This window comes from Mus caroli, unplaced genomic scaffold (genome assembly GCF_978045245.1).
Source record: "Mus caroli unplaced genomic scaffold, Mus_caroli_1 scaffold_7, whole genome shotgun sequence".
Lineage (NCBI taxonomy): Eukaryota > Metazoa > Chordata > Mammalia > Rodentia > Muridae > Mus > Mus caroli.
In genome coordinates this window covers 124,043,934-124,116,022 of record NW_028227262.1, presented here as the reverse complement: position 1 = coordinate 124,116,022, position 72,089 = coordinate 124,043,934, and the positions used below count along the sequence as shown (strand labels likewise).

At 37.6% G+C, this 72,089-nt stretch overlaps 1 protein-coding gene across 1 annotated transcript; it reads right to left on the bottom strand.

Moving 5' to 3' along the window:
• Window positions 1-50,216: 50,216 nt before the first annotated feature.
• On the bottom strand, window positions 50,217-71,867 carry Gpr37 (G protein-coupled receptor 37). Its single transcript, XM_021165302.2, has 2 exons — window positions 69,833-71,867; window positions 50,217-51,676 (listed from the first exon to the last, which is right to left on the bottom strand). The coding sequence occupies exons 1-2, from the start codon at window positions 70,817-70,819 to the stop codon at window positions 50,858-50,860; spliced, it is 1,806 nt and encodes a 601-aa protein (XP_021020961.1). The 5' UTR covers window positions 70,820-71,867; the 3' UTR covers window positions 50,217-50,857.
• Between the last annotated feature and the right edge of the window lie 222 nt (window positions 71,868-72,089).

Here is a 72,089-nt window from a genome sequence, read left to right as displayed (position 1 = left end):
TGTCAAGTTGACACAAAAATAGCCAGTACAATCCCCCATTATCCTACCCTGACCCAACACACTATTCTACCTCTACTTCTAAGCCCTCCTTTTCCTTTATTGTATTATCTCTATTGTTTTCTTTAATTATTGTTGTTATATGTATACATGTCATATATATGTGTGTGTGTGTGTATATATGTATGTATATGTGTGTGTGTGTATATATATATATATATATATATATATATATATACATATATACATATATCCAGCAGAGTCCATTTAGTGCTTCTTATGTGTATATGTTTTAGGGCTGACCACATTGTATTAGATAACCAATTAAGGAGCAATGGAGAAGACTGATCTTTCTCCCCTCTCAGCAGTTGTTGCTCTTCATTTAGGGTGGGAGGCCCTAGGACTATTTCACCCATCCATGGTAGTATGTTAGTTAACTAATTTATCATTCAGGTTTTATTTAGGTTACCATACTTTTGAGATTTTAGAGGGGTGGTTCCCTATTCTATATAGAATACACAGTCATTCAAAAACATTTGGATCCTTTGTCTTTTACAATCTTTGTGCTTCCTTTTCAGCCTTAGGTATAGGGGTTGTACTGCAGATGGATCAGTTGGAGCTTGGCACTTAATGGTCGGTTGATCTCGGCATTTTGAGGACCTGTGGCTTTCTAAAGAGGACTTCATTTGCTGCAACAGGAAGCTTCTTTGTGGAGGAATAAGAGCTACATATATCTGGCTCCATAACACAAAGTCCCATTTGTTATTTGGTGAATCAGTGTCCCAAAGGTTAAATAACTGACCCAGGAACTTGAAAGAAGAGTCAGTTCCAAAACCCAATTCTCTAGACTCTGAGTTAGTGCCTCTGTCATCAGTAGAAAACTCTTTGATGTAGGAAGCATAGGCATAAGGATTAAGATTAGAAAACAACACTTTCAGCACACTCAGCCCCTATGTCTTAAAAGTGAAAATTTTGATCTAAACTGAATGTCTCTGTATACAACAGTACTAATTAAAGAAATAGAAATGGCTATTAAGATAAACTGTCACCTATCTCCTGTTTCACCAGTGTCACAGTAAGTATTAGATGAACTTATACAAATTTTCAAAGAGTTGAGTAAAATTTTTATAGTAGACAAGATATTTTGAAACAACACAATATTTGGGTAGCAGAGACATGTTTTATTATATATGATATTCTTGTCTATTAGCACATTTTTGGGGTTTGTGCATGTATGTTTATTTAGGGGTCTTTTTGAGTTTTTTAAATGAGCCATTAATTTGTAGCTCACACAAGCCTGAAATGCATTCTATAGCCCAGAGTGGTCTCAAGTTCACTGTATCACCTGAATATGAGGACTGAAGGGCTGAGCCAGTATGTCTAGTTAAACACATTTTAATAAACATGTACAGCATTAACACTCCAGTTAACAACCCAAAACATAAAAATATTGCCCTGTAGTAATGTAAGAAGCAGACAAGTTCAAATGTTAAACTTTACACTGTAAGATTGATTTTCTAGTCACCTTATTGGACAATTGAATCTGTTCAAGCAATTGCTATTCTTTAGAAGGTCAAGGCTTCAGGGTTAAAACACAGTTAGGGTATTCCTCCATGTAGCACTTCTTTTGAGGAACAATTTTATGTATTTTCTTATTTTACTCTGTCTTTTTCTGCTAAGTAGACATTGTGTTAAGCTGCCTCTCAATGAGTTATCTTTAAAACCATCAGAGAAGCTCCTTGTTTTTAAGAGATAGCAATTAAGATGGAGATTCAGGACTGATCACAATGTTGAGAAAAAGTACTGTGAAATTTTTAGTCCTAAACGGACACCTATAGACCAACCTCTATTCCCAAGACTTTGGAAATTATTGTGGATGAGGGGACAGCTTTTCAAAGCCAGAAGTGGAAGATAAGTACAAAGAAATAGCATTTTCAGGATAGAACAAGGCAGGTGTACATGTGACTCACTATTGTTATGACAACAGGCACCAGACTGGTCCAAAGTCAGGCAACATGTCAACATGGAGATGGGCAGGAAGTCCTGGCCTAATTGAGGAGCTACTGGCATTTTATATGGCAAGGATGGGGTGGAGGAATCATTTCTCCTTTGTGCTATAACCTCTGATACGTCAACTACATTATAAGATCCCACATCCAAGAGTAAGTGAACAATACCAATTGGATTCCATTTGGGTGTGTTGTAGGTAGGAGGAATGAGAGATGCTTGTAGGAGGAGGTAAGGGAGCCAATATGACCAAAATGTATTGTATGAAATTCTCAATTAAACAATAAAAATATTTTTAATGGTCAATATATATGAAACAGAATATTTTAATCCACATTTATCATCAGTTTTCCAAGACTGGAGTATCATATGATCATGTGTCTTGCATCAATAAACTTGTTTGAAAAAATAATGTCGTTAAGACATTGAATTTATTCACTAAACATGTAATATACAAAAATGTCAAATTTTCTTGCCTTTGGCTATAGACAGCAATCTACCACTTACGTATCTCACCCGAAATAACTAACTTTTTGGAAAGAGAAAATGAAGAACCAGCCAAAAGAGTATTTTTAAAAACAGAAAAGAATAAACCAAAGACACATTAGAATAATTATTACCAAAATATAAGTGTTGTTGAATAAAGACATAAAATATGAATATTATTACTAAAGGTAGGATGAAAAACAGTATAGAGTCCTCAAATAATTAACAACACAATTATCATACGTCCTATAAAAACAGTGTCTTGGTGTATATGCATGAGAATGAAAATCAGAATATTTAGGGAATAGCTCTATTCCTATTGTGTATAAGAGACAAAAATTAAGCCACCAAAAATGGCTGCTCCATGATTGAAAGGAGGTTTTTATTGTAGTTCAGAGAGGAAAAAAAATATTTTTAGGAATCTTAAAGATTCCACAGAAAAGAGAAAAAAGAAGCAGACAACACATGGCCAAGTATATCTGTGTGAGAAATAAGAGAGGAAGGTGGTTACTGTGGGGATGGTGTGGAAAAATCATGGCAAATGATAAGGAAAAAGAGTAGCTGTGGAGAGAAAAATCTGTGAGCTGGGGCAGGCCTGGGAGATTAGGGTAGGGGAGGAGGAAGGTCCAGGATGCTGGTGTGGGGGCTTTGAAACATAAACCAGGTACTTACTTGTTAGAACATGTTCAAAAGAAAAATCTATGGTGAATAATGCCTTGGGAATCTGTGATAGAGACTCCAAGAAGAAAGAAACAAGACAGAGGGTCTTTTACCTCAATTGTATTTTATTCCCTGGTTTGTTTGGGGGCATAATTTCATCCCTTTTGTAACAATATTTACATTCAATTTATAGGCCATGTTCATTCTTGTCAGATATCAGATCATAGCTATAACACCCAATCTGCTCAGAGTACCCTGAATTTTTATATAGCTTTCTGCCTTGCTTTCAAGATTTCGAACATATCTTCTACGTGTCAGGCAATTGTGTTCTGGGAAGACGCTGCTCTATTAATATATAGTATGTGCTTACTGGTATTTATTTACATGTTTTTCTGATCATGTTTTTCAAGTCATGATTTTCTTCACTCAGTCTCTTTGGATCACACGTTTCTTTGCTACATTCAGGTATGAAAGAGCACTGAAACTGAAGAGTTTTATATGTGTGTTTTCATTGCTACTATGTATTTTCTTGATCAAATACTGGGTCATATGGTGAATCTTTAATATTTTGAAAATGATGGAGTCTTTTCCAAACTAGTTTCATTATTCTACAGTCCTCACATCAGCATATGAGACCTTTGATTTGTCTACCTATTTGCAAATACTTATCGCGTGGTGGTGTTTTATTTCTTCTTTTACTAGTGGTTGTATAGTGATAGTTTCTTAAGGTTTTGCCTTAATTTTGATGATGATTGATAAACATAGTAAGAAAGGGGATAGTATAATTACATTTATAGTATATCACAACAGTAGGAAATTTGAAAACAGTTCAATACAAATATAAGAAAAATATATAAAGTTTTCTACATCCACAAGAGAATGACAAGCTATTTTAATAAATATTACTCCGGGAAGAGTTTATCTGAGATAAATGTAGGGAAGAGAACTCAGTTCTGGGAGAATAGTTGTCACAAAGATTCCCAGGCTCTAAAGATCTCAGTTTCTTTGGGGTGGTGAGGGTGGGACTTACATATTCTCCTGTGTCTGGTCAGAAGTGAATGAGGTAAAGTGAAGGTTCCAAGTGCCATCAGGAGCCGAAGCACATGATTTTTTTGTAACATAATTCAGAAAATTAAGAGCATTCTCAGGGCAAGGGGAAGACAACATATTTTAAACATGAAATGATATCACACAGTGACAGCAGAGAGACTTAAACACAATTGTTTGATTCTTTAAATGAGTCTAGCCTGTTACAAGCTTCAGATTTTTATATGTAATTATTTCTTTTCTACTGATACTGCTTATTTTGAATCTTGCACCTGAATATCCTTAATTACTTGATAATGATCTTTTGTTATGCTTATGCATGAAATTCAGTACATTTAGTTCCCTCTTTTAAACTTATTTTATGTTGAAATTCACAGTTTTAGTGTTCATAATTAATTTGATCATATGCAAACAGCCTTAACACCATCATCAGAACAAGGTGCTAGACATATTCAACACTTCCTGATATTTCTTAGTGTCCCTTTTTGTTCACTTGAGATTTAATACCGTAATAAATCTAGAAATTGTGCAGCATCATACTGTTGTTATATTGTACAGTAAATCCCTATAACTTATGCATCTAACACTTAAAAAAAAAACCAAATAATCATTGGATATATTCTCATTCCTGGCTCCTACCTGGCCTCTGGAGGGCATCATTTTGTCGTGTTCACCTAAGAATTTATTATCACAGATGACATATTTAGTGGGAATCATACAATGTCTGTCCTTCTGTGTACAGATTCTTTCAGTGAGCAAACGCCTTACAGGTTAACACAGACTGTTGCATGTTACACTATTTTTTTTCCACTTAAAAGCCAAATAATGTTTCATATATATATTTTTTTTCCAATTCTTCACTTTGACCTTCGCTGTTCACTGTTCCCATTTATCCTTTCCTATCTGTTACTGTATTAATCAGTGCACAGAACACTCAAGGTATTTGCATATCTTAGCTTTTGTGTGCTGCATAAACACTAGTGTCACTTTCAAAGGAAAGTCCAATTCTCCAACTTCCAAAGGGCTGTGCATATGTTCAAAAATGGCAGTGTTGGCTTACCTCAAATTGGATGATAGAAGGATATCTGGAGATGAGATAAAAGCCAGCATTTCTCAGAAACTTGTAAAATGGGTTCCCAATTTCCAGAAGGCATCATTGTCTTGCTTCTGGCAGAGGGACATATAGCTCCTCATTGGCCTGTATATGTTGTCTATCAGCATATTAATGTCAGTGTTGACCTCCAGGCTTCTACAGTTGCTGGCAACTTTTCAACAGACCTATGTAGTTCTCTGTTTTTGAGACCTGGAATTTGAAAACCTGAAAGAGTGGAATGGACTACAGTCTAATGTTGCACACAACTTACTTTTTTTTTTAATATTTTTTATTACATATTTTCCTCAATTACATTTCCAATGCTATCCCAAAAGTCCCCCATAGGCCCCCCTCCTTCCCTACCCACCCATTCCCATTCTTTTGGCCCTGGCATTCCCCTGTATTGGGGCATATAAAGTTTGCGAGTCCAATGGGCCTCTCTTTCCAGTGATGGCCGACTAGGCCATCTTTCGATACATATGCAGCTAGAGACAAGAGCTCTGGGGTACTGGTTAGTTCATCATGTTGTTCCCCCTATAGGGTTGCATATCCCTTTAACTCCTTGGGTACTTTCTCTAGCTTCTCCATTGGGAGCCCTGTAATCCATCCAATAGCTGACTGTGAGCATCCACTTCTGTGTTTGCTAGGCCCCGGTATAGTCTCATAAGAGACAGCTATATCTGGGTCCTTTCAGCAAAATCTTGCTAGTGTATGCAATGGTATCAGCGTTTAGAAGCTGATTATGGGATGGATCCCTGGATATGGCAGTCTCTAGATGGTCCATCCTTTCATCACAGCTACGAACTTTGTCTGTGTAACTCCTTCCATGGGTGTTTTGTTCCCAATTCTAAGAAGGGGCATAGTGCCCACACGTTGGTCTGCATTCTTCTTGAGTTTCATGCTTTTAGCAAATTATATCTTGTATCTTGGGTATCCTAAGTTTTGGGCTAATATCCACTTATCAGTGAGTACATATTGTGTGAGTTCCTTTGTGATTGTGTTACCTCACTCAAGATGATGCCCTCCAGGTCCATCCATTTGGTTAGGAATTTCATAAATTCATTCTTTTTAATAGCTGAGTAGTACTCCATTGTGTAAATGTACCATAATTTCTGAATCCATTCCTCTGTTGAGGGGCATCTGGGTTCTTTCCAGCTTCTGGCTATTATAAATAAGGCTGCAATGAACATAGTGGAGCATGTGTCCTTCTTACCGGTTGGGACATCTTCTGGATATATGCCCAGGAGAGGTATTGCTGGATCCTCCGGTAGTACTATGTCCAATTTTCTGAAGAACCGCCAGACTGATTTCCAGAGTGGTTGTACAAGCTTGCAATCCCACCAACAATGGAGGAGTGTTCCTCTTTCTCCACATCCTCGCCAGCATCTGCTGTCACCTGAATTTTTGATCTTAGCCATTCTGACTGGTGTGAGGTGGAATCTCAGGGTTGTTTTGATTTGCATTTCCCTGATGATTGAGGATGTTGAACATTATTTCAGGTGCTTCTCAGCCATTCGGTATTCCTCAGGTGAGAATTCTTTGTTCAGTTCTGAGCCCCATTTTTTAATGGGGTTATTTGATTTTCTGGAGTCCACCTTCTTGAGTTCTTTATATATATTGGATATTAGTCCCTTGTCTGATTTAGGATAGGTAAAGATCCTTTCCCAATCTGTTGGTGGTTTTTTTGTCTTATTGATGGTGTCTTTTGCCTTGCAGAAGCTTTGCAGTTTCATGAGGTCCCACTTGTCAATTCTCGATCTTACAGCACAAGCCATTGCTGTTCTATTCAAGAATTTTTCCCCTGTGCCCATATCTTCAAGGCTTTTCCCAACTTTCTCCTCCATAAGTTTCAGTGTCTCTGGTTTTATGTGAAATTCCTTGATCCACTTAGACTTGACCTTAGTACAAGGAGATAGGAATGGATCAATTCGCATTCTTCTACATGATAACAACCAGTTGTGCCAGCACCATTTGTTGAAAATGCTGTCTTTTTTCCACTGGATGGTTTTAGCTCCCTTGTCAAAGATCAAGTGACCATAGGTGTGTGGGTTCATTTCTGGGTCTTCAATTCTATTCCATTGGTCTACTTGTCTGTCACTATACCAGTACCACGCAGTTTTTATCACAATTGCTCTGTAGTAAAGCTTTAGGTCCGGCATGGTGATTCCACCAGAGGTTCTTTTATCCTTGAGAAGAGTTTTTTCGATCCTAGGTTTTTTGTTATTCCAGATGAATTTGCAGATTGCACTTTCTAATTCGTTGAAGAATTGAGTTGGAATTTTGATGGGGGATTGCATTGAAACTGTAGATTGCTTTTGGCAAGATAGCCATTTTTACAATGTTTATCCTGCCAATCCATGAGCATGGGAGATCTTTCCATCTTTCCATCTTCTATAATTTCTTTCTTCAGAGACTTGAAGTTTTTATTATACAGATCTTTCACTTCCTTAGTTAGAGTCACACCAAGATATTTTATATTATTTGTGGCTATTGAGAAGGGTGTTGTTTCCCTGATTTCTTTCTCAGCCTGTTTATTCTTTGTGTAGAGAAAGGCCATTGATTTGTTTGAGTTAATTTTATATCCAGCTACTTCACCGAAGCTGTTTATCAGGTTTAGGAGTTCTCTGGTGGGATTTTTAGGGTCACTTATATATACTATCATATCATCTGCAAAAAGTGATATTTTGACTTCATCCTTTCCAATTTGTATCCCTTTGATCTCCTTTTGTTGTCGAATTGCCCTGGCTAGGACTTCAAGTACGATGTTGAATAGGTATGGAGAAAGTGGACAGCCTTGTCTAGTCCCTGATTTTAGAGGGATTGCTTCAAGCTTCTCACCATTTACTTTGATGTTGGCTACTGGTATGCTGTAGATTGCTTTTATCATGTTTAGGTATGGGCCTTGAATTCCTGACCTTTCCAAAACTTTTATCATGAATGGGTGTTGGATCTTGTCGAATGCTTTTTCCACATCTAACGAGATGATCATGTGGTCTTTTTCTTTGAGTTTGTTTATATACTGGACCTATCAAGGCTGCCCTCTGAAAGACTCAACAAGCAGCTGAAAGAATCAGATGCAGATATTTGCACCCAACCAAGGGACAGAAGCTGCTGACCCTGTAGCTGAATTATGGAAAAGCTGAAAGAAACTGTAGGAGGACCATCAGTCTCAATTAACCTGGAAACCTGAGATCTCTCAGACACTGGACCACCAACTAGGCAGCTTATACCAGCTGTTATGATGCCCCCAACACATATACAGTAGAGGATTGCTGGGTCTGGGTTCAGTCAGAGAAAATTCAATCTTATAAAGATGTTGATGGAGGCCTTTAAAAAGGAAATGAGTAAATCCCTGAAAGAAATACAGGAAAATACAATTAAACAGGTGAAATAAATCAATAAAACTATTCAAGACGCTTGGTTTTCCACACTGGACATATGGTGATGTATTAAAACTCTTTAAGCCTCAAAAAAAACTGTTCAAGATCTGAACATGTGAATAAATCATTAAAGAAAACATAAATAAAATGGGAGAATCCTGGAGATGGTAAACCTAGGAAAGAGAACAGGAATGACAGATGCAAGTATCACCAACAGAATACAGGAGATGGAAGAGAGAATTTTGGGCACAGAAGATACAATAGAATAAACTGCTATCAGTCAAATTAAATATTAAAGCTAAAAAATTCCTGACATAAAACATTGAGAAAAGCTGTAATATCATGAAAACACCTAATTTAAGAATAGAAGAAAGTGAAGAGTCCCAGGACTGAGGACCAGAAAATATTTTCAGCAAAATCGTAGAAGAAATCTTCCTGGACTTAAAGAAAGAGGTGCCTATAACCATGCAAGAAGCTAATAGAACACTGATTAAACTGGACCAGAAAAGAAAATCCTCCCATCACATAATAATCAAAACACAAAACCTACAGAAGAAAGGAAGACTATGAAAGACAGCAAGGGAAAAAGTCCAGGTAACACACAAAGGCAGACCTATTGGGATTATACCCAAGTTCTCAATAGAGAACAAATGCTTGAAGGGGCTGGACTTCTTGCAACCTCTAAAATACAAGAGATGCCAAGACAGACTACTATACCCACCAAAACTCAATCACAATAGATGAAGAAAACAAGATATTTCAAGATAAATTAAAATTTAAATGATATCTATCTACAAATCCAACCATATAGAGAATACTAGAAGGAAAATTCCAACCCAAGGAGAATAATTACATCTAAGAAAACACAGGAAATAAGTAATTCAATACCAAAAACCAAAAGAAACACACACACACACCCCAACATCAAAATAAAAGGAAGTAATAATCACTGGTTATTAATATCTCTCAATCTCAATGGACTCAATTCACCTAAAAACACATAGGCTAACAGAATGGGTACAAAAACACTGTTCATCATTCTGCTGCATACAAAAATTATACCTCAACTATCAAGATAGACATTGCCTCAAAATAAAGGGCTGGAAAAAGTTTTCCAAGCGAACAGACCCAAGAAGCAAGTTGGAGTAATCTTCCTACTGTCTAACAAAATAGACTTCCAAACAAAATTATTCAAAAGAGAGAGAGATGGACACTATATATTCATCAAAATATTTTACAAGGATGATAGCTGAATTCTGAACATCTGTGCCCCCCACACAAGGGCACCCACATTTGTAAAAGATACATTGCTAAAGCATCAAGCCACACACATTAATAATGGGGGACTTCAACAACTCACTCTCACCAATGGACAGGTCAACCTTATTAAAACCAAATAGAGAAATAATAATCCTAAGCAACATTATATACGAAGCAAATGGATTTAGCAGACATCTACAGAATATTTTACCCAAACAGAAAAGAATATATCTTCTCAGAACCTCATAAATCCTTCTCCAAAATTGACCATCCTGTCAATTAAAAGCAAGTCTCAACAAATATAAGAATATGAAATAATGCGTGTATTTTATCAGATCACCATAGATTAAAGCTGACTTCAACAATAACAAAAACACTGGAAATCCTCCACACTCATGGAAATTGCACAACTCTCTACTCAATGATCTCTAGATCAGGGAAGAAATATAGAAAGAAATTAAAGGCTTCCTGAAATTTAATGAACATGAAGGCACAACATACCCAAATTTATGGGACACAATGAAAGTAGTGCTAAGAGGAAAGGTCACCATACTAAATGCCTCCATAAAGAAATTAAAAAGTTCTCATACTAGAAATTTAAAAGTACATCTGAAAGGTCTAAGAAAAAAAAGAAGCAAGCACACCAAAGAGAAATAGAAGGCAGGAAATAATCAAAATCAAGGCTAAAATCAATCAGAAACAAAGAAAACAATACAAAGCATGAACGAAACCAAGAGCTTAGAGAAAATCAACAAGATAAACAAAGTCTTAGCTAAGATAACAAAAAGACAGAAAGACCGTATCCAAACAAACAAAGTCAGAAATGAAAAGGGAGACAAAACAACTGACACTATGGAAATTCAAAGAATCATTAGGTCTTAATTCAAATGCCTGTACTCCACAAAATTGGAAAACCATAACAAAATGGGTGATGTTCAAGATAGATACCAATAGCCAAAGTTAAATTAAGATCAGGTAAACAATTTAAACATCCCTATAAACCCTAAGGAAAAAGAAGTCATCTTTACAAATCTCACAATCAAAAAGTCCTAGGGTTAGAGGATTTTATTTTAGAATTCTGCCAGACCTTCAAGAAAGAGCCAGTATCAATACTCCTTAAACTATTCCACAAAATAGAAACAGAAAGAGCATGAGCAAAGTCATTCTATGAACTCACAATCATCCTGATAACTAAACCACACAAAGATTCAAAATAGAAAGAGAAATTCAGACCAATTTATTATATGAACATTAATGCAAAAATACTCAATAAAATACAAACAAAATTAAAGAACAGATCAAAAACATCAACACCATTATCAAGTAGGCTTCATCCCAGTGATGCAAGGATGATTCAATATATCAAAATCCATCACCATAATCCACTATGTAAACAAACTGAAAGGAAAAAATCATATAATCATTTCATTAGATACAGAAAAACCTTTTGACAAAACCCAACACCACTTTATGTTAAAAGTCTAAGAGATATCAGAGATACAAGGAACATACTAAATATAATAAAAGCAGTATACGGCAAGCCAATAGCCAACATCAAATTAAATGGATAGAAACATAAATCAATTCTATAAAACTCAGGGACAAGACAAGTCTGCCCACTCTCTCCCTATCTATTCTATATAGTACTTGGAGTTCTATCTATAACAAACAATTAGACAACAAAAGGTGGTCAAGGGAACACAAATTGGAGGAACAAGTCAAAGCATCAGTATTTGAGGATAATATGATAGTATACATAAGCCACCTCAAAAAAAAATCTACCAGAGAAATCTTACAGCTGGTAATCTCCTTTAGCAGAGTTGATGGATACGAAATTAACTGAAAAAATCAGTAGCCCTCCTTTACACAAATGATAAATTTCATCAAGCAAGAAATTGATGATGTTGGTATAGGAACAGACAGGTTGATCAATGCAATCTAATGAAAGACCATGAAATAAACTGACACAACTCCAGATGCTTGATTTTCTAGAAAAAAAAAATGTCAAAATCATTCAATGGAAAGAAAGAAAGTATTGTCAACATATGGTGCTGGTCTAATTGGATCTCTGCATGTAGAAGAGAGCAAATAAAATAGATCTATATTTACCATCCTACACAAAACTCAAATTCAAGTAGATCAGAGATTCAATGTAAAACCAGATACACTAAGTCTAATAGAACAGAAAGTAGGGAATAGCCTTGAACTCATTCATACAGGAGACAATTTCCTGAACAGAAAACCAGTAGCTCTGGATCTAAGACTAACAATTTATATACGGGATCTCATGAACCTGAATACTCAGCTTCTTTATGGCAAAGGACATTGTCATTAGGACAAAATGGCTGCTGAGAGATTGGGAAAGGAGAGGGCTAATATTCAAATTTTACAAAGAACATGAGAAGTTAGACACCAACAACCCAAAATAACCCAATTTAAAAATGGGGTACAGAGTTAATCAGAAAATTTGCAACAGAGGAATTTTGAATGACTGAGAAACATTTAAAGAGGTATTCAAAGTCTCTGGTCATCAGGGAAATGCTAATCAAAAGGACTCAGATTTCATCTTCCACTTGTCAGAATGAGTAAGATCAAAAACTCAAGTAATAGTACATCCTGCAAAGGATGTGGAACTCGGGGAACAATCTTCCATTGCTAGTGGGAGTGGAAACTTGTACAACCATTTTGGAAATCAATTTGGGGTTTCTCAGAAAACTGGGGATAGTTCTATCTCATGACCTAGGTATACCACTCCTGGGCATATACTCAAAAGATACCCCACTATAGCTCAACTATGTTCATAACAACTTTATTCCTAATAGCTGGAAGCAACCTAGATGTCTCTCAACTGAAAAATGGATAAGGAAAATGTGGTAATCTACATAATGGAATACTATCCATCTATTAAAAACGAGTTTTTCAGGAAAATGGACAGAACTTGAGCATATCATCCTGAGTGAGGTAATCCAGACCCAAAAGGACAAGCATGGTATGTACTCACTTATAAGTGAATATTAGCCATAAAATATAGGATACTCATGCTAAACTCCATAGACCCAAAGAAGCTAAACAACCAGGAAGGCCAAAGTAAAAATGCATGAATCTCACTTAAAAGGGGGAATAAAATAGTCATAAGAGGCAGATGTAGAGAGAGAACTGGGTGAGAGAGGGAATGGGGAGGGTGAATGGGGTGGAGTTTTAGGATCAGGTATGAGGAAAGACAAGGGAAATAGTTAGATGGCCATGAGAATGAATGGATAGCTTTAGGTGGTTGGGGAATGGGTATCATCTGGACGACATGCCAGTGGCCTAGGATACAGGAATCTCTCAAGAATCAAGGGGGTGACCTTAGATGAGATTCACAGCAGTGGGGATATGGAACCTGCGGGGGAAACCTTCTGTAGCTGTGCAGGAACCTCAGTGGATTGATAGGGACACCAACCTACCCTCAAAACTCTTGATCTCAAATTTATAGTGCCTGTAATAAATCCAGGGACCGGGAATATAGCAGAGGCTGGGGGAATTGCCAAATAGTAACCAGTCCAAATTGAGAGACATCCCATGTACAAGCATCAGTCACTGACACTATTAATCATACTCTGTTATGCTTGCAGACAGGAACCTAGCTTGGCTGTCCTACAAGAAGCTCCATCCAGCAGCTGTCTCATACAGATGCAGAGACCCACAGTCAAACATTGGATGGAGTCTTGGAGACCCTTATGAAAGAGTTGAGGGAACAGTTGAGGGCCTGAAGGGGATAGGAAGCCCACATGAAGACCAACATAGTCAACTAACCTTAATCCTTGGGGGCTCTTAGAGACTGAACCACTAACCAAAGAACATAGACAGGCTGCAACTATGCAACACATACATATTTAGCAGATGTGCAGCTAGGCCTTCATGGTGGGTCCTGAACAACTAGAGCAGGGGCTATCACTAAAGCTGTTGCCTGTCTGGAATCCATTCCCCTAACTGCCTTGTCTGGCCTGATTGGGAAAAGCACCTACCCCTGCAAAGATATGCCAGGGTGGGGTGATATCCCTTTTCTTAAAGGAAAAGGAGAAGAGAGGGGGATCTGGGAGAAGGGGCACTGACCTGGCAAGGGAACAGCAATTGGGTTGTAAAGTGAATTAAAAAAAAAATTAAAGTCTGTAGCTATAGGAAAACACTGAATTACATAGTTTTAAATTTTAATTTTCTATAATATTTAAGTTATATCACTGTAAAGTTATCTTTAAAGATTTCAAAAGTACCATAAAGTGAGGGCTATTATTCATAATCATTGCACAGACTAAAGAGCCAAGGTCATGTCTAATTATTTGATGTTATATTGTGTGGATATTTCTTGTACTATGTCAAGTATATGTAGATGCTCAATGATTCCTAAATACGTTTAAAGGATTATGATTTGTATGTATAATTTTTTAATCTGTAAATAGCAAGATCACTTGCTTTCTAATAAATTCAATTCTGTGCTACATACTGTTAAGATGACACTAATAAGTATTAAACTGTGAGACATATTGAGAGACCATTGTAATGATTCAGGTCTGTTATTATCCAGGTGACATTGACCAAAGTTACAACAGTAGATGTGATACAAAATGACAAGTTTTAAATATAATGCTAGGGCAGATGCTTGTTGATTTGACAAGGAGGTCATTAATGCCCTTCATAAGAGGACTGTTAGTGTATGAGAGGAACAAAAACCTATTCACATGGAGTTTAAGAGACTGGGGGGAAATGGAATTAGATGCAGACCACAGGCATCAAGGTCTCAAAAATTTTGTTTAAAGGGATAGTACGTAGTTGGATACAGGCAAAATGAAGTCATTGCACTGGAATAACAACCTTTTTTCTTACATTTATAAGAATGATAAAGCAGAGAATAGGCACAAAAGTGAGAGTAATCACTAACTTGATTACCGAGAAGAGAAGGGACTCCTTGCACTCTAGGACTAGTGAGTAGCATGGGCGACGTCTTAGGGTTTTACTGTTGCGAACAGACATGAGAACCAAGGCAACTTTCTTTTTCTTTTTCTTTTATTACATATTTTCCTCAATTACATTTCCAATGCTATCCCAAAAGTCCCCCATACCCTCCCCCCCACTCCCCTACCCACCCATTCCCACTTTTTGGCCCTGGCGTTCCCCTGTACTGGGGCATATAAAGTTTGCAAGTACAGTGGGCCTCTCTTTCCAGTGATGGCCAACTAGGCCATCTTTTGATACATATGCAGCTAGAGTCAAGAGCTCTGGGGTACTGGTTAGTTCATATTGTTGTTCCACCTATAGGGTTGCAGATCCCTTTAGCTCCTTGGGTATTTTCTCTAGCTCCTCCATTAGAGGCCCTGTGATCCATCCAATATGATCCACTTATGTGTTTGCTAGGCCCCGGCGTAGTCTCACTAGAGACTGCTATATCAGGATCCTATCAGCACAATCTTGCTAGTGTATGCAATGGTGTCAGCGTTTGGAGGCTGATTATGGGATGGATCCCTGGATATGGCAGTCTCTAGATGGTCCACCCAATCACAAAAGAACTCAAATGATATGTACTCACTGATAAGTGGATATTAGCCCAGAAACTTAGGATACCCAAGATATAAGTTACAATTTGCAAAACACATGAAACTCAAGAAGAACGAAGACCAAAGTGTGGACACTTTGCCCCTTCATAGAATTGGGAACAAAACACCCATGGAAGGAGTTACTGAGACCAAGGCAACTTTTATGAGAACAACATTTAATTGGAACTGACTTACAGGTTCATAGGTTCAGTTCATCATCATCAAGGCAGAGCATGGCAGCATCCAAGCAGGCATGGTGCAGGAGGAGCTGAGAGTTCAGCATCTTGTTTCAAAGGCAAATAGAAGACTGACTTCCAGGGAACCAGAACAAGACTCTTAAAGCCCAGGCCCATAATGATACACTTATTCCAACAAGGCCACACTTCCCAATAGTGCAATTCCCTGAGCCAAGCATATTCAAACCTCCACAAGCAATGTGTTCTTCTAGTAAAAGGAAGAAGGGACAGAAGGGAGAATCTATTGATAAGTAGCGTGTCCTCATTTTTGATCCATATTCCTGTTTTATTATGCTCAATCATGAAATAAGCAAGAATTTTGGTGGAGCATGAAAAAGGTAAAAAGAAGGGTCATCTTGTGAAGAAAAAGATGAATGTAGGACACAGATATTAAGCTATTAGGAGAAGAGTGAGGACAGAAGAGAGTAAAAGAGAAGGAAACAGTGAACAGGAGAGGGAAAAGAGAAATTAGTATTTAGGTATAAATTCAGAGCCAATAACTAGAGTGTATTAAGGGAATTGTTGATGAATAAGAAGTTAAGGAAAACACAAAATACTATATTCTTATAAGTTAAAATCAGTGATTAAAGTTATAATTAGAAAAATAATGTAGAGTCTGGAGAAAAGGCACAGCTATTGATGGAGATACTCTTCCAGAATTCAGAGGTTCGCTGTCAGCACATACATCAAGCAGCTCACAGCTACCTGTAAGTAAGCACCTGGGGGTCAAACACCATGTTCTGGACTTCATGAACACGGGATTAATATGCAAAATTCACATGAAGATATGTGCACATAATTAAAATAAATATTTTAAGATTAACATATACCTAAATACAAAAATGAAGCCATATTGAAGAATATTGTAATTATAGAATTGGTAGCTAACATTTCAAGTCTCATTCAACCATTTTGAGTTTGACATTTTGGGTTTTTTTTCTTAATTAAACATTTGATCAGATTTCAAAAATGTTTCATCTTCTTTCACCTTCCTTTAACCAATTAAGAATCAGGATATGATTATCCTTTGGCTAATGTGTTATATAATAATTTTTCAAGTTATGAAACATGTACTATCCTAAATTTAATCCTGAAATAGTTACTAAATGATTTATAACTACAAAAAAACAATTTAGCATGGTAGAAAGAAAAGTATTCATTTCATTTTATCATCAGCTCTAGAAAAAATGTTTTGAAAAATTATGCCTAGTAAATTCACATGAATTGAAAGGTAGCACGTATGGAATTCAATGACTTTAGCCAGTTATCATGACAGCAAAGGATGTTATACAGAATAGTAAAGAAATGGTCCTAAGTAAAAATCCATCACAGCCCATCACTTCATATATGCCATTTATCATCAGCAAGATGTCAACTGTGAGTCACATGAATATTTGGGTGTAAGAGGGCATCATCAATAATACCCAGTGTTAATAGAAACCGTCAAGCCCAGGCTCAGTTGACCACTACTGACAGGCATTGATCTGCTTGTATGGCAGGACCAAGACTTATGAGTTCTAGACATGATTTTACAGCAGGTCTACACATTGCCCTTTAAAACACCTGAAAGATATTAATCAAACTCCAGGCATGTTCAGTTTGAGGTGGTTCAATCTTTTCCACATAGTATTGTCAGAAAGATTAACACAAACCTAAGCTGATACTGAATTGCTGAAAACCCATCAATGCAATGAGAACCAAGTTCACGTGAACCTTTTCAAGGGTTGCAAATCCAAGTCCTAAAGTGAGAAGCAAGAAGTCTAAGATAGTAATCATTATGAACAACTAAGAACCCTAATAACAAATAGAGGTCAGACATTATTCTCTGTGATGGTTTCAGTTTGGGGCATAAGGTCCTGCAAATTCCATAAAATTTCCAGAGTTGATCTTTAGTTTACAAGTTGTTACCCTTGTAAGCATATTCATTTGGTACTCCATTTAAAAAGAGGAAAATCTAATTTGTGAAAATGTCTGAAAGGTGTTTTAGGATATATATACACTAAAACAACAGAATAATTTATTCAATTAGATAAAAACCTAAGGGATGTGGGGAGGAGAAAGACTGATGAAGTTATAAATGCATGACTGGATTGTAACAGGTGTTGCCTCACAACATCAAGAATACATAGACAGTCATCTCCATAAACAGCATAGGGAAAATACCAAAAATAAGAAATCTGGTTTTCTAATACTCTTAATAAGACTGATTTCCTAAAGGTACAAGGGCAATATGAACAACACATCTCTCCAGCTGAACATCAGGAGGCTGAATTTCTCAAAGTACATTAGGATATGTATTTGTGATGGTTTTGCCAGAGGAATAGGGACACGAAAACATCAGAATTAGAAAGAAAAATAGTTTAAAATGTGATTTAGAACAAAGCTTCTGAAGAAATAATGTTGGTATTTATGCTAACTAAAAGGAAGAAGGAGGAATTAAGTCATCTAAGAAGAACCTATCTAAAGGGATAGCTCTGCCATTAAGCACTTGGACTGAAGAGGAAGCAACAGCCTGATTCAGAATGCACATCAAGTACAGGTCACTGTGAGAAGCCTGTCAATCAGAGAAGACAGAGCTAATGTGGGCAAGTTGCCCAGTCACCAAAGGGCTCTTGTTTTCTACCAAAGGTAAATGGAAATAGGGTAATGAGAGAATAAAGAAAATATATGACTGCAAAATCAGCTAAATTGCTGATACTCATAACTATCTCTATTTTTGCCTGCCTGTGTGTAATTTGAATGTCAGTATTTTTCTACTTGATCTCTCTTCCTAGTGAATCTTAGTGTATAATCTTCTAAAGATGCAACTGAGGAAGTTGAGGAAAAAGAAAGGAGCAGGTTTTGGAAAACACTTACCAAGTTGTCCTTTTGTCCATGTGCTCTTTGCTGCTGATCAAAGTGCTTTTCACCCTTCATACTAGAATTTAGATATATACAGTGATTGGATTTCCTGTCCTCTTTGAGTTTAAGAATTGTCGTGTGACTTTCTTCAGAAAACAGAAGATAAGTAGAGGTGATTCTGTTACCTCTGAGTCTAAGCAGTGAACTCTAATCTTGAGATATTTCAGAACCTTCTTCCCTGACTGGTGTAATTAAGATGTGCTCATATGGATACATCAGGTTTCACTGGGAGGACCATGGAATCAATGCAGTTTGCCTGAAGAAGACCTAAATGGTTGTGTGTAGCCCTGTGGTATTTGGGATTATTACTATGCTACAATATGTGCCTCTCAAACTAATATGATGCCCAGTATATACACAGACTAAGCATAAACAAACATCTAACTCTTTCATAGTAAATCTGGTTGAAAATTTTTTATGTTAGAGCATTCATCTGCAATTGATCATGAAAATTTTTATAAGACCACATTTTATTACTTTAATCAACACATACCATCCAATATAGTTATTTTGGTAAAACTACACATCAAATAAAATAAGTTTAAATTAAAACAAAACAAACTACAGAAAAATCGATTGTGGTGACTTCATGACTTCATGTGCCCGTCAGCTCTACCTACCAGACTTTCTTTAAATCAAAAGTCCTGAAAGAAATATTAATTTAACTAAGGTTCCTAAAAATATTTATCCATTATTTGATCATGATATCAAATAAGATTATAAATGTCAATTTTCTCTCTGTGTTTTCTTCATAAGACCTCTTTCTCAATTGTCTTCTTGGTCACAGAAATCATGTCAGGAATGATGCTGACATGCCTGTAAGCATTTTCAGCTTTCTGGGCTATCTATAACTTGTAAGCTGAGACTGGAACGTGAAGGCTTTGTGGACACACATGCAAACAAAAGACCATGTTCACTTATAAGCAGAAGGTTAGCACGTGCCCACACCCCATATTTTACCAAATTTAACCTTAGATATTTGTTCCAATTTACTCCTCTTATCCACGATCTTATCTGTGGCAAAGTTTGGAAATACAATAATTAGATCATAGTTCCATCTACCTGTCAACATATGTTCTTCAAAAGAATAAAAAAATACATACTGTATTTGGGGAATTCAACCATATTCTTTTTTTAAAAAAGCAATTTCTTGCAATACTTGTTCCAAAGAGGAAGCTTTATGTTTTTGAATAAAAATACTAAATTTTATGCCATTGTAGAATATGTAAAGCTCATTTTCCTTGACATTATATTGTAAGTGGGCCATTTATGGTAGCATAGTTAGTTTCTGTTCTATACACAAAACAAGAGATAAAATCTTAGTGAGATAAAAGACGTAAAGAGAAGACAGTATCCAAAGTGAAGCAGAGGTGAATCTTTCAAATTATTTTCTGAGAATGAAATGATGATTGATGTGACCTTGAGTCTTTCAATCAGGAAAACAAAATCCCATCTCAAATTGGTTCTGTGTCTATTGGTTCACAGTAAAATAGCTTTGAAACAGCTATAGACACAGGATGCCATTAGTAATAACAGGAAAGCATAAGCAAGAAAAAAAAAAGTCAGATATACCTGAATTTCTAGGTGGGAAAGACAATGATTTTATTCTTTTTAACTTCAGTTTCAATTGAATTAATTTTAATGCACTGTATTTTAAATTAATGAGGTAAAACAACTAACAAGGAAGCTAGCTGTGACAAATGAGCTTAAGCATACAGCTATTTGAGGACTTCTGGCTATTTTTGTTTTTTGCTTCAAATAGCATGTTTGTGTATAAAAAAGACATGTGTATCAGACAATAGTTCAGTGTCCCAACAAGTACATCTAGGATACAAACTAATACCAGCATCCCTGACTTATAAAATATCCACATGAACTTTGTCTTTGAAGGTATCAGATTAGTTTCTATTCATTTGTTTTGTTTTTAATGATCAGTCTTTCTTATTTTATTTATTTAGACCAATTAATGGCTGATGAGTTAAAAACATATCACTAAATAAATATAAATGCCTTACAGAATTTGTACTTAGTGTATACTCAGCACCCTTGGTGTAGTGGTTTTGAATGAGAGTGGCTCCCCTAGTCTAATATAGTTTAAAACTTACTCTGCAGCTGATGGAGCTATTTAAGATGGCTTAGGAGGTGTGGCCTTGTTAGAGCATGTGTGTCACTATGGATGGGTTTTGAGGTTTTAAAAACCCACACCAGGCCGGGCGTGGTGGCACATGCCTTTAATCCCAGGACTCGGGAGGCACAGGCAGACTGATCTCTGAGTTCGAGGCCAGCCTGGTCTACAGAGTGAGTGAGTCCCAGGACAGCCAGGGCTACACAGAGAAACCCTGTCTTGTAAAACCAAAAAGTGAAAAATAAAAAATAAAAACTCACACCGTTCCCAGTGCTTGTAGATAAAAATGTAAGCTCTCAGTTACTGCTACAGTGTAAAGCCTCTCTTCCTGCTCTCATGTTCTCACCATGATGGTCATAGATTCACTCTCTGAACTGTAAGCCCCAAATAAACTTTTCTCCTATAAGTTACCTTGGGCCTTGTGCTTCAGCAGAGCAGTTGAAAAGTAACTAAGACAGTTGAGACCCTGAAACTTGCTTCATTAACAATGGAGTATTTGATAAGTATCCTAATACCATGTTGAAACTGTTCTACTAATATTGTCCTAGCACATATGTTCATCACCTGCCTTACTCCATGTCAGCTTTCATTGGAAGGTTTATTGGAAACTGGTCTGAATTTCCCAACAGAACACTCACTTAGGAGCTCCGTCTCCATAAATGTGCACCAAGGTATAGTCATGAACTCCATCATTAATCAACATGAGGATGTTACATATACGTGGCTCACGAGAGCTCCTGAATTCTATGAAGATGGATACTTCAAAAGAATTGTCAGCAGAGTACATGTTTTCATTTTGTGTTTTCAAAAAGTCTGTTGTGCTGGTACAAAAACTTGGGGATGGGGGTAAATTATCCTTTTGTTGTTTAAAAACTGAAGGTTGAGTGTTGCTATGGAGAGAGACTCAAAGCAAGAAAAGAGAACATCATCACTGTGTTTCTATGGCTATTAAGAACATACTCTGGGTAATATAAGAAAAAATAAAACAAAACCTAACTCAAAATTAATACTTGACAATTTGCTAATGTGGTCATTTGGTTCCCTGTGAAATTTGGGATATGCTATGTGACTCCGATGCAGATTTATACAAGTTTCTCATAATGCTTTTTTACATTAATAAAACTTAATATACTTCAGAGAAATGTTTAAAATTAGTCTTCCGCCCTTCTCCTTTTCCTAGAGAATGACTTCTGTGGGAGAGGCCAGCAACCTCAGCAGATTCAATCATATATGGCAAGCTAGAGGATATTAAATATGTACTGCTCTTGCATGCTCTTCCTCTCCAAAGGCTCAAGTGTTCTCTCTAGATGTAACCTGAGCTTTGATGAATGTCTAAAAATTCCAGTTCATTTGCAAACTACACTGAGCTTGACAATGTTTTTTTTCATTCTTCTCTCATATACTATACCCAGGCTAAAGTTTCCTCACCATTCCCTCTCCCCACTTTCTCCCCTCCCCCTCATATGTATCCCCCCTTTGCACCTACTAAGAAAAGAGCAAGCATCCCAGGGACATCAAGCAAACACTGAATAAGACCAGGCACATATCATCCCATCAAGGCTGGACAGTGCAACCATTCAGAAGGAAACAGGTTGTACCAAAAGCAGACAAAAGAGACAAAGAGAGCCCCCTGCTCCCACTGTTAGAAATCCTACAATACCACCAAGCTACTCAACCATAACATATATGCAGAGGACCTGGTTCAGAGCCTTATAGGCTCCTTGATTTTTTTTCAAGCACCCATGAATTCTGGTCAGTTGATTATGTGGGGAATATTCTAGAGGTATCCATGACTCCTCTAGTTCCTCCAACTCCTCCACAGGACTCTCTGAGCTATGCCCAATGTTTAGCTGTGGGACTCTGCCTCTGTTCCCAATAGTAGCTGGATGAAGTCTTTCTGGACTCACTGATGACAATTAAGTTAGGTTCCTATCCCAGAATATTCTGAAGGCAAGACAATCTGCAGATTGAAGATTTTGTGGCTAGGTTGGTGTCCCAGTTTCTCTACTTGAGGCCTTGCCTAGTTAAAGAAGATAGGGGGATTCAGGTGGTCTGTCCTCTGATTCTATGAATCCTTGCTAGGGTTACTCTTTCAAATTCCATGAAGTTTCCATTGCTCTAGGTGTCTACTTCACCCATGAAATGCTGCCCAATTCCAGTCATTTCTACCAGTATTTCCCGGCCCCCATCCCACCAGCAAACTCTACATTATTTCCATTTCCCAGGGAGATCCTTGTGTCCCCCATTAATTTTACCTTGTTACTTGGCCTATCTGGCAGTGTAGATTATAGTATGAGTATATTTTACTTTATAGCTAATATCCACTTGTAAGTATATATCATGTTTATCTTTTTGTGTATGGGTTACCTCAAGATGATTTATTTTTTGTAGTTCCATCCATCTGCCTACAAACTTCATGAAGCCATTCTCTTTAACATTTGAGTAACACTCTATTGTGTAAGGATGCCACATTTTCTTTATTTATTCTTCAATTGAGGGACATCTAGGGTGTTTCCATTTTCTGGCTATTGTAAAGCTGCTACAAACAGAGTTGATTAAGTAGCCTTGTAATAGGATGGAGCATCCTCTGGGTATATGTTCAGGAGTGGTATAGTGAGTTCTTGTCTAACTAGATGTTGGTATGGAGAAGAATACAAATAGATCCATATCTGTCACCCTGTACAAAGCTCATGTCTAAGTGGCTCAAAGGCATCAACATGAAGCTAGATATACTAGTAGAAGAGAAAGTAGAGAATAGCCTTCAATGCCTTGGCATAAGAGACAACTTCCTGAACAGAATACCAATAGTGCAGACACTAAGATCAGCAAGTAATAAATAGGACCTTATGAAACTGATAAACTTCTGTAAGGCAAAGGACATTGTCAATTGGACAAAATGAAAGCCCACCGAATGAGAAAATATTTTCAACAACTTCACATCTAACAGGACGATAATATCCAAAATATATAAAGAACTTAAGAAACTAGATGTCAACAAACCAAACAATCCAATTTCCATGACAAGATTTAGTTTGTTTCGTTTTCTTTAGGGGGAGGTTACAAGGGTAGATATAAAGAGAGAGGGAGATGAATGGTATTTTGGTGCATGATGTGAAATTCACAAAGTATCAATAAAATGTTTAAAAATAGAGTACATATTTAAACAGAATTCTCAACAGAGGAATTTCAAATTGCTGAGAAACACTTAACACAATGTTCAACCTCCTTAGTCATCAGGGAAATGCAAATCAAAACAACTGAGATTCTATCTTACACCTGTCAGGGTAGCTAAGATCATAAACACAAATGACAGCTCATACTGGCAAGAATGTGGAACAAGGGGAACATCTTTCACTGCTTTTAGAAGTACAAAATTGTATAGCCACTTTGGGAATCAATATGGCAATATCTCAGAAAATTGGGACTCCATTTAGCTTGACCAAATTTTAACAAAGGCAAACAGTAATTGAGATGATTTCTCTTCCCACAGTTGCTTCCTGTCTGCTAGTGATTGTCCCTTAGTTTCTAGAGACCAGGATCTGCTTTATGTTTTCAGTAATTAAACATATAATGAACTTCATCAGTGTCTATTTTTCATTTTATAAATCCTTTCATAATTAACTCTTATGGTAGCTAGTTATACAGTGTTTTCCTCGTGACTACTACTGTTATGTTCCATATAAAGTCCTAAATAGTGGCCAATAATACACGTTTTAAGTACCTTGAAAAGGAATTTAAATATTAAAATATGGGTAAGAATTTCAACAGCATTTTACTGACTTGGGATAGGAGTTTCTGTCATAAAGCATTGAAGACATTTCTTCTGTGCACAGCACTGAACTAGGTATGAGAGTATTATAAACTATGCTAAAGCTTTTAGACCCAGTGAGATGTGTTTAAATGACAACTAGCTATGGGAGACAAGTTGTTCAGGGTTCCAAACTGGCCCTGGAAAAAGCATAACACAAAACTTTGGCATCAACTTCTGTGTGTTAATATAGCAGAGCCTTACTCAGAAAGTGAAAAATTCCCAGAATTGTGTTCAATGGAGAAGGCCAAAAAGGGTAAGACAAGAAAAAAGGAAAGATAGATGAAAAAAATGAGATAACATCAGGAAAAATGAGATGAAGAAAGAGAAGGAAGGGAAGAAGAGAGGAAAGGAGAGAGGAAGGTTGGTTGGTTAACAGAAGACAAAATTTAGATATAACTATGTATTTCTTTCAAATCCACAAATTATTTTATTGGGTAGACATCTAAAAAAGGTTTTAAGTGACAGTCTTCTTGTTCTCTTTCCAAAACCCATGTGCAACCATCTTACACAATTTAAAATTTGCAGATAATAAAATCAGAGAAACTTGACAGTCAGACCGTGTAGTTGGCCAGGTTTAGAAAAAGACCCTTTGCTCAATCCAAAAACCAATTTTCCATTTCATGTAGTACTTAATTTTAGTATGTTAATACTTGGGTCTGAAGAATAAGTTTAATAATTTCATCATCATGTTTTTCCCAAGAGTTGGACTTTCTATCCTGTTGCAATAAATCTCCAACCCAAATAAGCCCTAGCAATGAAAACACAACTCTACCACTACCATCTTCCCCATATAAGAGAACCCTTTTTTTTAATGTTTTAAAATTAGATATTTTCTTCATTTACATTTCAAATGCTATCCCCAAAGTCTCCTATACCTTCCTCCCTGCCCTGATCCTCAACCCACCCACTCCAGCTTCCTGGCCCTGGCATTCCCCTGTACTGGTGCATATGATCTTTGCAAGAATAAGGCAAAGATCTCCTCACCTTGATGGCCAACTAGGCTATCCTCTGCTACAGAAGTGGATGCTCACAGTCAGCTATTGGATGGAACACAGGGCCCCTAATGATGGAGCTAGAGAAAGTACCCAAGGTGCTAAAGGGGTCTGCAACCCTATAGGTGGATAAACAATATGAACTAAACAGTACCTACCAGAACTGTTTCTCTAGTTGCATATGTAGAAAAGAACCCTTATATCTTGCGGTTTCTTCAGGCCATGTGTTTCTGCTCCACTTTCCTTCTTCTCCTCCTCCATTGACTGTTCTCTCTCTCTCTCTCTCTCTCTCTCTCTCTCTCTCTCTCTCTCTCTCTCTCTCTCTCTCTCTCTCTCTCTCTCTCTCTCTCTCTCTCTCTCTCTCTCTCTCCTTTTCTCCCCAAACCTTTAGCTCCATGTTTCCCTCTTTTTCTCTGCCCAATCACTGGCTCTAGCCTTTATTTATAAATTAAGGTGGGAAGAAGGTTTACAGGAAATCACCTGAGTGCTGACTCATTCCTTGTTCACAACCCCTCACAGAAGAACAGAATTAACATCAAATACAATTAGCCCCAGGGCTATCCAAAACAGTTCTCCACCCTCTTCCCTGTAACTGAGCCCATGCCAAAGTGAACAGCAATGAGTTGCAGCATGCACTGAAAATAATACAGGCAGTGACAACCCATAGAATATAGTGAGGATTCTGGAATTTTTGTTCCTTTAAAAAAACACATAAATATTTCAAGAATATGTCTTCATTTTAGTCCTAGGTATGGGATATAGGGCTGCTTCACATATCCCCATCAGGTGCCTGTGATTGGCCTCATGCTCTAGCAGGGACATGATTTTGCCACCTGCAGATAGTTTCTGTGATTGTGTGTTACATGTAGTTCTGGGGACTTTTGAGATAGTAAATACATTTTAGGGCCTTGAGAGGTAGGTTACTTTGTTGGTTGTTGGTGGTTGTCAGTGGTTACAATTTGTTAAGTAGTCATGAACAAAGAAGAAGCAATAACAAGAAATTTGATACCTTGATGTCAAAGATCAGACTTGCCCCAAGGAACTCAAAACCCTAATCAGCAGGAAGTAGTCTAACAATAATTAGTGGATGGATCACAGGGCCCCCAATGGAGGAGCTGGAGAAAGTACCCAAGGAGTTGAAGGGATCTGCAACCCTATGGGTGGAACAACATTATGAACTAACCAGTACCCCGGAGCTCTTGACTTTAGCTGCATATGTATCAAAAGATGGCCTAGTTGGCCATCACTGGAAAGAGAGGCCCATTGGACATGCAAACTTTATATGCCCCAGTACAGGGGAACGCTAGGGCCAAAAAACTGGGAATGGGTGGGTAGGGAAGTGGGGGGGAGGGTATGGGGGACTTTTGGGATAGCATTGGAAATGTAATTGAGGAAAAGATGTAATAAAAAATATTAAAAAAAAATGTCACAGCCTTCTCGACGCCTGACTTTATTCCAGAAGCTCTTTCCTTTTCTCTGTATCCTTTTGCTCTCTTAGGTTCTAGGGTGTTGAAAGGGTGGAAGAAAAAGTGTGGAGAAAAACAGAAGAAAGAGGAACCCACAAGGTAGCCAAAATCCAGCTACAGTGGAATGTGTTCATTTTTATTAATGAGGTAAGGAGATGCATGGGAAAAACTTGCAATATGCTAATCAGAACCCATGGCAGGAGAACAGGGACAGGGAACAGTCCAGGCATGAGATGGATTTTATTCAACAAATGAGATTTGTTTGGCCTGTTCAGTTTTTCTTCATGAGGCTTTTTTTTTAAACACTTTTAAATTTCTTTTCCAAGCAACTTCTCTTAAAACCTATTCTTTTAAAAATCCAAAGCTCTGGTACTGGGTTTTAATTTTTCTGCTTGATACACTGACTGGAAAAGGGTAGCAAGCACCTTCTTTAGATCACCCTTGCCTTCTTCATGTGGCTGTCAAACCATCACCATTTACTAATTTACTGGTACTCATTTGAAGAGAGGTTTTGAGGTAGACTCTTGTGTGCTTTTGAGCACTTTTCTGTGGATCAATCACTATTCTACTAGCTTGTCCAAATGTCTCCCAAGAACAACTCATTCTAAGCTATTAATCTCTGCCTACATTGGTCAGCTTCCTAAGTAGACATGGGTCCAAGAAGAAATAAGAGAGACAGTGATGATTCTATCTGTGATTCAAATGGGATGGGTTGCCTTTCTTCATGGCAACCCAATTTACAGAAGCATATTCATCCACCCTTCTTGGGATAAGACACAAAATAAAGTTATTGTTATTTTTCAAGTTCCACATTTGATGTATCTGGGTTGTCTCTTGTGTTTTTCTTAAGAGAAGGAAATACCAATAACAAAATCCCCCTTTTTTTTCAGCATAGTGTTCTAGCCATGCCATATCTACTATTCAGTTTCCCCAACAATCTTTACAAGTAGCAAGCAATGTATATATCTGCTGTGTTTAGCTTCTTACATCCTGGGTGCATTCTCCTGGCAATTGTATCTTTTTTTTTCTTCAAGAGAATTCCCTACCACCTCTCAGGTTCTATGATGAGACTCTTTGGAGAGCTATCAATCATAGTTTTCTTCTCATAAGGCAGAGGATGGTCATTGAATTCAACACAGCTAAGGAAATCCTCCAAACATTTGAATTTGGGGGCAGAATGGAGCTAGTGCAGAAGAGGAAATGGCTGGGTTCATCTCCACAGTGCTGCACTGGGACACTTATATTTGTTCCTCATCTGGATCTCATAACTACCATCATTCGTTTTTTCAAATGTAAGCTAAATCCCATCATGTCAATATACTTACTTTGCTTTACAAATTAGTTAGGAGGAGCATCTATTACTAGAATCTATTGTGCTGTTATAGGTTTTTCAACTGCAGAAATCAATTGTAATCTTTGGCAGGACAAATCCATGGGAAATACTTGCAATATGCTAATCAGAACCCATGTCAGGAAAATCAGCAGGGTACTTTCTTTGACCTTGAATCAGTAGCTTCATTTCCCTAAAGCTGTTTTGTTAGGTATAAAATGAGAATAATGGTACTATGAGGCAGATCCTTGAAGGTTATTGTGATAAATTATCTATAAAATTACAGAGCATAAAAAATGGCTAAAGTATCAATTATAGTTGCTTTTTCAGTTTTAATTATTTTATTATTCAAAACATTCATTCAAATAAGACAACCTCTATCAAGCAATTCAAAAGATCTTGAAAATCTTTATGCTTTTTGAAACAAGTTATCACATACATTTGGCTAATTTTGCCATATGTTCAAAAAATGCCTCCTGAATACTAATTACCACTCATTGTGTATCTTTCCACCTTGAATGATAGAAAACCATTTCTCTTAAGTGTTCTCATTTTTATATTCACTATCATGGTAAGAGGATGCTTAACACTTTGCTTTGATATGGGACTACACCTGCAAGAATATGAACTTAAAGAAAGGTAAAGTATTTTTCTTGCAAAATGTAAGTGTTCTAATTTTGTAAAGAAATCAACACATTGAATTAGTGCAAAAATTCCCCTAAGTTTGATATAAAGGACACTAGGAATAGGAAAATAATATTTATTCAAATACTTAGCAAAGTACGTATTGTGGACATTGATAGATTATAAAAAAGTAAATACCTAAAATATTGCACGTGATGCTTTCCTTTAAACTAAACTTTGTGTCTTCTTTACTTCTTGTCTCTATAGAGCAGACTTGCCAGAGGACAGAGATACCACACACATTTAGATATATAAATAAAAGGATGGATATATGAATATATGTTGGCTTCCGTGGTTAGTTCAGGAGATATATGCTATATCACTGTGTTCCTGGTTCTAAAGGCTAGAATAGTATTGTAAACAGTGTTCGGGAAATGCAAAGAAGTAGTTATAGGTCTGCTAATTAATGAATTAACAATAAAGCTCTCTCCGAAACTTTTACTAAATTGCTAGATGTTTCTGTTCTCTAGAAGTTGATCCATCAGCTTACTGCAAAGCTCAAGCTATTTTAATTAAGATCTTAAATTTGAACTACCTTGTTCTACCCAATTGGGATCCAAAGATATCTTACATATGCTAGGGGAAAATGACAAAAATCACAAAATTATATGAGTAACTATGAAGTACTTAGAACAAAGAAAGGAAAACAGAAAAAGCAAAGGAAATAAAAGGAAATAACGTGGAAGAGAAGGTACAAGATTGGGAGAAAATAATTTTTAAAAAATCATTTAAACTTGAACATGTGGAGGAAAACAAAGGAAATAGCACCTATGAAGCTAATTTAAGAGTATAGCATGGGTCCTTTTCTCAGTTCACTGTCCAATGTTTCTTATTTAAAAATGTTTTATTGACGTTTTTATTTGTTAGTTTGTTTCTTGATAAACTGATTTTATTCTTTTATCCAAAAGATAATAGTATGGCAATTGAAAATAAAGCTATAGCTACTTCAGACTACATCAGTTAAAGTAAAATACCTGTATCAAGGAGGCACACACTTTGATATTTTTACTTTGGTTCTAGTTGAATATATTTGAATACTGTTTTTACTTTCTAATCATTTTAAGGACTGTAGATGTCTTACACTAAAATTCTCATCTTAAAGATAATGAGAGATAGTTTATTCTAGAGCCATTTTGTTTGTGTTTGTTTGTTTGTTTGTTTTTATTAGGTATTTATTTCATTTACAATTCTAATGCTATCCCAAAAGTCCCCCACACGCTCCCCCACCCACCCACTCCCACTTCTTGGCCCTGGCGTTTCCCTGTACTGAGGCATATAAAGTTTGCACGACCAATGGGCCTCTCTTTCCACTGATAGCTGACTAGGCCATCTTCTGATACATATGCAGCTAGAGACACGAGCTCTGGTGCGTACTGGTTAGTTCATAATGTTGTTCCAACTATAGGGTTGCACATCCCTTTAGCTCCTTGGGTACTTTCTCTAGCTCCTCCATTGGGGGCCCTGTGATCCATCCAATAGCTGACTGTGAGCATCCACTTATGTGTTTGCTAGGCCCCAGCATAGTCTCACAAGAGACAGCTCTATCTGGGTCCTTTCAGCAAAATCTTGCTAGTGTCAGCGTGTAAGAGCTGATTATGGGATGGATCCCCAGATATGGCAGTTTCTAGATGCCATCCTTTCGTCTCAGCTCCAAACTTTGTCTCTGTAACTCCTTCCATGGGTGTTTTGTTCACAATTCTAAGAAGGGGCAAAGTGTCCACACTTTGGTCTTCGTTCTTCTTGAGTTTCCTGTGTTTTGCAAATTGTATCTTATGTCTTGGGTATTCTATGTTTCTAGAGCCATTTTGAATGACCATGGCCAAGAACCCAGATTTATGTTACCTCAAATTCCATGTTAAAACACGGAAGCAGTTTCATAGGGTATTTATAGTTTTACAGAACAGAGAAATTCACAAATCAAAACAAGTTTAAAATACATTGGTGGGTAAACTAGAGAGGCAGATACATCAAGATGGGGGAAGTTATTTTTTAATAGACCCAAAATGCTAGCAGATGGCAATGGTAGCTCTTTGGTTGGCAGAAGCTAGTGTCTTGCTAAGTTAATTGTTTCTAAGAGGTTTTAATTATCACAAGTTATTAGTTGAGATACACTGTGGGCAAGGAATGGATGTTCCAGGAGGCTAAAACTAGCCCAAGATAAAGTAATTAAACCTATATAATTCTGATCTCTCCACAGCACTGAAATTCCAGTAGGTTCCTCTGTTTGTGAAGACACAGAAACTCCGTTCAGGAATTATTTTGTTCACAGACAGAAGCATCTTCCTTTCAGGAATTTTTATTCATGGACACTTATGAATATGAAAAAATCCATAGGGAGTTTTAAGAGAAGTGAGGTACCTAAATGAGAACACATTTTTAGAGACAAGATCAAAAGCCTGCCACTTAATATACAGTTCATACTACTTTACTTTGCCTAGATAATACATCCTGAATAGTGATTTAGTGATTGGATGTACTCTACTCTAAGAAGCAAAAGGCACTATTCTCCAAAATAGCCAACAAAATATTTTTCATTCACTATGCTCTTCAAAGCCTTCCCTCTTACCATCAGGAGATAAAGTCTATTGCCCTGATTCTTAAAGTCAAGCAGGCTTAGGAGATGTTACAAAGTTTGAATGTAAAATGTCTCCCATAGGTTTCTGTAGTTGAACATTTCATGCCCAGGTAGTGCTAATTTGGAATCTTATAGAACCTTTAGAAACTGAGATTCATTAGAGGCAGTGAGTCACTGGAGGGTTGAATTTGAAGGTTTAAAGTCCGGCTCCACTTCTTGTTCTTTTTCTGTACCTGAGTGTAGATACAATGTGAGCAGCCAGCCTCCTGCTCATATCACCATGCCTCCTCTACCTGCTGACATGTCTTCCCCATCATACTGTATCTATGTGGAACTATAAGCCAAAATAAATCTTTTCTCCTTTGGGGAAGCTATTTTTATCATAGTCGCAGACTAGTAACTAAGGCAGGACTGCTTCAGCCACCACAGTGAAAGCTACACCATGTGATTTCTGAGAGGAGGTCATAAAGAAGATACAGCAGCAGGCTCTCTCATATTCTAAGATATAGACCCTCAGTCCCTATTTGTCATTACAATTCCCATTTTCATATATTAATCATAAATTATCATACCTTTATGCTGCTTAATTTTTTTAAAAGAAAATCTATAACAAGTTTCTGAAGAGCTTGTTGGAATGAAATGGTAAGATTTCTTTCAGCAGAACTTTTGAAAATAATTAGGTCACCCACAAAAACAATTATTTTATAAGTAATAACAATGTTTAACATGAAACAGAATTATGAATAATATAAATCCATTAAATATTTTCCATGAGAAAACATTAGGCATAATAACAGAAAACATTATAAAATCTAAACAGGCTGGAGGCAAATGTTTTACTAGTATGCTTATGAAGAAGTATGTTGGAGATAGTTTTATACTTTACTATTAAAGACATTAAAATCCTCACTTCTGTTCTTAAATATGTGAGTATAGTTCTGCTCTCATATGGAATGGCAAGAAGCAATTGTATGTCAATAACCCATGGAATCAATAATCACATTTCTTACTCCTAAGTGATACTTTGCTTTTATTATATCCTTATATAAACCTGTGAATTATCTGCCATTTACAGCATAAAAGATTTTGCCTTAGGAAAAATAGGATGAGAAAATTTTCAGCTTGAAAATGTAGTCTGTCATTTTTCTCTTTTCCATATAGCACTGACCTAGTTTTATAAAATTCACTCTGCAAAATGAAACAAAGCCAAATTTCTTAGTTGCCTAAAAGAACAGAGAGAAGTATGTTGACACTACTAGATCCCTAAAGTGATGATCACCTATTTTATCTGTATGTGAAATCTGTATGTTTTCCTTGAATTTACTAATGGTGTGAGAAAAGATCATTGTCATTCTTAGCAAAAGTTTCTGGCCTTTTAATATTTCGTTGCTGTTCACTTGTTTCTTCTCTGAACATGAAGATGCTCTCTCTGGAGCCTCTCTCATTTTCTGTTGTAAGGAATGAACAAAAGATTCCTTGGTCTTTTAGGAGAGCCCATTCAAACACTTCTGACATTGGTTTATCATCTCTCTATATATATTTGGGCATAAATATCTAATATGTATACAAATAAGAAGGATATCTACTAGAGATAAATAGTGATACAGGGGTGGAGATAGTGACAAGATAATATTAGGTAACACAAAAGATCTGTGAGAGTAAAGGGATACATCCTTTTATTGTTCTGTAGCAAAGTGGGCTAATTATAATTGACACTTTGGTATATATTTTATAGTAGCTATGAGGGAGGGCTTTGAGTTCTCTCAACTCAAAGAAATTATACATATTTGAATTGATGGATATCCAATTATTCTAATCTAAGTGCTTATCACATACATACACTACAACAGTACAATTTAAATATCTATAATTAGTATGTACTAATAAAGTAAAAGCACTGGTATAACATGCTAAATAAACCACTTAGTCAGTCAAGATGCATTAGTGGATAAAGGCTCCTGCCATGAAAACCTGAGTTTATTCTCCCAGAACTTATGAGGAAAGGAACTGATTTCCAAAGGTTTTTCTTTGACTATTAGACATACATACCTTCATACACACCACTCCATACCACACACACATAGAGGAGGGATGCTAGATAACAAGTATTAAATTAATAACTGTAAAATACTTTTTTAAAGGCCTCTAAGATAGTTCCAATTATATCCCAAAACAGATGGTTGTGAGACACCATGTGGTTGCTGGAAATTGAACTCAGAACCTCTGGAAGAACAGTCAGTGCTCTTAACCACTGAGCCATATCTCCAGCCCATGAATCATTTTTTTTAAATCAATGACCATACAGTAGAGTCAAACAAACAGATGTAAAACATCTGCCTCACAAGGCTGAAAAACTGATCTCAGTTCCCATAACTTAAATCTAAAAGAATGAATGTGGTGATAAATAGTGGTAATTATAGCACTTTTAAGATGAGATTGGAGTCAAAGGAAAGGGAATGATCCAGAAGCTTGTGTGCTAGCAAGCCTCAAATATTCCATATGGGAGAAACAAGAAATACTTCATTGTCAGAGAATGAGCAAGCTAACCACTCCTGAAAGTGATCCTCTAACTTAAACACACACACACAGTATCTAATATTCATGGATACATACATTCCCGTGCAAAAGAGAAAGGAAGCAAATACATACATACATATGTACATACATACATACATACATACATACATACATACATACATACATAAATACAAATACACACCAGAAAATAAGAAATATGGATACACTGGCAGACAGACAAGTAGACAGATAATTCTTCAGTGGAAAATAACAGACATAGCTAAATCTATCTAAAAGCTAAGAGAAATTCATTTGGTATCTTTAATCTTTGTCACATAATTTCATCCTTCTTCTTCTTCTTCTTCTTCTTCTTCTTCTTCTTCTTCTTCTTCTTCTTCTTCTTCTTCTTCTTCTTCTTCTCCTTCTCCTTCTCCTTCTCCTTCTCCTTCTCCTTCTCCTTCTCCTTCTCCTTCTCCTTCTCCTTCTCCTTCTCCTTCTCCTTCTCCTTCTCCTTCTCCTTCTCCTTCTTCTCCTCCTCCTCCTCCTCCTCCTCCTTCTTCCTCTTCCCCCTCTTCTTCTACCTCTTCTATACCTCCTTATTTTTCTCCTCCTCCTTCTCCCTCTTCTTCTCCTCCTCCCTCTCTTCCTCCTCTTCCTCCCCTTCCTTCTCCTTCTGCTATTTCTTCTTTGTTCAGTACTGATGCTGTTCTATAGAGCTTTACATTTGTGTAAAACAATATCAATTAAGCATACCTAGATCTTATATTCTACAGCAAAATTATATGGAACAGAGATTTCTCTGTCAGTGAACATGGCTCTTGGAGCAATAGGCAGAATGAGGATTCCCAAAGATGATCCTTTTTGTCTGAGATCCTTCAAACTGCCATAAAAATATCATAGTCAATGTGGGTGAAATAAATTTTCTAACCTTTATCAAAGGATGTAAGTCCAAGACCACATTGCTGGAAGATTTGATGTCTGGTGAGCAGCTATGTCGCTATATGTTCATTCATAGATAGCTACCTTCTCACTGTGTCTCTGTACACAGTTCCAAAAAAGGGGGGAGGGCAGTATTTTAACTTCTAAGCACAGTACTATTCACATTAAGGAGTGTTCTTGTCTTGCTATGAGTTGACCAAGTTCTAAACACCCTACTTCCTAATACTAACACCTTGTGGGTTAAATTTTCAGTAACATATTTTAGTCATTAGAAGCTATTTTTTCCTTTCTTATCAGAGAGGCTTGACATATGTAATTAAATTAAGAACACTGAAATGGAGTAGTTACCTTAGGTGGTTCAAAGGAGATTAATCTATTAATATTAGTTCTTAAAAAGCAAAACCTTATTCTCAGATGTGGACATAAGAAATATAACCCTAAGGAAAATGATAGGGGAGAACCAGTATTCTCAGCTTACAGTACTGACAATGGACTCATGGGTCAAGAAAGAAGTTTCTTCCACTCTGAACCCCAAGGCAAAGGGAGAGATGCATCCCAGAGCACCACCATCCCAGGTCTGATAACAGGATTCTCTGTCCATGGACTTCTGCATGTAAGACTTCTGACCTGCAAAGACTATAAGACTGTAAGTTCATAGGCCTTACCCCATAAGTTGTGGTAAGTTATGGCACCTACTATAGAAAGATAATGCATCAAGCTTCACATGGATTGGAAAATTTTCGACTTTCAAATGAGTACATCAGTGGCAAAGATGAGCATTTAAGTCTGAGTTAAGAAAACATGCTATGGTTTGGATATAATATGACCGCTTTCATCTGCAACAGATAATCATATATTGCAACTTGATTTCCAGCTGCTGACTTTAATCATTGAGAAGTGGTGATGGGTCATGAGAATGTAATCTGATTGATGAATTTGTGTACTAAGGAGTTTATGATTTTTACTAAAAGTTTAAAATACACTATAAAAATACACTATATTTTGATTATATTTCCCTCTCTGTCACCTCCCAGATCCTTTCCCAATTTTATGTTCTCTCTTTCAAAACAAAACAAGACAAGAAGAAGAAATAAAATTGAAAGCAAAAGAAGAAAACACACACACACACTCAAACATGAAAATTAAAACAAACAGGCAAAAGACCAATAAGACAAAACAAAGCAAAACAATCCAAAAACTGCATAAAATACCACTGAGTTTCTTTTTCATTTGAACTACTCGTCAGAATGAAGTCTTGCCATGAAACATTGTTGATAGACCCCTCCCAGTATGTGTGTGTGGGGGGGTGTCTATCTATTAGAGAGAGATTTTTTTTCTTTGCCAGTGGGTATCAGTTGCAGAGGCCTCTTGGTTAGGACACTATGTCCACTTCCTCCTATCAGTGCTGGGAAGTAAACTGGCTTGAATCTATGCAGATTTTGTTGGTGCTATCACAGTCTTCACATTTTCATATGAGCATAAGGCCTGTTGTTCCTGAAAGATACTGTGACCTTAGAGTCTTCTATCACCTCTAACTCTTACAGCTTCTTCCTCTTCTGCATGGACTATTGAGACTTAAAAAGACGGATTTGATGAAGACCACCATTTAGGCTCTAAAGACCACTTGAAAGGCCTACTGAAATCTACTACTGTCTAAGAGTCATAAATATATGCATATATAAAAGAATCTAAGAGGAGTTAGGAAATAGTAGGGTGGAGAAAATGTCTCAACTAGACATCTTTAGTCACCAAGTAAAGCCTTCGGTGCTAGGATGGGTTACAACTTGTTGAATCATTGGCTGAAAGGATCCCATGGAACCTTTATATAAGAGGCTATTGTTTGCTTTCTGATGGTAAGGTCTTATTGCTGAAGACAACAATTACTTATGTCATTGAACATTGAGAAGTTGAGCTGGTCCTTAATAGAAGTGTCACCCTTACTGACTAATGTTCATAGTACTAGAAGATAGATTGCTATGATCATGACATAAAGATCATAGGAGTGACCAACCTCTTTTTGATTGAATTTAAAGCCCACAATATGAAATGAAACCCATACCTGCATAAGACTACATAATTTGTAGGCTTAAGAGAAAACTTATTACTGTTATTCTGCTAAACAAACATAGCAATAAAATGATAATTAATGACATACTTTTATACCTATAGATCAGGATTTATAATGTGAAGGCATTAATTGAGAGGTAAAAGAAAAATAGGTTTTGAATGTGGTACCTTCTTGGAAGAAGAAAGCAAATAGGGACCTGTCTTGGGTTGTTTCATATGCTGGCATGTCACTTCCCTGCTTCCTTGTCAGCTGGTTGGCCATCACACAGTGAAAGGCCCTGCTCATCAGGATGCATTAGGAAACCAGTAACCGTGGACTGCAGTCTCAGAGACTGAGGAAAGAACCAATCTCTCCTCTTTAAACTGTATTTCCCAGCCCTTTATCATAGAAAAGATAAGCCTGTCTAATATAAAGCAAATTATTCTGGAAAGGAAGCTGGGATGAGAATAGATGAGGTTCATCTCTGAAATGGAAGAAGCCATCAATTTGACCTCCATGGCTGTCTCACTAGGGGAATATGATACAAGCTGGCACCCTGGAATATGTGATATAATACATTTACTCCAAAAGAGGCATCATGCAAGACTCTTGAGACCATTCAACTCAAAACTTCCCCAGAAAAGTTGTCTCCTCTTCCTTTTAGGAGACTATGGGTTAACTTTTTCTCTTATTTTACAGTTTCTCCTGAATCATGAATTTTTCAGTTTGTGGAGACTGTGCTTTGTTACAGGACCTGTCTAAAAACCTGTGAAGAATGTTTGATGTTTGAGGACTACTTGCATAACGCCTAGCATAGGAAAATGAGTCGCTAGAAGAAATATGAAATGAAGATACAGAAACATGATAAAATGTTTGCGGAAGTACAATTCTTTTTTACCTAGACAAAATAATTTAGAATTACAAACTCAGAGAAAATATTGCACAAACCTGCTTCAATGTGTTCCATTTTACCCTCAACACACTGAGCTCTTTCAAAATCCCTCCAAATATGTGGATATTTCAAAGACCTATTGTCATAACTTTTATATTTGCTCCCATTTTGATATGTAGTAAATGGCATGAATTAGTTGTTCCCTTAATGTACCCATAATGTACCCATAATGGGTACAGCAGAATATAAAGTGACTAAGTTTCATCAAGAGTAACTCTAAGAAAGGATGAGTATTTTTTCCTCTTAGCTTAAGTTAATATCTGTCCATTTCAAAGGCAGCAACTCACTCCTGGACACATGGAGGGAAACTAAAGTAGAAATAGCATTGAATTTCATCAGCAAACTTAACACAGATAGGTAAAAGTAAATTCTTTCACCTCATCAACTTGTGCTGATTTGTAAATGCTGGGCCCAGGGAGTGGCACTACTAGGAAGTTGTAGGTTGTGGCCTTGTTGGAGTAGGTGTGGATTTGTTGGAGGAAGTGTGTCACTATAGGGATGGGCTTTGAGGCCTTCCTCCTGGCTGCTTAGAAGGTAATATTCTGTTTGCCTTTGGAAGAAGATGTAGAACTCTCTATTCCTCTAGTTCCATGCATACCCGAATGCTGCCATGCTTCTCACCAATATGATAATGGACTGAACCTCAGAACCTGTAAGCCATCCCCAATTAAATGTTGTCTTTGTAAGAGTTGCCTTGGTCAGGGTATGTCTTCACAGCAATGAAAACTCTATGACACCTTTCTTATCCAAATGACAGACCTCAGAATGGAGGGACATGGTGTTTCAGTCATAAAGAAGGCATGAGCCAGGATATGGTCATAGCCCAGAGGATGTATATTCCACTAGCCACAGAGCCATGCAAATTCAGTGCTTTATGACATCAGGACCTAACATCTTAAAGAGGATAAGAGCCCAGGCTTATGCACACAAGATCTATGGATGATTGTAATACCTATCATGCCTGAGTGAGGTTACCCACTCAAGTAGCACGTTTCTTAACTATATGGAAAGAGTCCTAAGCTATAAAACAGAGTGGAGTTTTTGTAAAGCCAGCTGTCTAGAATTTCTTTTCCTGATGGCATTTCTACACATTATGGGTTTTCTCTTAAAAAAAAAAAAAGAAAGAGAGAGAAGAAGAGAGAAAACAAAAGAAGAAAAATAGGAAAAGAAAAGAAACAAACAACAAAAAAACCTCTTTAGTTGCTTAAATGAATCTCACAAACTTCACTTTCTGTGGAAGTTTTTGTGTGAATTTATAGTAAATAAAAGATTGAGGTTTGATAGTGTTGACAGGTTTCAAACAATTGAAGGCTGATTATTTATGTTGTATTGCAGTTTCTCAACAAATTATAGTGCTCAGACTGCCAGACTTGTCTACATATTTCACAAGCTACACTGCTCTGTATGTAATAGTTTTGAACCTGCTTTGGTCTGACACCACCTCATAGATGCCCAATTAAATCTGGAAACATGAGTTGTTGGGGTGAAAATGAGGTGCTGTGTGTTTCCACAAAACAGAAGTTTGTCACTAGTGTCTAACTTGTGTGCTACAGCAGTGAGAAAGTTGCACAAATAGCAACAATGGACTCTCTTGCCCAAAATGCCAATCATACTTCTGATAAACAATGTCCTTAGTCTCTTAAAAAATGAGGATCATTTGCAACTCTCTGGGTGGTTATTTATTTGTTTGTTTGTTTTTTACAGAAATGACTAAATACATTTATTTTAATTTTTAGTTTTCTTTTTAATTTAAAGTTTAAGTTTAAATATATTGTGAACATATTCTTCTCTTCCCGCAAGGTGTAGATCAGTCCTGTGCTGTTGGTTGAGTACACAGATCTTCTTTCCAGTACCCCTGTCATGTCTGGGTGACCATGTATAGGGAAGCTTCTAAATACCTGTTAGTTTGGTTTTGCTGCTATTGTTGTTGTTATGTTTGGTTTTGCTTTTTTTCCTGAACCAAATTACAAAGCCTAGCACCATATACACACTTCACTGTTAGAAACAGGTTGGGACACAAACAAGAGCTGATCAAATATCAGAGTAGGGTTGACCATTTACACAAAGGCTCTCCATTCTTGGTGCAGATGCAGCTGGGGCTCCCAGGCTTGCCTTAGACAAAGACTCTTCAGCTGAAATCCTGAGGGAGGCTTAAACAATCACACCATCAACTGGCATTACACCATCTACTCTTGGAAAATTCAGCAGCCAACTATCAGGCCCAGTGTAACTGTTGCAAATGCTTTGTAAATGTCTGGTTTGTCCTACCCAAAGCTTTTGGGGAGATAAAAGTTAATTCAGAAACAAAGTTTTTTAGGAGTCAATGAAACCTTTTGAAGAACTTTGCTGAGATGTTTTAATCTCTTGCCAATGTGAAAGCAGAAAAAGTAAAACTTCTGTCCAACAATCTCAAAATCAGTAAAACAAAGAAAAATAATCCAACCCCCAGAGCCAACAAAAGGGCCATTTTCTATGTGCCACCCCGGGTGGACTTGGAAGCCACGCTTCTCTAACAATCACCACATTATTCCCACAGAATAATGCCAACCTATCAATGTGAGGTTTGTTCAATCAATTTGGAATTCAAATATGAATATTTCAGGAAAGAATGATGCTTTAAGCCCAGATCACTAAGGTTAAGTCAAACATGGTAAGCAAAAACACAAACAAAAGCAAAATGACCTCTCTCCGAGACAGTGATTCAAGAGTAATTCATACTACATCAAATTTTCTTCCTATCATACTACATTTAGGAGACAAGGGCACCTTTTCCATTATGAAAGAATGTGTAAACAGTGTAACTGGGAACTTAAACATGGTTCACACTGTTGTTCCTATGCATGGGCTGGTATTTCACACACACACACACACACACACACACACACACACACACACACACCATTCTTCTTCACACACCGTTCTTAAGACTCCTTAGATTTTAAAACTGAAATGTCAGTGTGATCCAAACAAGCTATAAAAAGCCTTTAAACAAAAAACAGGGATGAGTTTGGAAAATGACTAAACCAAACAATTGTATATTCCATGGTAACTTCCCAGTACTAATGCATTTCAAGATTCCAATCACTATAAACCACCTTCAAAGCAATTGTGATCACAGCCCTTCACCTTGGTAAACAAGACTGAACAATAAATTACTCAGAACTAAAAGCCATTAGTGGAGGAAGGACTGAAAGTGTGGATGCATTATTTTATAAACACTCAAAACATCCCTTCATTGATACCTTTACTTGTTCTAGTAGCCATACCTATGCCTTTTTGGTGGTTTGTGGTTTGTGGTGTGTGTGGTGTGTATGTGTGTGTGTGTGTGTGCACGTGCGCACATGTGTGCAGGTGTGCACACATATATAAGTGTGTGGTGCATATGCATCCATATACATATATATATATATATATATATATATATATATATATATATATATCAGTGTGGTGTATATTCTCTCTCTCTCTCTCTGGAAAAAAAAAAACTTGTTTCCTTAAATTTCAAAATTCAGTCTGACTATAATTTTCAATTTTTTTAAGTTCAAAATATTCACCATTTAAAATATTTTATTAGGGAGAAAGGATAAGGTCAAACTAATACTCTAAATTCTTTTTGGTACTGGTATAGATGGTATGAACACAGAACTCATAACTACAGAACCAAAAGGCCATGTGACTGATAAAGGTATTATTAGGTCAGAGAATCATCACTGTGAGATTAATTAAGCTCCACTTTAAAAAGTCAATTTGAGCCACAAACACTTCTCATTCTCTCTCTACAAATCTATAGAAAGCAATGGAAACATAACTTTGACCTCATGGCTCAAAAGCAATGATCTCAGAACTCTGATAGTAAGTAATAATAATTATTTCTCCTTAAACCAATACAATCTCTTCCATTAATTTTCATTCTAAAGATTACAAAGTTTGGGTAAACCATAGAAAGCATAATTTATTGAAACCTGAAGACTGAGTATTGTGAGGCTGAGATTAAAGGTTTAAGAAGTCTGTTTTCTAACAGTGATGAACGGTCTCCGCTGAACTAGAGAGGCCAGTATAACACCAGCAAGTAAATGCTATTTTACCTGTGTATAACAGAAACCCATGAACAGAGCTCTTTTCTATGGAAACCCTATTCTCCTTCTACCTCCCTTAGCCTGTCTACAAAAGCAAGCTCCTTCAGAGACTTTCCCATTGCTTGACAGTGCTCTGTTGGGTTTCCCCCCAGAGCTTTAATGCAATTCTTTCTATTTGTGTGTGTGTGTGTGCTCTCTCCCTTTCCATCTCCCAGGGTTTCCTAGTACTTCCTCCAGGAAACATCTATGACACTTCAATTAAATCAGGGTCCTCAGTTATATACTCCTAGAACATGTTTCTCCTCACACTAACCATGTTTTCACTAAATAGTTGATTGAGTAAAGAGTATTAACTACCTGTAGGTTAGGCAGTAAACTTCAAAAGGGACATTTTATGACTAATGTGTGTGTGGTTTTCTCCCTAAGACTTAGAATAAGTTAGGTATTTGACTGAATAGACTGAATGGAAGAAAGATGGAAAAGACAAGATCTAAAATTACATTTAAAATCCTGGGACTTAATGACTCTGGATAGAGACTACAAAGATTCAAGAAGAGCTCCCAGATGTCAGGTCAGCTAGAAAATGTGTCATGTATAAGTCATTAATAGGTGCATCATTTGGTTAACACACAATAACTATATATATGGTCAAATAATTGTTACAAGAAAATCTCAACTCATAGTGATGATTTGCCAACTCTATTTAGACTAGGCTGTGTTTTCTGCCTGTCTTTCAGTTTACGGACTTATTTATTTTTGCCTTGAATAAATATTTATTGACTATGTACTATGTTATCAGAACCAAGATGTTTTACTGTTTAAGTGCAAAATAATCCACAAAATACAATCTATTTTTATCATCTTTATGTTAAATCATTATTTTCCTAAGGTTAAATTGTCTGGCTTTTAATAAATCAGTTAATGTCTCAGATAATCAATTATTTGTCTTAGTCTCTTAAAAAGTTTGCCAATATATTAAGCTTTTCAAATATGCAGCATTGATTTCATTGTTTTCTGTTACATTCATGTTTTAGAATTCATTGATGTTTTTACTCTATTCATTATATTTCTTAGCCTTGTTTTGGCTTTACTTTGCTTATAACTTTCAGTCTCTTAAAGAATAGGCTTATATTAATGATTTAACAATATTTTTAGATACTGCTGTTTAATAACAAATGCTGATTAATTGATAATATATTTTCAGGATGCAAACTCACAAACACGTCTATGATGTCTGGTAACTGTTTAACCAATCAAGTTAACACTCAAAGCCTATACCATATTAGGAAATATTATTGATAAATTTATTCCAACAAATTGGATAACATAGATAATAAGAAGAAATTCCTATAAGAAGATGGTTACTTAAACCAACTTCAGCAGATTTATAAAACCAGAATATAACTGTAAGAACTACTTAAATTGAATTGGTAACATGAAGCCCTCTCTCAAATAAATGTACCAATCAAAACATTCTACTCAGAGGAGAAGGGGGTGGGGTGGGGGAAAGATTGTGGGAGGAAGTGACCAAGAGGGACTCAGTGAATAGGATGTAAAGTGAATAATTAAAAATAAATTAAATTACATTTTAAAAATTAAGACAGAATGGTGAAATTGTGGGGGAGCTCTTCCATACCAGGAATGCACACAGAGGGCATTACTGGACATTTGTATAGTAGTATATAATGATAGTAGGTATTATACTAGTATATGACTATACTACTGTACTGTATATAGTACTGCTTTAATGTTAAATTTTCTCATTCTGATAAGGATATTAAACCAGGAAAAAAATTGTTCCTAAAAGACAACATGTTGACTTGTCTATACGTAAGGAATTAATAATGTCTGTTTTTTTTTTAAGATAAGAAAAAATTAAAACAAGTTTTGAAATTCTGTAAATGGAAGAGTGGTTTTACATAAACAGTAAACATACTTTTATTGTTCTAGTTCTTCAATGTTCATGTTTCTTGATTTTTTTTAAAAAAAGTACAATTGACTAGGGAGCTGCAACAGAAAAATTAGATACCACACATACAGTAGACTAGCAAAACTTAAAGAGTAGTCAATGCTGCATGTTACTAACAGTGTGAAGAAATCAGAGCTCTTACACAGTGCTCATAGGATAGCCAGATAACAGTGCCTTGGACAAACAGCTGGCAATGTTTTATAAAGATAAAATATATGCACATTATATCATTATACCATTCCGCATGCTTACTTCTTGTTATTTACCAGAGATGTGAAAACTTGTTTTTGCATAAAACTTTACACATGGATATGTGATTATTTCATAATTAATTTCTTGGTATAGCACAAAGACTTCTTGTTATGGTTCAGATGTGGAAAGACCCCTATGGGTGTGCATATCTGTGTTATGATATACTGCCTTGCCATTGACCAAGGAGTAACAGGGTCAACCATGAACTAGGATCTTCAAGTCAGGGAGGAGAAATAAGCATTTCCTCTTTCTAAGTTGGTTGTTTCCAGTGTTTTGCTTCAGTGGTAGAAAGCTGACTCATATATGACTCAAGTAGAAATAAAATATAGAAACACATTTTGGAATGTCTATAGCATGCAATAATTTCCAACAACTGAAAGATAATGGTATCAACAACATGGATATACAATATATTGTGCAAAGCAAAAAGCCAGGCTGAAGCAACGTCTTATCTATATGGCCCCTTTAAAAGGAGAAACATTTAAAACAGAAAATAGTTGACTGAGGTAGAATCAGGCTGACTATAAGAAACACAGGGACTTTCAGGGATGATAGCTGTTCTCTTCTGGGAATAGTAGTTATGGAACCATTCATGCTTAGGGACACATGTTACATGGCATGAACGCATTCTATACAAACTACAAAAAATGGGGCTCAGAACTGAACAAAGAATTCTCACCTGAGGAATACCAAATGGCAGAGAAGCACCTGAAAAAATGTTCAACATCCTTAATCATCAGGGAAATGCAAATCAAAACAACCCTGAGATTCCACCTCACACCAGTCAGAATGGCTAAGATAAAAAATTCAGGTGACAGCAGATGCTGGTGAGGATGTGGAGAAAGAGAAACACTCCTCCATTGTTGGTGGGATTGCAAGCTTGTACAACCACTCTGGAAATCAGTCTGGAGGTTCCTTAGAAAATTGGACATAGTACTACCAGAGGATCCAGCAATAGCGCTTCTGGGCATATATCCAGAAGATGTCCCAACCGATAAGAAGGACACATACTCCACTATGTTCATAGCAGCCTTATTTATAATAGCCAGAAGCTGGAAAGAACCCAGATGCCCCTCAACAAAGGAATGGATACAGAAAATGTGGTACATTTATACAATGGAGTACTACTCAGCTATTAAAAAGAATGAATTTATGAAATTCCTAGCCAAATGGATGGACCTGGAGGGCATCATCCTGAGTGAGGTAACATATTCACAAAGGAACTCACACAATATGTACTCACTGATAAGTGGATATTAGCCCAAAACTTAGGATACCCAAGATATAAGATACAATTTGCTAAATGCATGAAACTCATGAAGAATGAAGACCAAAGCGGGGACACTGTGTCTCTTCTTAGAATTGGGAACAAAACACCCATGGAAGGAGTTACAGAGACAAAGTTTCGAGCTGTGACGAAAGAATGGACCATCTAGAGACTGCCATATCCAGGGATCCACCCCATAATCAGCTTCCAAACGCTGACACCATTGCATACACTAGCAAGATTTTGCTGAAAGTTCCCAGATATAGCTGTCTCTTGTGAGACTATGCCGGGGCCTAGCAAACACAGAAGTGGATGCTCACAGTCAGCTATTGGATGGATCACAGGGCTCCCAATGGAGGAGCTAGAGAAAGTATCCAAGGAGCTAAAGGGAACTGCAACCCTATAGGTGGAACAACATTCTGAACTGACCAGTACCCTGGAGCTCTTGACTATAGCTGCATATGTATCAAAAGATGGCCTAGTCGGCCATCACTGGAAAGAGAGGCCCACTGGACTTGCAAACTTTATATGCCCCAGTACAGGGGAATGCTAGGGCCAAAAATGGGACTGAGTGGGTAGGGAAGTGGGGGGAGGGTATGGGGGACTTTTGGGAGAGCATTGGAAATGTAATTGAGGAAAATACGTAATAATAAAAAAAATTTAAGTATATACATAAAGGAAATAAATTCTTTACCATAGCGTTTTGAAAAAAAAAATTAAGTAAAAAGCATTCTATTTGGGTGGAAAATGCATCATTATATTTAAAGGTCATTCATTTTAAATAAAAAGAAATTTTCATTTAAATAGCTCAGAATGCCTCTTTGGCTCTCTAATTGTCCTCCCATGCCTTGATCTTCTCCAATAGCATTTTACATCCCTAAAACCGATTCAATATGTGTGGACTCCAGAGTCTTTGTACTGAAGTTTCTTCTGCTTCACCACCCCTACTTCTCATAGCTGTGTCTCTTGCTTGCTTCAGGACTTAATTGCACTGTCACCTTTGCAATAACATGCTATTTGTTATCAACTCTGGCCTATTCTTCCTTCTTCTGTTGTACTTCTCAATCAAACATTAACTTTTTAATTTACTACTTTGTGTTTAGTAAAATATCTTTTCCACGGAGAGTGGACAGAGAGTCTTACAGATTTGGTCTGAGCCCCATCTCCTGCTTCTAACACAGTGCATAAAGTATAACAATACTCAAAGGCTCTGCTTAATGAATGGCCTAGGTGTGACGAAATACCTGCTACTTAGTGATCTTTACTCCATACAACTCCTGTTCTTTTATGACGTGCTAAGGGTATTTTCACCATAACTTTTAGAAAACTGGACTTTCTATTTTAGTTCTACCTTTATAAAAAGTGAGTGAGTAATGACAAAAATTGATAATTGGGATATATTTTTAAAGAGGAACATGGTTTTACTAGATAACATAAATTCAATCATGACTCTTTGCCATCTGGTCTCTGACCCTCAGAGAGAGGGACATCACTTGCATCATTTTATGTTCACTCCATCATTTTCTATAAAATCTGCACTGCACAACCACATTCAATTTCATTTAGTGCAAAATATAAAGTCTACTTTTTTTCTTAATGAGCAAGGTATGCCACTGGATAGAATTTAGATTACAGAAAAATCTAATGAAAAGAGTTAAGAACAAAATGTATGTTCTAGAAATCTCTTTTTTGTTAAAAATGTGTTGATGAGAAATCAAACAAATCAGATTTTATTTGGGTCACCCAGGTCTTAACAATGAAGTGGCAAGGGTAGGATATAATAAAGGTCTATGTTTCAACTACTGAACATCAAAAGGCAAACATAAAAGAAAAGGTTAATTTTAGTTTCAATGCCTATACTTTCGTTCAATGACATGTTACAGCTCTCTGATTGATTTTTCCTGTTCAAACATTCCCACACCAATGTTTTCAAATGTCTTCCCATTGTAGAGTTCTGATATTTATCCATAACAACAATACTCTTACTAGATGGTTTCAGTGAATATTCACCATGACTTTACACAAGGCTTCTGTATAGCTTTGTTGTTGCTAGAATAGAGTGTTAGAGTTTGAGTACTTATAAAGTAAAGAGGTGTGTTAAGGTTAGAGATTTCGAGGTAAAAGTCTCACTCATCCATCTACCTGCTCTCTGGCCAGGCTTCCATGCTGCCACACCACATGGGAGAAGAGGGAAGAAGAAAAGGAGAGGAGAGGAGAGGAGAGGAGAGGAGAGGAGAGGAGAGGAGAGGAGAGGAGAGGAGAGGAGAGGGGAGGGGAGGGGAGGGGAGGGGAGGGGAGGGGAGGGGAGGGGAGGGGAGGGGAGGGGAGGGGAGGGGAGGGGAGGGGAGGGGAGGGGAGGGGGGGAGAGGAGAGGAGGGGAGAGGAGAGGAGAGGAGAGGAGAGGAGAGGAGAGGAGAGGAGAGGAGAGGAGAGGAGAGGAGAGGAGAGGAGAGGAGAGGAGAGGAGAGGAGAGGAGAGGAGAGGAGAGGAGAGGAGAGGGGAGGGGAGGGGAGGGGAGGGGAGGGGAGGAGAGGGGAGGAGAGAAGAGGGGAGGAGAGAAGAGGGGAGAGAGGAGAGGGGAGAAAAGAAAAGGAAAGGAAAGGAAAGGAAAGGAAAGGAAAGGAAAGGAAAGGAAAGGAAAGGAAAGGAAAGGAAAGGAAAGGAAAGGAAAGAAAAGAAAAGAAAAGAAAAGAAAAGAAAAGAAAAGAAAAGAAAAGAAAAGAAAAGAAAAGAAAAGAAAAGAAAAGAAAAGAAAAATCTGAGCAAAAAAACTCAAAGTAGAGGACATTGAATATATCATATGTTTTTTCTTTTTAAGAATACAGTCATCATTTTCATTACAACTTTGAGCTTGTGGAAAACAAGACATTCCATGAACATCATAAGCCATGACAGTATTTCCTTTGTGTGTGTGTGTGTTTTTTTTACTTCTCTGGGCATTAGCTACTGATTATTCTTCCAACTCCTACCACTACCACATTAGGACCGGCTTTTAATCCATGAAGGTTTGAGAGAGACCTTTAAGTCAAATCCAAATCAAAGCAGTTTGTATGTACACACATTGCAATAGTCAAGCTCGAACATTCACTCGTGACTCAATCTTATCCAGTGATTTCTTGTTCTAATTTTTATAAAATAATCTCTCTCTACTTGGACTGTATACTCACCCGATCCTCCACCAACTCCTTGTGCAAGCATACTCATCAATTATCACATAAACACTTTCTTGTTTTGTTCCAATCTGTCTTTCATGTGAATGGGTACAGTATTCTACCTGTTCTGTCTATCATCCTAAGTTCTTATCATAGGCATTCATGTTTTGTCTTGACTCTTTGTATACATCCACCTCTCCTTGATTTTTGATCAGTCTGAGAATGAGTTCTAGTTACAAGTCCTGCAAGCTGTAGCACAGAACCTTATATAGAATCCGTTATCTTAGTTTCTCAGTTATAAAGCCGCCTAAATGTTGAGGGAGGTGTTTTGGAATCAGAGTTGTCAACCTGTTCTTCAATCCAAACCCAGGTGTCCTTGGATGTCCTCTTGATGAATCTCCCAAAGGCCTTCTACAATTTTCAGAAGACAATGACCTCTTGTTTTAATCCTCCCTTAAATCCCTGCACAGTGGGAGGAATGTTCTTATCTCAAGAATTGGGCTACAGAAAGGAAAATGTAAGAGCTTTCTTCTATATTTTTGCTGATCTGGGTTTTTCAGGGATGTAAATTAGTTGAGTTGACTCTCTTAAGTTTTCAATCACTGCATTTGAGTGGTGTAAACAACATCAAGCTAGCATTTTGGAGATGGCACTTACTCAGAGATGCTAAAGAACACAGAAGCCAACAGGTAGGAAACACTGTGCAAACATAATTGGGCTTGTTTTGCTGAAGGCACAGGCACATTTTCTGGAAACTTAAAATAAATTGCTTTGTCTCCAGGCCAGATTCTGCCATCTCATCTAGACATGTAACCCACATGCCAAGCTCCGTGTGATTCAACTGAATGGGCAAGGTTAGATTTGGGGGTGGGGGAGTTTTGTTAAATATCCATTTAAACGTAGTATTTGAATACTCATGTACTCTAATCAAGATATATATGTATCTTATTATTATATAGCTATACTTTTGTTCCACATAAAAACCTCACTCTAAAGATTTAATTAGGTTCATTTTTTAAGTATGAATTTGAGGGAGTTGGAAGGCGAAAGGAGTGCTGGAAATCATTTGAATGGAGTACTTCTAAGAAATTCTCATAAAAAAATTAAATAAAAAAAATCAAGAAGGACTACTATAATTCAGAGCACTGCACATATGAGCCATACAACTTCAGAGGCTACTGTTCTGTGGACAGAATCAGATGACAAGTACACTGTTTCTCGGCTTTCAGTCAGCCTATAATTCCTCCTGGGAAAACCTGTGCCTCCATGTGCCAGATCAAAGGTAGATGTAGAATACAAAGAAAGAGAACTCTCCACCTACTCTTCTGTCTATTCATATTTTACAAATATGCAGTAGTGATTTTACAGCTATGTGTGAATATTAAAAATGCCTCATTTTAATGTACAATATAGTTTTATGAGTTATGCAGTTAAATAGTATTCTTTTTAAAATACTTCCTTATAACACAGCGATTCACTCCTTTAAAGTAAGATGTAATTATAAAACAGTAAGGCCAGTTTTAAACTGTGCATAGGACCAGCAATTGTGTATTTAAGGCAATTAAAAAATTTATTGAGTCTTGGTTAAAAGTAGATTGACAGTCATGTTAAAGAAGGATGAGAAGTTTATTTGGTGCTAAGTTGCATGGCTGGAAAAAAACAAACCATTTCAAATACAATGTACTTCCAATCACAACTCAAACACAAAATAACTAGCAAAATCCCGGGCCTGCCTTCAATATACAACGATTATGTTTTTAAAAGAAAGAAAGAAATCAAACAATTAATATTGTTAAGGTGCAATAACTTTTGAATAAAATATTAGCACCATAGCAGAAAAAAATGATCTGAGACTGTTGGCCTCCTTCTTCTTACATAACTAAATAGAAACATTTTTTCCCAGAGCACAAATATTAATTTGCAAAATCAGTTCTAGAGTAGTTAATATGTCTTCCTCTACTTGCTTTTCAAAATGTTTGCATTGTTCCCCTGTAAGGAAAAATATGGAGTAAAAATTTTCACAGAATATGAAAATCGAAGAAATCAGAGCTAACCAAGCCGTTCCTTCAGCAATGAGTCCCCACAGAAGCAAAAGTGGACATCTCCCTGCGGATAGTACTGAAGGGCGACAGCTCCAGTTCTGTGGTGTACTCGTTGTCGTTGTCGTCACTGGTCACAGTGGAAGACTTCTGGATACACTCCTCGCAGCAGCAGCAGCAGCACTCCATGAAGGCCCTGCTGAAGGGTCTGCAGAGGCAGAAGAGGAGCACGGGAGTGACACAGGACTTGAAAAACAAAAGGAACTGGCTGATGATGTTGAGCAGGTCCATGGTCTGCTGAGAGACGCCCGTGGCCATGTAGGCAGTGACAATGTTGCAGATATTCTCAGGGATTATGCAAAACCCATATAAAATGGTCAGAGCCACCACTGTGCAGTTCATCTGGCTCTCTAGATGGATCTGCCGCTTGTTACCACGGGTACTGGCCTTCTCCGCTTTGCGGATCTTCCGAGCAGTCACTAGAGAGCAGGTGATGGTGAAAAGTGTGGGCAGACAAAAGTAGCAGCCAAAATACCACCAAAGCCTTGCACCATCATAGGTGAGAGCCAAAACATAGATTGTGTCCGGTAAATCGGGAGAGATCTTTATGACACACCGTTCTGCAGGAGCCTGGCCACTAAAGCCCAAATCCTCCTTGCTCAGCTGGCGGAGGACAACTTCCGGAAGGGCCAAGAGCAGAGCACCAACCCAGATAACTGCAAGTTTGGCAGTGGTGGAAGAGCAATTTTCAATCATTTCATAGTACATCTGGACGTTGGTGGCAGCCCGGAAGCGATCTATGCACAGTGCACATAAGGTGAAGGTAGTAACACCCAGCGAAGCCACCTGTGAGGGGGACACATAATACAGAGCTTTTGAGAGATCATAGCATCGAAAATTAAAGCAGGAGGGAGGAGACAACAGGGGAGGTGAGAGAAGGGCAAAGTAGAAGAAGGCAGGGAAGAGTAGAAGAGGGAAGGAACGGGGCATGGGAAGACAGAGAACTCAAGGAGAGCAGAAAGCAGGGGAAATGAGTGCACGCACACACACACACACACACACTCTCTCTCTCTCTCTCTCTCTCTCTCTCTCTCTCTCTCTCTCTCTCTCAAAAGTAAGTCGAAGCAGGAAGGTAAACTTGACCAATCATTTTAATCATTTGAGCCTATTGGAGAGAAAAATTGTATTTTCTGGATGATACACACACAGAGACTGATACACACACACACACACACACACACACACACCAAGGAATGGTAGTAGGGAAAGTAACGTACTTCTATAAAGGTCAGCAAGTCCTGTGTGATTTTTCTGTCACAGATAAGAACCTCTAGAGGCTGTAAGAATGTCAGTCACTGTGAAAGTACCAGCCATCAGGACATCTAGATAAGCAGCAGAGACTGGCTTGTGTCTCGTTTTTATTACTTCAAATGGTCACGTTTTCCCTGGTGGGGCTCAGAACTGCCATACACAGCCAGTGCTTCTGAGCTGATTGTTTCTCACAAGCTCCTCAATTGGAGAAATGTCCCCAGTGTTTTCTAAACACAAAATAAAGGATCCCTTCTGCTCCTTTTTAAGGCATACACTTCTGAAAAACAAGAAAGGGAAGTTCTCTGGAGGCCAAAATCATTGAGAAAATAAATTTCAAGTTAGTTGCTTACACTCCCTTTCCTTCATAGGGTTTCAAGGCAGTTTGGTGCTACATGGTAGCTGTCCATGTGTAGAGATAGAAGATGAACCTAGGACCAATGTAAGTAATGGAGCTGAGAAGACAGTACAGTGGGTATCAAGCCTGATGACCTGAGATTGACTCCCAGAATCCACTTTTTGCAAAGAGAGACTTAATATTAGCAAATAGTACTCTGACATCTACTCAGATGTGCTCTGTTGTACACCTGTGGATGCGTGCATGTGTGTGTGTGTGTGTGTGTGTGCGCGCACACACACACAAATAAGTAAATGTAACTTACTTTGAAAAACAAACGTGGGTAAGGATTGAAGCAGACACCTTTATGAGTTCAGAATTCTCCCAAAAGTGACACATTTAAGTGTGTAAAGGGGACAAGGGAACAACAGACATTGGAGAAATTTAACTACATGATAACATGGGTGTATTGGGAATCAGTGTGAATTGGGGCAGGGGTTTCAAATCGAAACTAGGAGAGCAACTTAGATGAAATGAAGTCTAGAATTTGCACCAACTATGTAAGATGGAAAAATCGAAAATGGAATTTTAAATCATTAATGATGTCTGAGAGAGACAGACGTAAATCCTCTTTGGAAGGGCTCAGAGACATCTCATAAATAAGGGAAACATGAGTTAACAAGATCAAAATCACAATATACAAAACAGCCACCTCTATGAGTTCACGTGCTCAATGAAACAAGCTACGGGACAAAACATCAGATTATTATATTCATCATGAAAAAAGTATGTGGTAAGCACAAACATCCATTAAATGTAAAGGAAAAAGATGAGATGCTTAAATAAGGCAAAAATACACATAAAATAACCATGAAAAAATGCATAGAAGAGCCAAGATAGTGTCTAGTTCTAACTACAGGAAATACACTGGAAAACAGTTTGACAGATAGAATACCACATCTAAATATCACTGCTCTTGTGTGCTTGTGGTTAGATATCCTAGTTAGTCAGTAGTTCCAGCTCAAGCAGAAATATATTCCTGTCATTCACAACAATACTTTCCCAAGACTATATAGTACTTTTTTTTCACTTATGCAAAAATTTATCTTTTGTTTATTTTACACAAAATATATTACTTAACTTACAAAGCATTTCAAATACTTTCTAAAATACATTAAAGCAGATTGATTTTTAAAACTATACAGAACTTTTAAATGAATATCAAAGCTAAAATTAATCTAGTTTAATAACATCTAGATAAATAATTTTGCCTGCAAATTAATTTTTGCCTGTACCAATTCTTAAGCTTTAGGACCTTGTGCATATAGATCAAAGCTCTATTACTAAACTACATCCCTAGCTAAATGGATTATTTCTAAAACAGTAGAACAAAAAATAAACACAAAGCATATAAAGAATTAACTCAGCACTCAAATTTACTTTTACAGTAAGAAAGGGGTAGTTGGATAAGTAATTTTGTCTTTTACAGACAAATTATACTTTCTAATTATTCCGCCATCATCCAAACATAAAGCTGTAAAATGAAGGGGGGGGGTAATGTATGTGTATGTATGATTGTGGGGGCCAGAGGTGGACATAGCATCTTCCTCAATTGTATCCACTTAATTTCTTTTTTCTTTTCATTTTTTAAAGCATTTTTTACTGGATATTGTCCTTATTTACATTTCAAATGTTATCCACTTTCCCAGTTTCCCTCCCTCCCAGAAACACCCTATCACATCTTACCTCCCCCTGCTTCTATGAGGGTGTTCCTCCACCCACCCACCCACTCACACCTCCCTGCCTTCAATTCCCCTATACTGGGGCATTTATTCAGTCTTCATAGAACCAAGGACCTCTCCTTCTATTGATGCCTGACAAGGCCCTCCTCTGCTATATATGCAACTGGAGACATGTGTACTCCTTTGTTGATGGCTTAGTACCTGGGAGCTATGGGAGGGGGAGGGTCTGGTTGGTTGATATTGTTGTTCTTCCTATGGGGTTGCAAACCCCTTCAACTTCTTCAGTACCTTCTCTAACTCCTCTATTAGAGACCCTGCACTCAGTCCAATGGTTAGCTGCTAACATACGCCTCTGTATTTGTAAGGCTCTGACAGGGCCTCTCAGGAGACAGCCATATCAGCATGCACTTCTTGGCATTCACAATAGTGTCTGCATTTGGTAACTGCATATGGAATGACTCATCAGGTGGGACAGTCTCAGGGTGGCCTTTTCTTTCCCAAGACTATATATTCCTAATCTAAATGTACTATGATAGTTTAATGTGTCAACTCAGCTGCATAAAAAACACCTACAGAACGCAGGATAAACACATATAGTTGTGTCTGTGTTCAGAGGTTAGAACATGAGGATTCTAACCTACTAAATGGTTTGCATCCTAGATGGGCTCAGGATATGATAGCTTTGTATACAGAGGGTAAATGATGAGAGGAGGAGCCTTGTTAGGGAGGTAAATCATTGGGGTAAGCCCTTAGATGTTTATCTCATCTACCTTCTTTCCTGGGCCTTTCTCTCTTTGCTTCATTCTGTCAAGAGGTGAAATAAAGATGCTCTCCCAAAGCCTACACCATAGGCTCCACACCAGGATGCTCTGCTTAAGCCTCCACTCTGCTGCTTTGCCCCAGCACCTGAGGGCAAGCATGAGTTCTTCCCTAAGTTGTATACGTCAAATACTTTGGTTACAGTAATGCAAACAGTACCAACACACAAACAATCACCTGTCTACATAATAGTCCTTAAGCATCAGGCATATTCTAGCGAGGCACAGAGATATACACCCAGTGTATGTATGCATTTCTTTTTTGACACCAACACTAAGCCAAGCACTGTACTTGATACTGAGTATATAGATGGGAACAACAGCAATCCTTCTACATCACAGTCAACCAAGAGTGGAAGAGAAATCCTATAATCACAACTCAACACCTGAAACAAAATTCACCCTGACATTTGGTGCGATATATAAGAAAGTTAGAGTTTAATAAATATGGCCATTTTTTACAGATTTAAATAAGGGCAATTAAAGTGTTAATGGTTCTATATAAAGAAAGTCTGCAGGCAGATGACATGCTTTGGACTTTGCCCCAGAAACAAGGTTAAGTGTATTTATTCTTGTGACTGCTAATGGAGATGTTTTAAGACATAGTTAGATATTGTAGTTTGAAAAAAGAGCCAGAAAATTAAAAATATTTTAATATCAGTTATTTTAGAACCCAATGGGATCACAATAGCAAAAAGAAAATGATAATGCTCAGACATGTGTTGTTTATCTGCCATGATCAAGCTGCCACTGTCCCCAGAGCTATGCCAACGTGCTTTGTGGGTTCTGTCCAATATGCTTTCTCCTTCCCACACAGGACACATCACACAGTGTCCCTGCACTCTAATATGAAATGTAGTCATAGCCCGTGTCATGATTTTTATTATTATTGATGAGAATTATCTAAAACCAGGATATAATAACACTTCAACTGCATGAAAAGCAGAAGGCAAGAAAAATTTACAGCAAAGCTCTAAACCTGTTGGATAAAGAGCTTATGGTTGAGCTTATGGCAATAATACTTCAAGTTCTTTGCGAAAATCCCCCCAAAATACCCATATAAGAAGCATCAATAATTTATAGCTGGGAGAATGAGAAGCCATCTGTACATTCCCATTGAAAACATTAACTTTCAAAGATGAGGAAGAGTTGGAGGGAGACAGAGAGTCAGGAGCAATGTGATACAGATCCTCATTGAAAAAGTTCCTAGACAATTTAGAAAGAAATAAGATTAATATTAATGTTTACAAAGATCAGTCATTCCTCATGATGAATATTTGCTTCTCATTTCTTTTTGAGATGCTAAACAATGCTACAAGGGAGGTCTACCTGGCTCTCATTAGTTTCTAATGAGGGTTTTTAAAAATGTCTGCAACCATACTTGGAAGAAAATTTATAAAAGGACTGGCATTATTTAAAGGTCCTCATCAAACAATGCCATGTAAAAATTACAGATCATTATATACACTTTCCACAATTTGTGTCTTCATTTAAGGTTTTGAATTGTTTTACTTCTCTTATGAACGTAAAACAAAGAAATCCTCAGATGCTTACGTATCAACACATCCTCCCAAGAGACTCTGGGCAGCCTCACTAAGGAAATGTTTAGTGCATAGTTCCCTGTTGTCTCTGTCACTATCTATTCAGAGTCTGTGCACAAAGATCAAGCCCCTGAGGTTTGTGATTCACATCTTTTTAAAATAATGAATAGTGGTTATGCTAAAAGGATGTCTCTGTAAAGCAGAATCCAGACGCTCTGAGATGCAGTCTCTTAGAGGCTCAGCACACCTGTTTGTTGGTTGTTTTCTTTCTTTACTTACAAAGAATACCCAATGTATAGTAGGTATCCTTTTCTTCCTCTTATTCTTTCTGATTATTAATTTAGGAATTTCTAAACTCTAACCCACACATTACAAGCACTACTATATGCATCTCTTAAGTCTGAATCAGTTGCAGAGAATTTCATGAGAAGAATAAATATAAATGTGTGGGTAGTAAATGGGAATGATAGATTGCCAGCTACAGTGACTGTGGAAGCTGTCTCTTAATGAGAACATGTTTGGGGAGGGGAAAATAAAAGAACATGTTCCCAGTCTAGGACAAAATAACATTTCCCAGTTTCCATATACTTAATCTCATAACAAATATCAAGACAAATTTTAAGCAAGATTTACACATACTCCAACTCTGCTCATGAATACTGTTGCTGTATTTGACTGAAAGACAGACAACTCTCAAAGCTTCTGCATCAGGGTAGGATCTCAACTACATCTGTCTTGTGCTGTAGTTGTATTGAGCAATCATTCCAGTTTTGTGTGCAAAATTCACATTGTACCTGTATCTAGCTCCGTGTTTACAAATTGTGCTTCTCTCTAATAGCCTGAACTGCAGTTAAGACCTCACAGAAATAACTTGAACTTAGAAAGGTCATGCCAGCATCATAAAGTGTTATTGAAGGAGACAGTAAGAAAAGCTGGGCCATCCCAAATGCTGATAGCCCTTGAAATGCAGTTGCCAACAGCAACCACCATCCAAATGTCAGTCTTAGACCTTGATGCTCTCCCGCTGTCCCACCTGTAGCCCCATTGCCCCAGATATTCTAAAAAAAAAATTCACTCATGCACCAAATTTGATGATGTGAAAGAAATTGAAATGTGGAAAAGTCTCTGCTAAGTAATTCCCCAAATTATTTATATAAGATTTTAGCACATGTAAAGATTTAGCTGTTTATCTCAGAGACAAATTGATAAAAATCATCAGAATAAGGAGTGTTGGCCCAGATTCTGCATACTCAAATACGAAATCTACCATGTCATTAAAATGCCTAAATGTTAAGATAACATGAAAAGATTCCTATCACATTTTAAATATGCTTGTTTACTTGACGCTTATTAAAATTCTATGAAGATGAATAGTGTGATTATATGCAATTATAAAACTGTATCATGAACTCTCGATCTTCTTCATATAATGACCATATCTGATGGCTAAAATTCAGTACCACTGTGAAGCATTCTCTTAGGAGGAAGGCTTTTAGGCATAGGCTTAGGTAGATAGTTCTCTGGTGTAACACCTGAGCTGGGATGAGTGAGGTGCACTCTCTTACGAACTAAATGGCAATAGGGAAAATACTTAACAGCAGAAGCAGTAAACACTCTTGATAGTCAAGGCTATTCATTTTGAGAATTTTGAGACTAGAAGAACGCTAGAAGTAGAGAATTTTAGATACTGGAAAGGTAAGTTATTAAGGGATCCATATCAAAATGTAGAAAAGGCAACAGAATAAAAATAAAAATCTCAAAGATCTCTCTTTGAAACAATGTTCTGCTGTTCTTTGTATCTCAGAGGAGCAACAATAAAACTCCTCCATCTCTGGCCCAGTCATCATCTTGTGCATGGAGGCTTCATAGAGCTGTAGCCAGGGACAAGATGGAAACAGCAATAGTCCATGTCTGAGAAAGGACCCAGGGAAGCTGTAGAGAGTACAAACTTAAGTACAGTATGTGCTTAAGGGTCACTCTCCTCAATCAAACTTGAAGTGTGATTAAGACAATTTCAGCAGCATGGTGGACATATTGAATTCTATTTTTAGTAGCAAAGAGAGTGTTACATCAGCCCAATGCTATAAACATGAATGTTTATTCATACACACATAGACACACACACATGTACATGCATATATAAAAATGTATATATGCACACATACCTATAGCAATATACATATATTATATCATGCTTCATAACAAGAATGATAGTGAACAAGGCATATATATTGTCCACAATTGGCATCATATCAAAAGTAGAACTCCTTTGTCACCTCCTATCTGCTCCTGTATAGCTGACAAGGAGACATCCCTACAGGTGTCTAACTAGCTTCCTAAGCTGACCAAATGATAAAACTTTCCAGATTATACATTCCCAAAGGTTATGATCTGCATCTTGGAAAATAACACCAATTACTATATAAGCCATCACATTGGCATAAACTTGGGATTTGGCTTTTTAAATTACATACTAACAACTGATATGGTCATGAATTATACCATAAGGAATGCATTCAAAACTGTAGGCTGAAACAATGAAGTACACAGGCAAGAGACCCTGAAGACCACCCAGAATTTGGCTCTCAATATGCTTTCTGTTGGTCCTGACATGTACAGTGACCCTCATAAAGTTGAAAAGATTTTCTCTTCTTTAGGAAAATAATAGCCCAGAACAAAGGTCATTCATTTCATCTATCCCTTTCATCATTCAAACGATCATTTAGTGTCTGAATAGCAAAGCTTTCTTTTATCTTCTGATACATTTAAGAGATGGAGCTCGTACATTGGTAAATTTGAAGACTTATGAAGTGCTTCAGAATGTATATTTTAGATTGAGGTCACTTGTTACAAGTTACATGGAATTTTATGTTTTAAATGTTTTACTAACCCGAACTGCATGCCATTTTTAATTTCTATGTAAAAAGTTTTATTTCTAACTGTAGTTAGGATAGAATTCACATGATATTTCAGTTCACATCTAATCCCATTAGAGACAAGTTATCATCCTCCCCTTGACCAACTTTCCTTCATAAGGAAGAGGGTAGTGTAGACTCCTCCCTTTACCATGGACTCTGTAGGCTATACCACTGAATAATACAGAGAATTTTAAAACTAAAATGGAAGTTCAAGGAATAGCTTCCAGAGCTTAGATCTAAATTTTGTTATAGAAGATAATCAAATCAATAAATACTTTATAGTGAAACAACACAAATATAGTCCCCTGCCTAGAAACTGCAATGTTGTTTAAGAAACCCCTCATCACTGGCAAGGCTGAACTAAAGAAACTCAACTGAGACTCCGACTATCAAAGACCATGTTCTTCTTGGACATTTTTATGATGCCGTGTCCTGTATTTCTGCTCAGCCTTGTTGATGACAAATTTAAGACAGCTATGTTACAGCACTGAGGAGAAATAACATCAGCAAGGTATGGATGACAATGTCTTTAGGGAAAGAGTCAATGTGAAACTCTCTTCTTCCATGAGAACGAAACCAAATATCTCTTTCAAGCACAAGTGATTTTAAAGGTCAGTGGTTTCCTAGTTTCTTTTAAGAAATACTACAGAAAAAGTAACCACAGGGTCCTAATGGTAGGAGACATACTTTATAATTCAAAATAGAGTGGGATACATTGTTCTCATTGCTCAAGAATTTAATTCAATGAAATAGTAGGTCCTGAAAACATTTCACTAATACCATGTGGAAAGGACCTCAACACCACAGGAGACAATCTTCAGGATTTACATATGAAGATTCATAACATCAAAAAAAAACTTCTACAAAGGTTAAAATAAAATCAGCAGAATAGATACAGCCTACAAAATAAGGAAAGGTGTTTTGGAAAACACGAATCAGATGGGAATTTCTATTAAAAATACATAAAGACTCTAAAATGTTAAACATTGAAAAGGATATTTAAGCAATAAAGTAACTAATGATCTAAATAGACAGTTCTTGGAGAAATAACAATTGATCAATGGGTATTTGAAAAAGCAAAAACATGGGCAGCCACTGATCATATCTAAGTGATAACCTCCTCAAGACTCCTTGAACTCAAGTGAGAGTAGCTATCATGGCGGTGGGGCAACAAGTGTGGCGAGGATGGAAAAGGAAAGGAAACTTCATTCACTGCTGGTGAAATCTTAAAACTTGTGAATATTCCTCAAAAACTACAAACTGAAAAAGATCACTATAATACCCAGCTATAGCACTTTTGGACAGTTATAAGATCCAGGTTAACTTTTTCAAAGACACCTGTGTACTTATGTTTAGTGTTACAATAGCCAAGAATTAGAGAGTGAAAATTTTTAAAATATTGTACACAATGGACTTTGATGCAGCCACAAAGAGAAGTTCAAACAAACATAAAATGGAATTTGAAATTACAATGTTAGGCAAAATAAGTTATATTTAAAAAGACAAGTACCACATGTTTTCTCTCATATGCTGAACACGGATTTAAAATTCTCCGTGTGTGCCTCTGTGTACATGTGTATGTATTTGTTTGCTATGTATGTGTATAGGTTATGAAACTAGAAAATGATCATAGGATGGGAGGAAGTGATCTTAAGGGAACTGGGAAGTAGAGTAATGGATTAAATGTGTTAGGAAAGCAAAAGTTGGTTCCATTAGAGGAAGAAAGTGAGTCAGCTGGAGAAGAAGGTAATGAATGAGAACAAAGTATACAGACACATGTAAGAAAATGCCCTGTTGAGACTCACGTTATGTATAGTCACTTGCAAAATTAGTCTTTAGAAAACAGAACATAAGAAAGACATAGTGGGCTGGAAAATTGGGTCCGTAGTTAAGAGCACATGAAGTAAGTACTGAACTTTAGTTCCTAGCGTCCATATGGAAGTTCACAAACATCTATACTTCCTCTTCCAGGGGATCTCATACCCTCACTTGCTTTCTGCAGGTATTAGAGATGCACATAAATGTAGACAGGTACTCATATAGAATATAAATGAAAAGTAATAAGAGCCTGTCAGTCTTTTACAAAAACAGTAATCTGTGGAGATTCTGTCTAAGCTATTGGTCCATTTGCCAAAGGTTACTAGAAAAAAAAGTAGAGAAATGATTAAGATTGAGAGCAAGTTGTGAAACACCCAAGAGAACACATAAAGTAAGCAGAACTCTTAGCAAATGAAAAGCACCTTCTACTAAATCTTCCCTTGGAATCAGAAGACACTACAGAGAAAGATCTGGGGAGTTCTAAGCAGTTTTCTTCACATGAAATTGAATCTACTTGCTTAAATAACTTCTATAAAATAGGGAACTATCTAACCAAGGTCATGAAAACTGTACTCTAACTTTGCTTTTATATCTAAAATGTTTAATACATCTATTTATATAGCATCTTTTGTTTACAAGTAACCCTAGGGAACAAGGACATTATTGTTGAGAGAACCCATTCATTTGGGCCATGAATGGCAACTTATTATGCCAGTGGTTAAGGGACTAACACCCAGTCAGGAAGGGACAGGATGAGCACTGGGTACTTTCCTTTCAAACCCTAAATGGTTTGAACTTGTATGCCTTTGGACTTTTTTTTTCCCTTGCATTTTCCATAATCTTCATCCTTGCAAGACTTCAGGGCAACTTCACTAGCAGAACACTGCAGACCACGAGAGAACACACTCAAAAGAACTGTTGTTAATCAGATTGCTGTAAATAAGATGACCTTTTTCAAAAAGGTCTTCATTTTAGAGTATGGTTGATAACCATGGCAGGAACATGCTTTGATTAGTGTTTCCAAAACCAAAGACAGTACAAATAGAGAAGCAAACCCTGTTTCTTATGCGTGGATAAGCTGTAAATCAAAGGGGTTTTCACAACCATAAGTCCATAAGATAAGCTTTCTTGCCATTGGAACATAGATAATGTGTAATTTAACATGTCCACATCTCACACAAACCAATGCTAGTCTGTCATATCTAGCCTATGTTTATACGTGATTTTATAATGTCACTGAGAAAAACAACTTCTGACTGCCATTTTAGCCTCCTCTTGCATACTTTGGTGTTGTGTCAGCTTAATAACAGGTTGACTCTTATCTAAAAATCAAATGAGATTATTTTAAAGCCAACATATTGCTTCAAAACTTGTCTTGATCAGGTATTTTTTCTTTCAAGTCTAGCTTGAATTAAGGTTTCCTTTTAACTAAAACTTCTATAGCACAGTTTATTCCTTCCATATTTAAAAAAAAGTCATTTAAATTTACCTTATCTAACATTATATAGCTAAGCATCTGTCAAATGTTCATTAATTTTAATAGGAGAGAGTTAAGCAATATTTGTATCATTTGTCTTAAAATATGCTACCCTCTTGAATAAACCAATCTAAAGATATTTTCTACCCTACATTTATTCCCAGTAATTAGAAATTTGTTTCATAATATCATGTTTTCCCAAGTTCACAGTACAGCTTACAATTCTTGGTACAATTATGATGATTTTCACTCATCTGAAGGGGAATCATAGCTTCTTAACTGGGTGCTTGGGTAAGTACTGAAGAATAATCGACAGATTTTCAACTTATTTCTGTTGTCATTACTCAAATTGGTCTGTGTGACAGTAAATGTAAAGTAAAATATATACTTGTAGTTGAATATTCCCGCCATTCTTGAATGGTATTGAAACAACATGTTAACATGAAATTTCTTAGCTTTTAACTAAAATTCTGCAGTCAGTAATCTGAAAAGGAAATCGCCTCTATTCAGTCCTCTTCCAAAAGGCAAATATTTGCAATTCTGACATCTTGATGTGAATTAATTTATCAGACCATCTTTCTTATAAAAAATATATTTGAACAAAGGACAAGACACAAGACAGAGAAAGTAAGAAGACAGGGAAGATGGGGCATGCTAATACAGGGCTCTTTCGCAACAAAGTAGCAGCTGTTAATAGAGTCACAGACCTAATGACAGAAAGCCATTTTAGGCAAGGATAAAATCAGTGATCTGGTCCTCATTAATGCTATGAATCATCCAAGTACATACAGAAGGATAGCATTAAAAAACAGTCATAAACTCACAAGCAGAAAGTATCTGCCCTTTGTAGTAAATTTGATACTAAGATTATAGCCAGTGCTTTATGGATATGATCTAAATAATCAATATCCACTTTGCAAATAGGAAGACCCCAAAGTTTGAAGCTGTAGTAAGTTCATTCTCTACCATAGAAATTTAGATTAGATCACCATTTTGGCACAAAAATAATATTCTAATGAGGATACTTAAGAGTTAGTCTTGGCAACATGATTGAGTTAATTAGGGAAACTTGGCAGGTAAGTTCTTGAGAGATAAAATGAGGAAGTAGCCTTAAAGGATAGACACATGACTCCTACATCAGAGACAAATCTTGGTTTCTAGATGCCTGTCAATCTCTCTCTTCCCTCAGTCCACATCTCAGACATAGGTCTATGAGCTTCCAAAGTGACACAATTAAATATGTTTGCAACACATTAACAAGAGGGGGGGGAAAAGTCCATGCAGCAACATAAGGAGCTAAGTAGGTCCTCACCTGCCCCACCTTGGCTATGTTCATAAGATCAAGCAAGAATTTTATTTCATGGTTTCTTTGTTTATATCTTTGTTTTGTAGCCATTGTTGGTTCCTTTTCTTTGTTGAAAGGCCCTTTGCTGACAAGTTCAGGATACCTTGGAACCCTTCAGGAAGTCAAAGTCCTCAGAGTGTACACTAGAGAAATTAATTTAGTTCTTGGAGAACTCTAGTCTTTACGCTTTCTTTCTCCTAGTTTGTAATAATGCACAAAGTATCCCCTTTGTCTGTCTTCCTTCTTAGCTTCTCTAAGGTTTTACTAAATGCAATGCATGGCTTTGGGATTATAAAAAATGACTCTATGTATCACTGCATTGTTAAAAAAAAATTCTAACATTGTTAATATTTGTATAGATCAGTGTTTCTCAACCTGTGTGTGGTGACCCCCATGGGGTCAAATGATGCTTTCATGGGGATCACCTAAGACCACCAAAAACCACATATACTTGCATTATGATTCATAACAGTAGCAAAATTATTGTTATGAAGTAGCAATGAAAATAATATGGCTGGAGGTTACCAAAACATGAAGAGCTGTATTGAAGGATCACAGCATTAGGAAGGTTGAAAAACACTTGGTATTGATTAATCATTATTAAATAAAGATAGTTCTTTTGTCATTTATATAAAATTTGTATTTTTTTAAAAATGTCTAGTGCCTTTCTCTTTGATGCCTTGTGTTTTTAACTTTTTATCATTTCATATTAAGAAGCTAATGAGCTTATAAAAACAAGAATTAAAAGATTTTCGTACTTGTGAGTTCAATATTGATGTAAGCAGTAGAATCATCTAAATTAGTGGTGAAAGTATAATTGAAAAGAACATTATATAGGGGGCAGAGTTTTCAATTGAATTTCTCTGTCTTTGGTCATAACTCATTATGATTGTGAACTGGTCCATCTGAGACCATTCTGGAACTTCTCCCAATGCTTCCGTAAAGCCTATATTACAGTATTAGTCATGCTGTAGAATACTGTATTATTCTTTCAAAACTTTAATAACCATAGGTTATCCGGGATATTTATCTTGGGAAACTTTCACATATTATCCCTTTGCTACATGTCCTAATGCATTGCCTTTCACTGAAGAAAACGCTAATAAATGTGTAATGAAGGAAAAGGTGGTGGATCAATGGAAACCTGATGACATATATAAAAAAGGCTCATAGACACTGATGAATTATTAAGATTGTTCTTAGTCAGTTATCAGGTGCTACTGTTTTATACATAATCTTTAAGAGCTTAATGTCAGATAATAATCCCTAGAAGAGAAACCATGAAGAAAACATTTCTCTGTTCACGCTTCACTGATGAGCCTGTAATACAGTCTCATTTGGACAACAACCACATTAGCTATTTGAAGCCGAAATTTGATTATTACGGTTTTTATTTATTAAGCTCCAATTTCCGTTAACTTCACCATATATACAGTGCCAGGATAGAGGGGTCAATGAAAGCACAGTTTGGAAAACTGATTCTCTTTCTTGCTAAACTCTCCAGCTAAATATTTGCCCATGCTTGGAAATGTAGAAAATGATTACAACAGGATTAATGGGAAGTCATAAAATATTTGTTAAGTACCATTCTCACAGACTGAGTCCATTTTCCCTGCGAAAATTATTAGTAACTTTCAAATTGCTCATAAAACTGCATGTTTCCACTTAAAAGTCCATCAGAATACCTAATAGCTAATCCACAGCTAAAGCAAATTCGGCATCTGCTGGGATAAATGTGCTATTAATTGAATGTGGGTTTTAGGAAATTCTGTGTAGAACGGCACAGTTACCGGCCATGCCATCTTTAGCACTCAATTGCCTTTCCTTTCTTCACTTGTCGGTGCTGAGTACAAGCCAAAGTAATGAAGAAATCACTTGTTTTACAGAGTTTAAAGCCAATATTTCCCGAGTCATTGGAAATGCCACCTCTTTTCATGGTACAATATTCTAGATTTTTTTCACAAATTACTTTTGGCCAGAATTCCTGGTGAGATGTGTTCCCTAGATCTCTACGCAGGGATCTGGTATCCCAATAAATTAAAATACAGATAAATCTGTGATGACCTGAGACTTATTGGAAGGTGCAGGTCCTTTAAACTATAGGGGATCTTATATCATTTGAAACCCACAATCAACATCTAAACATAAGTAATTGTTTGGCATCGAGCTGGGATCATCTGATGCATTGTTCTGACTGGCTTCCATCCATCAACTAATGAGCAAAAAGCTGTTTTGCTTACCATATTCAGTATCTGAATCATTTGGCTTTAAACACATGCCCCATGCTTAGACAACCCATACCCAAGCCTCCACAGCACACAGACACTATGTATATCTGTCTTTCTGAGGATTAGTTTCACTGGTGTCTCTGTGATAGGCCAACTTAACTGTGATGTGTCTATGATGATAGCTCCCAAATACAAGTTCTTTTTTCCCCCCACCTCGCTCTCATCTCCATTTTTCAACCATTCTATTACCTGTCATCTTTATTAGATAGATTTAAGCATACCCACTGATTGTCACGATTTTAAAAACATAAATCAGCTACAAACCATGAGATTTCTTGCAGAAACAGGATAAAACGTATGAACAGGACAATGTATGATGGTCAGGTACCAAATGGTGCTAACTGGCTTATGGTGTTATCTAGTCTAATAGATGCAGGGATTCGTTTTCAGAAAGTGCAAAGAAGTAGAAACAAAAACAAACTGCTCTCTGCATACAACTTTGCTTTATAAACAGTTTTCCAACCAGCAAATAGCAACCAATACTAATGAGTCTGTGGTCTCTACCTAGGTGCATTTGCAGAATTATGTCTTATCATTGGAATGAGAGTGGAAGCTATGGTGTCATGTCCTTCTAATTTAGTTTAGAAAGTGTAAAGCCAGTGTAGTAAGTGCTGTGGCTCTCTACCCAGGCTGCTTCTGACTCATCTCTCAAGGATGAAGCATGACCTCCCCCAGAAAATGGAGTATAGGGTATAGGAGTCTGATGGCTTTTGGTTGCATCCCTACCTAGAAACTGTTCTTCACCAAAGAGATTCACTGGGCTCAAAGATATGTCCTATATCTGAAAGAAGTTTCTACCCAGTGATGGGATCATTAAAGACTACAAAGGTCCTCTGACTCAATTCAGGATGCTCCTTCATGGCCACCCTAACCCTTGTGCTTCCCAAGCATCAAATTAGGTCTCTGAGGCAACTTCATAAACAGTTCAAATTCTCCCTCTGCCTACTTACGCTTCAATGTCAAACAAGGGTTAAACCTGATCATGGCCCAACAAAATTCACCCCCTCCCCAACCCCAAACCATATACACAAAAGCTCCATCTCAGGGTCTGAGACTTGGAAAAGCAAAAACAATGTTTTTGAGATTTGGACTATTTCATCTTGTTCTTAGAAATTGGAAATTAGGAAGTTGACATCATGGTTCAATAATTATTTTTATGAAACATGCTAAAGTATTATAAAATTTATTCAGAGGAAGAAAATGTGGTGATAGGTTGTCATATATATTTTAACTAAAAGTACTGTATAAAAATACAAAAATATGTAATACTAGTCATGTTTTTAAATTAATATTTTCAAGCAAGCTTTTTCTTCTCTAGGAAAAAGTAAAATCAAATCTCAATGATGGAGAACAGAAAAGATTATAAAAATTGCAGAAAGCTAAGCAAAACTACAGAGAGTAAAAGAAAGAGTTTTACTAACAAGAAAAAATGTTTTTAACAAAAGTCTTTATGAAAAAAAACTGACTTCAAAAGATATATAAAGTGTTATAAGTTTGTAAACTCCCAGGCTGATACAGTGGACACACAAAAACTGTAATCGCCATACTCTTAGAAGTGGAGGCAGGACGATCAGGAGTTCAAGGTCAACCTAAGCTACACCGTGAGTGTGAGGCCAGCTTCCATTACATTCCACCTGGTTTCACCAAACTAACAGCAAAATAAAAACTTCAGAGTTAAAAAGAAATTTAAATGCATAATAGACATTATACTTAGAAAAGATAGGTCTCATTAAACTAACCTAAGTTTTAATATTCTTATGTTTGATACAATTCTTTTTACTTGTGGTCTCCATTAATTGCTTTGGCTATTTGTTTCTTTCTCCAGGTCCCTTTTCCTACCTTCTTTCATTACCTTCCCACCTAATGTATAATGCAACCCCTGCCCCAATCTGTAGTTCCCAGTGAGGCAAGCCAACACAATTCCTGCTTGTGGGTTACCTCTCCTGTTTGAACTTTACACTTTACTTTCTAAATCTCCTTCTGGCACAAGTCTTCTGCATTATTACAACAAAAAGTCACAGAAAACTTAACATTGCCTTTGAAAGGATAAATGTAACATGACACCTATTCTCTTATACAATCCAACTATGTCCTCTCCCCAGTAAATGGCAGCATTTCAGAGTCTCTCCGTGCTTGGCAACAGTGAGGCCCTGGATCCTGGTAAGTAGCAACAGCTGATTTAGTAGCCATGGATGGTCCTACATCTGAGCCCAGACTGAATAACAGAGGGTCTTATTGACTCTCTGCCTCTGGACCTTCTCAGTAGGCACTGTTTGCTGTTTACTTATCTTGGAGTTTTAAGCCTGAGACAATGTTGAACACAGTGTCAACTGGCCCTGGTGCCAGACAGGATCAGAGGCTCTGGAATATTTACAGTTTCCCTTCTTGTGTTTCTATAAATGAAATGGACAGCCTGAATGGAGAAAAATCAAGGCCCAGCTGGCTAAAACCACAACTGGCAGCCAAACACTTGGTTGGGTTCCAAGAGCTGGTGTTTAAAGAGAGGCCAATTTACAAAGCAATTCCTACTGCTAGAGCAACGACGGGTACAGTAGCTCTAGCATGAAGCAGTAAAACCTTGTCTTGTTCAAACAATTTTTATTTAAAAGTTTGGAAGCTAACTCTTTTATTCTTCAGAAATATTCTTATGTTACTTGTAAATCCCTTTAAAATTGTTTATTCTTCACAGCCATAGCAGTGGCAAAATTGTGTCCTATGCTCTATAAATGTTAGAGTATAGGAGACTGGACTAAGTCTTATTTTTGTTTAAGTTTATCCAGAAAACTGAACTGTTTCTAAAAGTTAACAAGGATCCACAAAGAAGACCTAACAATGTAGAAGAAACAGTAAGGTAGACAGCTTAACCAATTTAAACTAATTTGGAGGTTCCTAATATATCATGAGGCCAACTGCAAAACTAAAATTGATGTTCTTTTATACATAAAATATAACCTCAGCTTTGGTAGTTAAAAATGAAAAAAACTCAATCGCCCCTCTTGGGGATGGCATGGTGGAGTCACAATGAAATGCTAGAACTTTAGTAAATGAATACTAATGATCCCTCCCCCACCCCACCCCCAGTACTAGGTTCCAATAAAGACAACCATGGGCCGGCTATTATTTAACCCAGGATACCAAGTCAAAAATATCATCATTTCCAGAGAAAAGCTGTACACATAGAACTATCACACACACACACACACACACACACACACACACACACCAGGCTAGGAGCAGAGGAGTTAGAAGATGGTTTAGCAAAGCTGCTTTCTTTCATACACACACGTGCTTGCATAAGTGACTGGAGGAAAGAGAAGGGATTCAGAGAAAGAAGCAAAGAGTCCCACAGGTAGGTACATACAACCGTTATTCTCCGGAAACAGAAAAAGGCAGTAGCTAGAGGTCATTACCTCGATATAGGGCACGATCTTGCAGGAGAAATCTTCCAAAAGCCACTTCTTCGTCAACTCATGGAAGATGACCAGGGGGAGGCAGAAGAAGATGATGAGAAAGTCCCAGAAAGCCAGGTTGGCCAAGAGAGAATTGGAGATGCTCCTCATGTAGTAATTGTGACACACGATGCACATCACTGCCAAGTTGCCAATAATGCCGGTCCCAAAGATCACCACAGATAAGCACATGACCGCATAGGCTCCATAGGATTCTTGGGTCAATGGGTAAAAGGGGTTCTTCAGTCTCACGCGCCTGCTAGTGGTGTTTCCACGGCGTGGACCCCCTTGGTCAGGAACCCAGTCATCTGCAGACCCGTTTTGCGGTAGTGCCCTGCCTGGAGGAGCAAGGGTCCTTCCTTCGTGTACTGCTGAAGGCCTGTGTTGGGAATCCTGGAGTTGTCCAGTTCTTCGTGGCCAGTAAAAAAGATCTCTGGGTTCCGTTTTCACACTGTGCTCCTGGCTGCTCTGGGGAATCCCATCGCTCTTGGAACTCATCTCTCCCCCCTCTGATGTCTGAAGGAAGAGTTGGGGATCCGTGGGGTCCCTTCTCCTCAAATGCCCCGATGGTTCTTTACCCTGGGCACTTTTCCATCTCCAGGCACTTGGTGGCTTGGTTGGAGGTCCCAAGGGCCCAGCAGCTGCCGCTTCTTCAATCACACCTGTGTCACCGCCCCTGGGTGGTGGGAGGTCCCAGGAGGTCGCCCCTCTCACCTCTGCTTCCAGTTTCTCTCGGGGCACATGGACTCGCAGAGCGTTTCTTGCCGAATTCCCAGGTCCACGGGCATCCCTGCTGCGGCGTTGGATCAGTGGGGAACAGCTCTCCCCCAGACAAGTTCCATTCCTGGGCTCAGGGACAAAGCTCAGGGCAGCAGAGACAGAAACCTTAAACAGCAGAAGGAGCAACAGCCGCGATGTGCGCGAGAGAGGCGCGCCCCGGGCTGGCATGGCTCGGTGAGGGCGCACCTACTAGCCTGGCTCTAGCTTAGCACCGACACCTGCTGCCAAACTTGGTGCAGAGAGTTAGGCACATGTCACATACTCACCGCTGGGTAGTGGATTGGAGCAGAAGATTGCTGGGAGGGAACAGGGCGCTTGGGGAAGGTCGGTGTCATCAACACATCCCTACAATCCTTCCACGTTTCGTGTTCTGAGCATTTCCCAGCCAAATCTAATCCAAACTCGGTGCACCCGAAGGTTCCCAGGGAAATAACAAATCCAAGAAGCTGACCTTGAAAAGTTGCGAACACCACCTGATTGTTCCCTAATGTTGCGACTGGGCGCAGCCTGGAGGAAGCCCCGCGCTCCTCCCAGCCTTTGGGTGGTGGCTGTCTTCTTAGTAACAGTTGCTCTGCTATTTACATCCTTTCCGTACTGCTTTATCCAGTCGCTAGTAGAGGTCTCTAGAGAAAAAGAAAAACAAGTCCGCTCCACTAGGGGACTGGCTGTCACAATCCCACTCTTGGCTGGCGGGGGGTTGGGGGTGGGGACCCGTTGCAAACAAGGCAACGCCGGAGCACAGAGGAAACTCTTGCTTCGTTTAACTCCGACGACTTTCAAAGGGACTGTTGCCAAGGAGAAGCCAGATTCGAAACCCGCGGCCACTGTCAAAGTTGCTGCCCCTTCAGTTCAAAGTTGACAAGTGGATGGCGCCGGCGGCTGTGCCTAGTGCACCGGCTGAGAAGGCGTGGAGTGGAGCGAGAGGGAGGAGAGGGCGCTGCTGTTTTGTGCACAGTGCTGTGGGCTGCAGGAGCTTGTCACTGCCACCACCATCGCAACCCGGGTGGAGAGCGTGGTGCCTGGAACCGCTGCAGGCGGGCGGAGCGGTGCATGGTGGACAGGGGAGGTGGCCCGGCCTCTCCCAGCCGCTCAGCCACTGCGCGGGCTTCACTCCAGGTCGCCTCCCTCTCGTCCTCCTTCTAGCAGAGCATCTGGTTTGTGGAGAGACGGGATCCCCTGGTGGTTTTACCACACACTAAACCTACACACGTTTCATTCAAGGCGTTCGCAGTAGCTTTCAATAGGAAGCTAGGAGCGTCCAGGGAACAAGGGCGGAGGCGCCGAGTCTGCGCGGCTAAAGGGGAAGAGGACGCGAACTCCATGGGTTACTGCCCTAGATAGTCCAACCAACCCGACCTAACCTGTCACCACTAAGGAGGGGGTTGGATCTCAGGACCCCCGGTGCAGGCGGGGATCCCTGGAGGAGAAGGTAGAAAGG

What these genes read in the sequence shown, in the direction of transcription:
- Gpr37 (XM_021165302.2), bottom strand. Translation starts at nt 70,819, where the DNA reads ATGCCAGCCCGGGGCGCGCCTCTCTCGCGCACATCGCGGCTGTTGCTC. An exon ending in AGATCGTGCCCTATATCGAG is followed by an intron (nt 51,677 to 69,832) that starts GTAATGACCTCT and finishes TCCCCCTCACAG; the next exon opens with GTGGCTTCGCTGGGTGTTAC.